This window comes from Taudactylus pleione, unplaced genomic scaffold, assembly GCF_031769625.1.
Source record: "Taudactylus pleione unplaced genomic scaffold, aTauple2 ptg000179l, whole genome shotgun sequence".
Taxonomy (NCBI): Eukaryota; Metazoa; Chordata; class Amphibia; order Anura; family Myobatrachidae; genus Taudactylus; species Taudactylus pleione.
Window position 1 is genome coordinate 15259325 of NW_028284581.1, and position 72089 is coordinate 15331413.

A 72089-nucleotide genomic window follows, 5' to 3' on the forward strand; every position below is an offset into this window, starting at 1 on the left:
TTATTTTCCAGGCAAATGTTCAATGTCAAGAATAATATTTGTGAAACAATTAAATGTAGATTAAGTATATCAATGAGATTTTCCAATATTTTCAGTACATTTAATAATGTACCTCTGCTCCACTCTCACATCAGTATACATGTTTATCAATTAGAGCAGGGTTTCCAAGACGCAGTCCTCAAGGCATCCTAACAGTACAGGTTTTATGGATAGCTATTATTATTATCATTTATTTATATGGTGCCACAAGTGTTCCGCAGTGCCTTACAAAGTACATAAACAAATAAGTAACCAGCGACTTACAATACAATACAATGCAGGACACGGACATGGATAATAAACATAGCTATATATTAGCGACCTTTACACCCACATAAGCAGCCAAGTGTTAAGTGCCCTACTGGGGAGTAAGAGATAAATGGAAATACAGTAGGGAGAAGCACAAGAGGGCAGAGGGCCCTGCTCGAAAGAGCTTACATTCTAAAAGGGAGGGGCAGACAAACAGGAGTGACACAGATGGGGTAGGCGGGGAGGAAGGAAGATGTAGCAGCAAGTTAGGATGAGAGCTGGAAGGCTTTAATGAAATAGAGTGGGTCTTGAGAGCTTGTTTGAATGATTGTAGAGAGGTGAATCTATGCTTGTACACAGATTTTATAATCAAACTGAATGAGGTGCTAATTAAATCACCTGTGCTTAGCATTGATATCCTTAAAATCGAGAGTTAGGGTATCTTGAGGACAGGTTTGTAAATCACTGAAGTATACCACTTTCAGATATATTCCCAGCTTCAACACGGCTCAGACCCAGGACACTGAGCATGGGTTGAAGTCGGACTACCCCTTTCACACTTAGGGGGACGACCTGGCTTATTCCTAGGTCATCACCTTTCACACCAGTCCTGGATCTTGAAGTGACCTGGGTCTTCCGGCATTCAGTGGGCACTTGGAGATTATCTCATCTCCAAGCGCCACTGTCCCTGGCCAATCAATTTCTTTTAGGTGTGACCCAGGTCATCAAGACCTGGGTCGCACCTTTTACACTAGAGCCGGGTCGTAGACCCGGGTTGCAAATCCCAGAAAAACCCTGCTAGAGGGTAGAGTCGCTGACGCGGGGCTGTCAACCCGGGTCGCACCTTTCAGATATACGACAGACCCGGGTCGATATGCATTCATGTGCAAAAACCTGGTGTTTTAGACGTAAATCTAAAAGGGGTATCAGAGGAAACTTTCACCATAATTCACCATCAGCTCCCAACTGTCATTTTTCAAACACAGCCTGTGAGATGGCAGTTGGGAGCTGATTGGCTGACACCTTATCACTTTTCACTCTGTCTCCTAACACTGCTTAGTAAATAGACCCCTAAGTCTGTAGATCACAGGTCTGCAATAGTGTCATTTCTGGCTAGTCATTCTGAAATGTAGACCAACAAGAAAACATTTCAGACAAAGGGGGAGATTTACCAAAACTTGAAGACAGGTAAACTGGAGGGAGATAAAGTACCAACCAATCAGCTCCAAACTAATTTTTCAAACACAGACTGTAAAATGACAGTTAGGTAAACGGTTCTATGAATAGGGTGAAGTGGTGAAAAGCCCTGTTATCACTGATAAAGGGTTTTTTCACTGCTAGATAGATCCCATAGTATTAAAACTTCACTGGGCTGTTAGGCTGATTTTAGTTCTCTAATACCCCTTTTCCACCTACATTCCGGGTCTGACCCGGAGTTGGAACAAAGTTCCTATCCGGATCAGACCTGGAATTTTGCCGGCGCTGACTCGGGATATTCCCGAGTCAGCGCCGCTCACACCGCAGTCGGGTCTGCATAGACCCGGCTTTTGCGGAGTGAAAGTGGACGCTTGGAGATGACGTCATCTCCAAGCGCCACTGAAGCCGGACCAATCGGCCGGCTAGCAGCGCACTCCAGGTCTTCGTGACCCGGAGTGCGCTGTTCCCATAGCAGGGTTTCACGGGCTACGCCCGTGTTAAACCCTGCTAGTTACCTGGTTTGGATTGCCGGGTCACTCGACCCGGCGATCCAACCCTCTGCCCTTTTACACCAGGGAGCTGCCCGGGTTAACCCTTCAAAAACCCGGGTTTTAGCTCCGGTGTAAAAGGGGTATTATTGTGAAAAAGCATTTTAAGATTCAAATTGAGTTTTTGTCTGAATTTCTTCTTAATGCTACTCCTCCAAAATGCTGAAAACAGCCACTTTTACATTAGTGATTTATAATACAATTCCAGTTCATAAATGCCATTGCAAGTTTAAGAATAACAACAATTATAGTGAGGCAGTTCAAAATGATTAGATTTATTTTTTTTATGACAACTCGTTGACTCTGATTGGCAATACCAATGCATCTTTTTTTTTTAATTATGAGCCTTAAAGCTTTTGCTATGTACATCTCAGCATTGATTTTATGAAATTAAACGTACAGGTTCATCATATATATATATATACCCCTTGAAATTATAATTATATATTATTATTTAAATATTGGCAACACTCAGCCTGAACAGAAACGATATATAGAAATGATATACCAATCACTATATATAAATATAACAAAGATAGATAAACATGGGACTAAGGAACATTGTCACATACTGCCTGACAGCAAACAAACAGAGAGCAAAATGCAATAACTGTATGCTTAGGCTATGCGCCATTACCAAGAAATAGAATGATTTTATTGCAGGAACTATTCTACAATAAAATGATCTCTCCAGCATTATTCCAACATGGTATAATACTGCCATATGCTTATGGCCTTACTGCACTGGAAAAAAAGGCATGCATTATTTTCACTCAAGCTGAGTGCACCACTGTGGAAATGCGTTTATGGAACACTATAGAAAAATTATAGTCAGCATAAATTTTAACTGGAAATTTTGAAACTTAGAAACTTGCTTATATTTACTATAGGATCATTTCACTTTGTATGTGATGAGTTTTAACTTCCACGGAACTTAAGAGGCAAGATATCCTATTATGACTATAAATTAAATTTTTTGAATCACAAAAATAACTCAACATGTGGGGAAATTATTGCCCAGAGTTAATTGGAATATCCTGTGTATAATTAGGAACATGGCCAATCAAGCTCTATTAGGGAAAACGAGGAGAGGATTGGATGACTCTGTTTATTATGATTAAATTAAATTAAATTTTAACTGGAAATTTTGAAACTTAGAAACTTGCTTATATTTACTATAGGATCATTTCACTTTGTATGTGATGAGTTTTAACTTCCACGGAACTTAAGAGGCAAGATATCCTATTATGACTATAAATTAAATTTTTTGAATCACAAAAATAACTCAACATGTGGGGAAATTATTGCCCAGAGTTAATTGGAATATCCTGTGTATAATTAGGAACATGGCCAATCAAGCTCTATTAGGGAAAACGAGGAGAGGATTGGATGACTCTGTTTATTATGATTATGATGGTGAAGATGAAGATTATTTTCTATTGTTATTTTATATATTATTTATTATAAATAACTATAAAAAAAATTATATTTATAAATTAAATTATATATTATTATTCAGTAGGGGGCTGAAGAGTATTATTCTCTTTTGTGTAGCAAATTTTGCATGACTTTTCTCTGCTTATGCTGATAAGGCAAATTCACACATATGTGAATATGCACACAGTTTACAAGTATCAAACCTTATAACAGGAGAGGCAGAACAGGGATGGAAGGTACGTTCTCACAGATGTACAGTTCAGTAAGGACATGTTCACACAAATGCGGCTCCAGCAGTTATGAGCTTATATGCCTGTTAGGAGGCGTCTGTTGCCAGCTGGGCAGGTGCATGTACAGACTGATCATCACGACTTGTCGTAAGCTAGAACATATACTGCCGGAGCAGTAACTAAACTGTTTGGTGCCCTGTGCCAGAGAGAGCATTGGTGCCCCCCCCCATTTTTTAAATAGGGACACAAGATAGTGCACCTGAAAAAGGGCCATGACCTCATGGGGAAGGGCCAGGGAAGAGATAGGGGAGGCCAGGAGATGCTGGGGATAAAAGAAGAGGAAGCTACAAGTGAGAATGATGATAAACAGGAAAATTGACAGGCCCAAACAGCACCCCCTGCCCTGCGGTGCCCTGTGTCATATCACAGATCACACTACCCTAGTTATGGCCCTGACTGCAGATGTGGAGGCGTGTGCTTCTGGAGAAGTGTACAGATGTGCATATGTGCATAGATTTATTATTTTTTCCATACACTTTTTATTTTTTAAGTAATTCACGTCAAACTTTGCATCAGTTGTTATTGGTTATATAAGCTTAGTACTTATTTAATTCACTGAGCTTTGACAGTACATGCACACTCCTTAGGCAGATTCAAACTGTACCTAAAGTGTCTCCTTCCATCTCCCAGGGATGAGAGAGCATCTTTTTGAATCCAAGATGGACAGGTTTACATCTGCCATCGATATGTTAGAATTCAGTGCGCTCCGGCAATGTCTCCTCTTTCATACTGGGCACTAGGATCCAGACTCAGCAGGTAGGTGCAACCTCTAACCTGAGACTGTACTGAGCATGTGCAGCTGAAGCCACCTTTACTGTGTAGAAGTGCCACAGTACTTGTTTACTCTATAAAAGCTCTATAAAAGAGTCTGCAAGTGCCCAAGCCTGTCACTGTGTTATTGGAAAATCACTGTGCTCTGTGCTGTGTGGCTGTATAGTACTTAGCACAAGAAAGACTGATCCCTTATCATATTAACTGTTGTTTATCTTCTATCATGTGTATCCTGTTGTCTTTAAAAAAAAACAAAAAAAAACCTACTCTGGTTTGTAATCAATGTGTGGACTAACCTCCTTACTAGCAACCACTATGCACCTACCAACTTTTAGGCTTCTGGCAATAGAGGGGGAGAGGGTATGTCAAGGGGTGGAGAGGAATGGCAGTGTATGTCCAGGCTGGGGGAAAGGGTGGGTAGTATATGTCTGGGGTGATAGGACTGGTAGTGTATGCCCAAGTTGGAGAGGAAAAACAGTGTATTTGCTGGTGGGGGTAAGGGGTGTGGATATTGTATACCTGGGGTGTAGGAATGGTGGTGTACTTCAAGGGAGGGATAGAGGACAGGTTGTGTATGTCTACGAGGGGGGGAATGGTAGTGTATGTCCCGGCAGGGGGTGGCTCAGCCCAGTCCTTGAGCCACCCCTAACTCTGCATCTCTGCTGAATATCTTGGTACAGTCCAAGGAGTATATTTACTAAGTATCAGTTTGGGCTTTTCCGAAGTATTCCAGCAGTTTCCCCGGAGGTTGTGAGATCCACAGAGTTACTAAAGTAAAAACCTCTGTAAACTTGCAGAGAAGCCAGAATTTAGGAAACAATTGAACAGATTATCAATTTTCTTACTACAAGTATAGAAATCCTGGATTACATAAGTATCAGTTTTGTAAACCGACGGCAGATCCACCCAAGTAAATGACTTGCTTAAGGCACATTAATCATTCTAATGGTGCATGCTTCAATATGAAGCCTATAAAAAGGGACCAAACCATGTGCTATACTCTGGCTGTAGCAGGTAAAATAGGAGAAACTGCAGTAGCAGCATCAGGTTCTGCATCAGCTATGCTGGCCTCGTTGAACTTGAATGACACTGCGTGCTCTCATGCAGTGTCTAGATAGCACAATCTGCTGTGTGTTCTTCATTTTTTATGCCACTGGCTCCTTGCAGCCATTAACCTCCCAAGTATTAGCCATAACCTGCCCACTTTCTCCTGACATCTTACCAAGGTCCTGCTTGTCCTGAAGGCATTGTTGTAATCCTCAAACTGCTTCCACAGATAGGAGATTCAGTGGCATGTCTTAGGGTAGCTTTCTTGCATGGCTGATGTCCTGGAAGCTATAGACTGCACACATATTGAGCTTAGACTACCTAGGTAGAGGTCAGAATTTTATATAAATTGTCATCATGTGCATATGTGCATAATGAGTGTTGTAGCGGTCTATCTTAGCTCATGTCATGATGGCTCTATCCACAGACATCCCTCTATAAGTAATTTCAGGATTGTTTCATGCTGGAGGGATGGTTTCAATGTATGTATTGTAAACTTAACCATATTGCATGTATGTGTGTGATTTGCTATTTTTTGGATTTTTTATTAATGTTTTCTGTTTTTACCAACTTACTGGTGATTCTGGCTATTGGTCTCACTCATGGCTGATGACACCACTGTTGCAGCCACAGACTGCTGCTGGGCACAAATATAATGCGGCCCACACAACAACCAGAAGTGTGATAGAATGATCATTCAGACTTAAAAATTCAAAAATCTATGTTCCACTGTCTTAATAAGTCTTGTGGTGTGTTACTATATACTAGGGATGTGCAGGCTCGGATAGGCTCGAGTTTGCACGTGGAGTTCGGATTTTTCCCACCAAAAAAACGGAACTCAGAACGAGGCAAAACGTCATCTTACATGGACGAACATCATCATTCCTGGACAAAAGACCAGGAATGATGATGTTCGTCCATGTAAGATGACGTTTTGCCTCGTTCTGAGTTCCGTTTTTTTGGAGGGAAAAATCCGAACTCCACGTGCAAACTCGAGCCTATCCGAGCCTGCACATCCCTACTATATACCCTTTCTCATATATTGTGGTTTGCTACTGTCTACTCCACAATGTGGTCCCTTAGAGGACAGTACAGCACAGAGTGTCCTATAGATTGTAAGCTTGCAAGCAGGGCCCTCTTACCTCTATGTCTGTCTGTAATTACCCTGTTTTGTTCTATAAATGTTATATATAAGAAATGCGCTATATAAGAAACTGTTAATAAATAAATCAATAGAGCGGGTAAGGCAGGATAGGAATGTATTCATTAAGTACTATTTTGCCTGTGAGTGTAATGCTGCATTTAATGTAAATGGGAAATACATCAATTATTTTGTAGTGCAGTGGATCACGAATGCAGTTCTCAAGTACTACCACGAATGTGGAGTTGTTTAAATAGGCAAATTAAAGTAGTTAACTGCCTCAATAATTATAACAACTGTTTCTTCTGAAACAGAAAGTGAAAACATGTCCAGTTGTACAAACTTTAGGGTTGATTGTTGTGTTGTCAACAGAGATAGAGATTTTAGTTAAGCAATGACTAATGTAAATATTATTACAGATGTGTCCTCATACATTTTTGCTGCAGTCATGCAGAACATCCCCTTTTAGCACACCAGGTCAAATGAGACTCTGCTAGCGCTGGGTATATTTTTAATGTCTTTTCCACCTGAAAATCCATCTTCATCTCATTATGATGCAAGTAGGATGCACCAGAAGACTGTGCTGATTAATTTGATATTCAATATTTCTATATCTGTGTGTACGATAAAGGCGCCTGGTGCTAGCAGAGTTGAATAGGACCCGGCAGCTCATTCACTCCAGGCATCTTGTGCTACATGGCATATCCAGACTAGATGTATGAGGAAACATCTGTAGCTCCATTTTTGATATATTGAGTTTGAGGTGCCGTGTGGACTTCCAAGATGAAATGGCAGACAGTAAGTGACACAGGTAATTACAGAGTGTGAGAAAATCTGGAGAGAATAAGAAAATTTTAGTGTAATCCACATAGAGATGATACTGAATACAAATGAGTTTATTCACTTTCCAAGACAGGTGGTATAGATAGAGAAGAACAGAGGAAATGGTAAAAGGGATCTTTATTATCATTTTATATTAGAGATGTATGCGGACCCCTGTGTTTTGGTTTTGATTTTGGCAAAACCAGCCTAAAATGTTTTGGTTTTAGAAAAACCACCCTCAAATGTTTTGGTTTTGGCAAAACCTCCTTTAAGGGCAGTATTCAATTAGCCGAGATGTTTACCCCATGAGAAATTGCTGGCAAAAATCTCTGCTGTGCGGGAAAAGGCTATTCAATTAAATACCCTTTTTCCTGCACCAAACAAATGGGATTTCAGGCGCAGAAACCCACTGATTCCGCATAAACTGTGGAATCAATGGGTTTTTTCCCCACGCGCGAACCCGATTTCATGTTTTTTCCACTGACTTAACCTTGCAGCTCCATGAGCTGGAAGGCTCAGTCCGACTGTAGGGACTCATGTGCAGATAATCTCTACTAATTGAAACCCCACGTCTAATTGCATACCGCCGTAAATGTTTTGGTTTTGCCAAAACCACCATCAAGTGTTCTGTTTTGGTTTTAGAATTCTTAAATTTTTTTAATAAAAACAGCTAAAATCATCTAACTTGGAACTGTTTTTGTTCCTATAGTATTATTAACATCAATAACATTCATTTCAAATCAATTTTGACCACCTCACAGCTCCTGAAATAATGAGGGAGGGACTTAAATACAATCCAAATCTGCTTTTTAGATCCAAGTTCCAAACTTGGAGAGAAGAATCAAGTTGGGACTCAATTCTACTCGGAACCCCAAAGTGATCCGAGCCAGGACTCCGTTCGACTTGGATCCCCAAAGTTTGGGTGTGTTCAGCTTTTAGCAAAACCCACTCATCTCTACTTAAATATACGTTTGATGGATTACATAGATATATATCTAGACACAATCATACAACAGTGCATTTTAAAATAAAATTGAACAGAATTAATTTATTAAGGTAGTTGTACAAAAAATGTAAATTGCAAAATGTATCTTAAATTAATAACTATACTGTACAGTATGCCCATTTTTTGTATCAAAGCAATAAGTGTTTCTATGAGTATTTAATTTGCTAGTACCGGTATACACCATAAGAGCAGTACAAAAGTTTTGTACTGTTCTTATGGTGTATACTGGTAACAAAACCACATAAAAATGCAATGTAAGGGTTAATCAAATCAACTGTTGGTGGTGGTGTTTCCAGGATAATGTTCTATTTGTACTTCTTCAGTTGAAAATCTTTTTAGTGAGGCATCTAGTGTCACTTGTAACAGTGTTGACTTTTCCAAGGTAGGCGGGACTTCTGTATCCAATTATGCAATTATCCAATTAACACTGATATTCATAGTACTTATGTACTTGCCCTATGTAGACTGGGATTTTGGTTTATAAAGAAAAAACACCCAAGCGCTAATAAACTTATGAAGAAATACATAAAAAATGAAAAATATACACATACAAAAAATAAATTTAAGTACAGCAGCAGAAAAAAATATGTGCTTGTGAAGGCACAATATATACCTGTAATACAGGTAGAACACAGAACTATTGTTTATATTCTCTGCGCTAATAAGAGTAGAAAGAAGACTTGACTGAAATAAACCACAATACGTTTTATCAAAAATAGAAGGAAATTTAATATCCTAAAACAACAATAACAATAGTCACATAATAAATATCACATATAAGACAATAATAATATCAAAGAAGAGAAAAAGAATGCATCTAATAGAGTGCACACTGAACCAACAAATATTAAAACTTATACTTTTATTATTATCTGTTTAAAATAATACGGTAACAAAATATTGGTGAAATATTAAAATATAGAAGTGTAAAGATCAAGAAACAGTATATTAAAATAATTATTAAACTATGACAGCTGCTGTCTCAATTTTATGGTCATGTTCACCTCCTATCAGCTTCCACTTAAACAGCAATAGCGCGTCCAGCCGTGCAATAAAGTTTCTAATTCTCCGGGGCTCCACAGCAAATGACAAGTGTTCAACGAGTATACACAATGGGTCCAATAGTTAGCTCTAACGCGTTTTGCACCGCAGTATGGGGGCTTTTTCAAAGAGTTGAAAAATCCCCCATACTGCGGTGCTGGGTGTATCAGGAGATCCACAGGATTGTGTACATTTGACTACCGTGGAGCCTTGGAGACACAGTACACTGCACAGCTGATACACTGTTGCGATTAAGGTTGAGGCTGGGCACAACATGTGAGTTACAGGACTGTATTCATTTAACAGATAGTTGATGCCTGATACCTCTGTTTGGAGAAGTGCCTCCCTTTGTCTCCCCTTGTCCACATCTTTATATTGTGTGCACACCGTATGATTCATACTTCAGAGCCAGCACTACTATTACGGATTTCCACAGAACTCCACAGAACTTTTTGAGTTCTATTGATCTAGCTACGGGACTCCAAATATATTGCATCAATTGATGTGAATCATAATCCTCGAGTATTACACATCATAAATTTTTATACTGGTAATACCAGGTTTTTTAGGATCCACATCCTTCAGGTTTCAATATACTGTATATTGTAGTATGACATTGACTTATCTGTTTTATATAAATTTTTTGTAGACATTATTATTGTCTTATATGTGATATTTATTATGTGACCGGTCATATTGTTGTTTTAGGATATAAAATTTCCTTCTATTTTTGATAAAACGTATTGTGGTTTATTTCAGTCAAGTCTTCTTTCTACTCTTATTAGCACAGAGAATATAAACAATAGTTCTGGGATGTTGGATTCCTTCATAACTGCTACAGAGGGAGAAAATTCATTCTCAAAGTCCACTATGTGTGGTGTCCAAAAAAGGTCCAGAAAGTTGTTTGCCGAAAAGCTGATTGTGTAGCTCCTCTACCACCATAGAGCTCAGTAGTATTATGTGCTGTCAGTCATTTTAGGCTCAACAAATTTTGCCTGGTGTTGGCTTTGAATGAAGGATTGTAGCCTTTCTGTGTTCCTCTATTTATTCTTTGTGTGTTTGTTACCAGGGCCGTAAAAAGGGTAGTGCGACCAGTGCCTTGGCACAGTTCACCGCAGGGAAGGGGGCGCTGTTTGGGCCTGTCAATTTTCCTGTTTATTATCATTCTCACTTGTAGCTTCCTCTTATTTTATCCCCAGCATCTCCTGGCCTCCCCTATCTCTTCCCTGGCCCTTCCCCATGAGGTCATGGCCCTTTTTCAGGTGCACTATCTTGTGTCCCTATTTAAAAAATGGGGGGGGGGGGGGCACCAATGCTCTCTCTGGCACAGGGCACCAAAAAGTCTAGTTATGGCTCTGTTTGTTACTTCCTGGATTTGGCTTGTTTACCATCAATACTTCTGGTTTTGGGTCGTTCGGGCGGCACTTCCAGTTTTGGTACATTAGGTTTTAGCGGCTTTTCTATAAATTCCAGTTTTGCCAAGTATACTGTAGATGTTGTTTCCTGTTATGCTTTATTTCTGCCCAATTGTGGTTCTATTTCCGCCTTATTATTGAGGTTGTTACTTCCTATCTGAGTTGAGTGTCTTTAAATGTTTAGGTGTCATTTGTGTGTTTAAGAATACCACAGGGCCATCAACGACCATCTAGTATGTGGTGTACTGATGACATCTTGCACATCCATACATACAGGAAGTATGTTTGTTTAGCAGTGTCTAGAGCATTTCTATAAAAAATGGTAGATTGCAGCATATGTCAGTACTTGATTTACGCCAATGACGTTCTATTTTGCACAAAAGTTTTTTAAGATGTTACACTTCTCTAGTGTCTCATGAATGACATCAAGGCTGAGGCAGTGAGTGAAGAGTGGCCTCAGCCACTTGATCAACTTCTCTCCCCAATGTGGAAATTGGGGAGAGAAGTTGTTGCTATATATAATGTTATATAGAACTGAGCTCTCAGAATTCAGTTATCTGATAGCTATAAACTTACAGTTTGTCTTATGAGATGGATTTGACAACTGTGCTGTTTAATTTTATTTCTGCAGTGGATTTTTGTACGGTTATTTATAGGTTGATGAATTTGCCAAACAATCAATTTTCACTGCAGTGGAACCTTATTTATATTCAGCTGTAAGTATAAATGTTTATTTAATGACAGAGATTGATGAATGTGTCACATAATCATTGCTTACATTTGGCAAATTTTGAAAAGATGTCATTCGATTTATGTTTTCATGTTATTTCCCTATATATGAAATCAAATAATTGGTTGTAATATTTATTGATTTATTGTAGTATGAGTGATGTGTTGCATTGAAGTGTATACATATTTTATTTAAATATATAATTTATTTGATGTTGTTGAAGAAATGTAATTTTGGACCTAACTCTGCAAAATCCTTCTCTCCCTAGAGTTGTATAAAGCTTGCTCATCTGTGATTGCGTGCTTTCTACATGTCCCAATGACATTTGCATGGTTATACTCCGAACCCTCAGGCCTTGCAGGTACCATGTAAGTCCATGTATAGAATTACTTTGTTGCCACTATAATGCTTTGTTTTCTAACCTGGGTGCTTATGCCTTTATTAGGTGTAATGCTGCAGTCCTCACTTAGGTCCTGATTCATATGTGGACACAGTGCAGATGTTTGCACAAGTAAGCAATTATTTGCTACTGTGTATGCGTGAAAAGTCCTGAAAAGCCCAACAGTGAATGCATCACCCTAAGTGTATGGCTTTGTATGCTGTTGCATACAGAACCGCAGGCATTAGAGTTTACGGCACATGACCATGATCGTTCCTGGGAGGTGTCTGACATTGGGCGTAAAGTTCTGTCTACCTGCATCTCCAGTTAGCCTGGTTATGTTGTGATATATAAATGCAAGCCTTTAATTTCATCTGTGGTGCTGTATTCCGCCTCTATGGGCACTGCTAATGGTCTTTATACATGAAAAATAAAACATTTGTGATTGTGGTTAGCCTTCATCAATTGCTTTCCTTCAACACGATGACATTACCTACCTACATACTCTGCTTAATTATATGAATACCAATACATATGTATACTTTGAGCTACAATACGGAGTCAATACTCTAAATGTACTGTATTAGACTGTGCTTTGTACATACAAAGGTTCTTCTCAAACGTCTGCATGTTGGGTTTATTTGCCAACATATACATATTGATAGAAGCTGTTTCATCTTTGTTTGTTACTTATACTATTTAGTATAGAACTAAACAAATATAATCTCTATTAATACATATTTTATATTTTTTCTTATTTCTTGATTATTTATAATATATGTACAGTATTTGAACATTATAACATTGTTTTTACTCTATTTTACTGGTATATTAAATCGGGATGTAGTTGAAATCCCAGCGGTCGGGATGCTGGCACTCAGAATCCAGCGCCAGAGTCCTGATCAACGGCATCCTGACGGTAAGTATTATGGCTAGGGGGAGGGTTAGGTTTAGGAGTAAGGGTTAGGCACTAGGTGACTTAGGGTTAGCCTGTAGGGGGGGGGGTTGGTTAGGCCGCGAGGAGGAGAGTTAGGGTTAGGCTGCGGGATGGGAGGGTTAGGGGTTAGGCTAGGGGTACTTACCTGCACATGTTGGGATTATGACTGACTGGATGCCGCTATCAGTATTCTGACAGCTGTCATCCCGACCGCAGGGATCCCGTACCCAACCCTATTACAATTTATATCGACACTCATTTTGCACATCTGATATATTAATGTCTGAGACTAGCGCAGTCCCCATTTCCTTGAATCTCTTTCACAACCTTTGCTAAATTAGGGATTTTACCCCTTCCTGGGGACAGCTTTTTCCCCGAAACCAGTCCTGCACGTTCTAGAGAGAAATTTTGCTTTCCTTTAAAGTGCTTAAGACTGGTTGGTTGCAAGGCTTATCCTCAATTGCTGCATGTACTCCAAATCAATGAAGAGTCATCTGCTCCTTGAATTGTCTATTTGTCATTCCGGCATAATAAAGTCTGCAAGGACACTTAATGATGTAAATGACATGTAGTTGTGCAGGTCACTGCATGCTCTATAGAGATATTCATGCCACTATGAGGATGATGAAAAGTCAATCCTGTCTCTGGTGGATGTAGTTACTAGACCGGCAGACTAAATGCCTCCGGTTTATATCCCGACTGCTAAAGCCCGACAGGGGACTTAAGATAGGCATTGAAATACTGATGCCTATCTTAATCCCAATGCCGGAAGGCAGACAGACTCCTGACTGAATGAGGTAAGTCTGGGCGTATTAGCACTTCGCCGCCGGGGGGGGGGGGTGTGTGTTAGGTTTAGGGACTCCCGGGTGGACTTAAGGTTAGGCTAGGGGAAGGGGAGGGTTAGGGTTAGGCTAGGGGAAGTCCTTAAACAGCCGCCAGTGTTTCATATCCATTCTGTCTTAAAATATCTTTAACACAGTTAATAAATTTATAACATTCTGTCTAGCTAAGAAACCCTGTTGTTTTATATGTCAGTCAGGACAACATAATCACGAATGTTCTTTCCCTCTAGAAAGCAGGCCATAGGTCCTTACCTCTGGCCACAATGCTTTGGAGATTTTTTTAATTATGCAACAGACTTTTTATTATCTTGGAGTCAAAACAGATTATCCGAGTATCCATGTAGAATACATTTCTGGAGAACTTCACCCAGTTGACACTGCAGATTACTGATTTAAGAGCTAAATGGTGAAAATTGGCTTAATGGAGAAGGGTGTTTACTGTATGAAGAGTATATGTATACCAAAATTACCACTGAATCATAATACGAGTAAATACATTATATATATATATATATATATATATATATATATATACACACTATGTATATATATATATATATGTGTGTGTGTATATATATATATAATATAGATATTAACTGTGTAATATATATATATATATATATATATATATATATACTGTGTTCACACCTTGACAAAGGAGCTCAGTGCTCCGAGATGTTGTTTTTTGATTATGTGACACCATTTAGTATATTTACTTCACAAGCAGTCTCAGAGTGCCGCAGCCTTTTTGTTTTATTTACACATATATACACTGTATATATATATATATATATATATATATATATATATACTGTGTGTATATACTGTGTATATATATATATATATATATACACATACATATACAATATACATACACACAGTGTTTTTTGCTTTTTGTGATCCCCTTTCTAAAACTGCCTACATCGTATGTCCCAGAAAGTGTTGGAATACAGCAATAGCCTCAGACTGAGAAGAAGCTTCTGAGCAATTCAGCCGGCGCAAGGAGGAATAAATAGCAGTGGGTACAATAAGAGGTACTGTAGGACAATTTCTTTAAAAAATGTTTTACAATTTCTTTTGGTATTTTTTTTTGTCAGATTTTGGAAAGGGTATTTGAGTGTCAGTTATGGGATCAGGGCATGATGGTGAGTGAGGGGGATTGTGGTAGGTGATGGGTTCAGGGAGCACAGTTGATTGAGTGGTATTTTAGTGGATCAGGGAGGGTTTGTGAGTGAGGATTATTTTAGTGGGTGAGGTATGGGGTTAGGCAGTGAAAGGTATGAGTGATGAGTGAAAGGTATGTTAGTGCGTGAAGTATAGGAATACCAGTTCATATTTAAGATAATATTTGAAATTTGAAACAACAGGCCTGGGGGCACCTATATATTTTCATCTTCACTCCCCCTCTTGTCAAAAGCAGGCTACACCAGTGGGCACGACCAATAATGAGGTGGGGCAATGTTTTGATGGCTGGCATGGGTCCCTGCCAGACCCCTCTACCAGATCCCCTGAAACCATAATATCTACTCTATAAGGTTGAAAAGGATATCATTTTGATGGATAGAGCCAATAAAAGTAGAGAAATAAAAGACATGATTATCCATGTAATAAAGGGAAGTGCTGATAATAATTACATCAGCATATCGGCTCATGAATGTTGGATCTAATGTACATGGCGAGTGTACATGCCATCAAGACTGGTCTCCATATCTTCAAGCATCACTGTGTCATTCACTGATGCATATAATCCAGTCGCAGAACTTAGTTTGCCATTGTGATTAACATACACCCATGTGATCGCAGGAGAGCATTGCAAGGATGCTTGCATTGCAATCCCATAGTGACCTGTGGAAGGATCCTGGTTATAACCTAGAGAGGCAGAAGTCATTCCAGTTAACCCCTTTCCTAATGTCCCCGCAGGCCAGAACGAAGCTCAGGGAATCTCCCTGGATCTGCCTTGAAGTGCCAGTATGCACTAATAGCAAAGTTCTATTTCCATACAAAGAACACTTATTACTTACTGAAAATTGCAGTTTCCATTAATGGCTTATGGCACTTCAAGCAGAGTGGGGAGAAAAAGACTCCCAATGGGATGTAATGATCACTGCAGAGACTGTATATGCTGGGCACCAGAGGATGACAGACTTGTTTGGCACTAGAAATGGACAGTTGTTTGGTGCAAAAGTTTATTGGTGGGATTTCATCCCACTGATTTATTGAATACCAAACTGAAGGAAAACAGCTGAGAATCCAGACTTTAGTAAACAAATGAAAACCAGAGCTCACCACGGGAGATACAATAGCTCTAACAGCATGGATTTTGAGCAATCTGGTCAATCAGTAGGAGAGGAATCACACTACACTTATAGTAAAAGCAATTATTATGTATCGAATTCTCTTATAAGGGAAACACTAGTTTATTAATATATTAAGGGAAAATTATGAGTGTACTTTCTTTAATTGAGCAATATTATTTATTAATTATAAGGGAAATATTGTTAAGTGGTGCTTAAATTTTTATTAAATACAGGGGAAGATTTTATTATTTTATGGCTTTATAAATGGTGCTCACATCATAAAATACTACCATAATTAAAAAAAAAGAGCATTTTTAAACACCAACTAAGAATTAAATCATAATGACACTTTCATATTATTAATAAGTAATATTACTCTCTTAAGGTAAGTACACACCTGGCATATACACTTACCAATTGTTCGGCCAATGTGTCTGCGCTGACATCACAACTGGCTGGACATTTAAATTTGCCCATCCAGTTGAGATGTCAGCCACCGGCAGTCCCTGCAGCAAGTGTACGGGCGGTTGGCAAGTCACCCATACAAACAGATGTGACGATATATCACCAAGATATACAGTATAGACATCGGCTGTGCTGCAGGACAGATGCGATATGTCTGTGAAGGACATCATTCACAGACATACAGTATCATCTGTACAAACTCACCGATGCACTACAGATCAACCATTCAATGGAACGGGTAATATACTGTATCTGTCAGTGTGTACCCAGCTTTAGTGCAATAAAACAATAATTTTCCCAAAGTATATTTATAAAACTGTATTCCCTTCATAAGAGACTTATTTGTGTTCCAGTATCTGTCTCGTGTTCCAGTATCTGTCTCCTTGTTCCATACATAATATTGTTGTCAATATACAGATGTGTTCTCATACACTTGGGCTTCAGTCTCGCCAAAGAGCCCCTCTTGGCTTTTCAGTCCCGGGTGACTTGGCCGTGCCTAGCGTCCTTCTCGTTCAAAATGTGCATCTTATTCACATAAATAAAACAACTGGAGAGACAAGACTACATTGCTAGCTTGCACTGATACATTTGATGTGCAGCATTTGTATATCTGTGTGCAAATGAGTCTGAATCTGTATAATAAGCGCTACAATGCAGCGGCCGCAACTTTTTCTCATGCCAAGTACCGTTCATCTGCGACTTTGTATGTGTTTAAATTAAGTTGCAGCCCAGCATCTGTAGTATACTTTGGGTGGTGTTTACCTGTGCCTGCGTTGTGAATAAGACACACAAAGTTTTAAAAAAGATGATACACTACACCTCTCAGAGCGGCACAGTCGCATCAGATATATGGCAATTCGGTCACAATCTCTTTACTAACCCCTACAAAACCATTGCAAAAACTGATGTACATCGATGGTGGTTTACAATAGTAAATTCAATGATTTTGTGCTTCAATTTGCTGAGGATGTGCAGAGGTTTCAAAACCGCAGCAAAATCAATGCTCTGTAAATTTACCACTTACTGTGATTTGTAGTAATTGATCTTGATATATTGATAAACACTTCTTCATAATCTTGTCTTTTCTGTGTTGGTTAGACTTAGGGAAAATTCTCTGTACAGTATATGCTAAACTTGACAAATGTATTTTTGGTTAAATTTCTTAGATATACAGTATACTGTATAATAGCCAATTCATGGTTACAGACAGACCTAGGAATGGTTCAAGCTATATTAGACTTGGGGCCTGATTCAGACCCGCTCACGAGCGCTGAGCGCTTGCATGCGGGTCGGAGGCGACCTAGTGCGCATGCGCACAATGGAGCCGGCTCCGTCGTGCGCATGCGCGAGACCCGGATAGCGACGGGCAAACCGTCGCTACGGGTCTCGTTCCAAAGGGGGCGTGCTGTCGATGTTGAGTGACAGCATACCCCCTTTAGTGGGCATGCCGGGGGCGTGGCTGCCCAGACGGAGGCGTTGCCATGGGAACGCCCACCATCTGGGGCCGGCCCCACTGACATCACAAGTGATCTCAGTGGGAGTGCTTTCAGCTCTGTTTGAGCTGAAAGCACTCTAGGGCTTGTGGCAATGAGACCCTACCACAAGGGTCTCGTCGCAAGCCCGATGGTCACGATGGTCTTGACCATCGTGACCATCTTCCTGGCCACTCACTATAGCTGTGGGTGGTCACCCACAGCTATATGAGCGGCCAGGAGGCCGCTCTAGAAATCAAGAAGGACGGCCCTGATTCAGTGCGAGCGCTCTGTCAGAGCGTCCGGCTCTGAATCAGGGCCTATGTTCATCCCAACAACTTCAAATCTATTGAAATATTGTAAGTTTCATTATTTACTCATAATTCATGAACAATATCTCTCCTTTAGATGAACCCATTACTGATTTCTGTAATAAGGAGGCTGATCAGAGGACTGACCTTCAAAAGCATTAGAAAAACTTAGATAAGTGCTTTACATGTGTTTACTGTGTTACCCTGATAGTCAGTAATCATTAATTGCAGAGATTGCTTGTGGAGTTGGTGCCGGTACTGTCCTCTCTCAATATTCTGGAACCCCCCAAAAACACTTTGTGATTCTGTCTCCAGGGAATTTTCCTGAATACATTGTATACATATCCACATCCACTACTTAAAAAGTAGTAGAGCTATTGGTTTTGAATATATAATTCATTTATCACAAAAAAAGCAAAATAATAAATAATAAAAAACATAAATAAGGCCTGATTCAGAGCTGTACATGATTGCACAGCCACACAGTGGTTGTGTAATAATAAGCTAATGCCGCAGGAGGCATGTGTACATAGACAACTTGTGCCGGCTTCTGTGATCTGTAGCTGCGTCCGAGGAAGCAGCCATGGAATCCCTTGCATGAACATCGCCCATCTGAGTACCTTTCAGGTTCACTGGCCCCTCTGGAGCTGGGGCCAGTGAAGTTGCATCTGAAGATGCATACACTAGCTTTGGCACTCCTTGAAAATAAGGCGACACGTCCCCATTTTTAAAACCACTCCCTGTAGTCACCCCTTCGACGCCCCCCAAACGGTTGCAGCATGTCAATCATGCTGTGGCTTGACGAGCACTATGAGCATCAGGTTTGCATACAACTCTGAACCAGGCCTTTGATAGAAAGGCAGTGACATGTCTTAAACTTACAAATGATCCATTTAATATAATGAAATACAATTCTATGATAAAATATCCTGTCTAGACCAGCGCTGTAAACCCATAGATCATGTGATCATTCAAGCACTTTTATGGCTAAATAAAGGTACATGAGCAGCCTCACTGGATATATATAATGTAGCACTCATGTACTGTATAAATAAATCAGTTGACATGATTCAAAATGTTCCCAGCAAGGATTAAAAATGGTGAATATAATCCTATTAAGAGCCACAGAGTCATGCACTACACAGTAATAATAATATGGACCATATTAATCTTTTTTACACATATATTGGGAAGGGAACTCTATATAGCAACATTGTTAGCCAATTTTTTTTTTACCAGTTTCACTATTTTTGCTATTTTTTTTCTCTGTTTTTAATCACGTGCACAAATAAGTCTTCCTGTCTGTTATAGCAGATGTGGCAAAACCTGTTCTTTTAAACTTATTCTCTGGCAATGCCCCAACATTTCTGTATTTTGAAAAGAAATGTTAACTAAACAAGCAAAAATATATTTTTACCTTTTTAGATACAAATAATGGAATAGGATATTGTGCTTATTGTTACTTACAGCAGGGCCAAATTCAAGTAGCCCCATTACTTTAACGGGGGTGAAAAAGGGTGGTCGTCTCGGGCTTTAACACCTGTGGCCATTCAATTCCAGCCCCTTTTTAACCCAAGCCCCTTTTTAACCCCCTTAAATGAACATGTTAACAGAGGTTAACACATAGAATCGTGATAAATTTACAAACCTGTGCATTAACAGGGTCGAGGCACATGTTAACACGCTCTTTAACGTGGATTTCTTTTTGGGTCTGATCAGGCCCCAAAAAAATCCCAGTCAAGTGCAGCCTGTGGGGGATCAATTAGCCTCCGGTAAATTACCACGGCTAAATTAATTCCAACCTTAATGTTTTATGCATGTGTTGTGAAGAGGATACAGTACATACAGTAGTTCTTCTTCCAAAATATACCATATGTTAAATTATTACATTTAAACATATTACATAGGTTTATATAGTGTTTGATTTATATAAAACTATTAACTTCATATATGGTGTATTTAATTTCCAGTTTCCATTAAAGTTTACATGCAGTTCTTTGTCCACTAATAAGACAACAGATAGCTTTGGTGTATTTTACCACTTATTATCCATATTAAATCATTTGGAGATAACATTTGATGGTTTCTAATGATATCATATAACACTGCCACACAATAATTGTAATTGTGTATAGTAAGAGTGTGATGGTGATTTAATTGTTTAGATTATGTAGATGTGTGTTATGCCAGGACTCTCGGCTCGGGAACTGACATCACAGACACAACTTTGATTTACATGGTACTAAGTAAACCTGTGAAAACTGTCACAATGTACAGGCATATTTTCAACACCACCAATCAGATGCTTGATGAAACACAACAGTCCTATGCATCCACGCTCAAACAGTTTGCGCCCCCCCTCCCAACCCCTGTTTCCCGACCGTTATAAACTGTTCTACTGGGCCAATTACCAATATTGTCTGTGTTTTCCAAGTATGTATGACCAGCTTTAGTGTTATAGATGGGTGTTGATCTAAAATCAATGAATATAAGATATCAGCTAATAATTTGTATGGTGCTCTAAATGGCTTCTGAACAGTTATTGAGCTTTATCTGCTAAAAGAAGTCAGAGACCTCAATTTTTATTTTTGTGCCTGTTAGCCAGGAAAAAGGGAGAGTTCTGAATTTTATATTGCCATATCTAGGGACTGAATTTCTGCTGTTACGGATTGATTGAACAGCTGAATGTCATCCCTGGGCATTCCATCTTATGTCCTGTAAATCATGCATGCAAGGTTGACCACTGGTTGGCAACCTGGAGCAGCTACTATTTCCCTCATGCTTACTCAAGTTTACTGTAAAGCCTGAAGACCATTAAACAACAAAATTGTGCATTATTTGTTACTAAATGTCACCATTATACTGGATATGTATAAACTGTACCCCAGACAGCTGTGCTCCGAAGTGCTAGTAGGATGCCAGCGGCATGTGATGCCCCATGGGTCAGATAAAAGGGATTCAGTTATAATCCTGAAAAGCAAAATAAAAACATTGCAGACAAATATTTTATGTATACAGTATCTGCACTGAAGATAGACAGTCATTTCTACACACGTCCATATGCTATCATATAAGATGATGTGGGTCTCTACAACCTATCAATAAGTTGATAACATTTGTCAGAAAGCTGATGATGAAATCACATTGCAAATTCCAGTTACATTAAGTTTATACAGAATACTCAAATCATCTTTTTAGTATTCCTTCCCTTATAGAGCTGTTAATCTTCGGAATTATTGCTGCCATTTTATCAAACATTCTTTTAGAAACTCAAAATCCGTAAATCATCTCGTTTATCACTTGTCACAATACAGATCTTGCATGAGTGGTGCTTCTCAGGGTTTAATATCCACTCTAAAAATGTCCTATTGTTTGGTAATCATGATCAGAGCAGATTAAAATGTAAGATATCCTGCCCTACATAGCGTTTTATCACATTCAGCAATGTTCCATGTGTAGTGGGATAGTGACAAAGAAAATTACACTATTAGAACCACTTGATTAAAAACAAAGCACCCAATTTTCTGCTTCTCTGTGCTACAATTGCATGTTTCCCCACATTTCATGGAATTCCATCCTCAGCTGTGACAGCGGTAGCTTGGCAAATGTTTTATTGTTAAAATATAAATCATAAGGAATTTGCTGTCTGTGAGAGAGAATAGAAACTATGGTACAATCTGTAACCATAGCAAACCACTTACATTTCAAACTAACTGGCTATATCCTGCCTCACTCATTTATCAATGTTGTCCTTTTACATAAGGACTTGGTACTGAAAGTAACATGAAGATATTAAAAATATAATAATCAATATTTTCAATTAAGGCATAAACTGATGTCTATTCATAGGACATATGTTGACTTATTTCAATTAATACAACAAAGCAACAAATTTGAAATGTAATTTAATCTTTGCAATTTCCTTTTCTGATCCATTAGGCAAAGTCTGGTTGGATGAAAACGGGACTAGTATTTTGAGTATTGTAGTAACAGGGGCACAGTATATGCTTGTTTCTCATAGATGCCAAATGTCCTAATGCACATGTTATTAATATTGATCACAGGATTTTGTTGTCATTCCCTGTTTCAATGCTGATCAGCTGCTAAATGGAAACAAAAAGTTTCACTTACGGTTGGTTGGGCAATAGTGCGAGATTGCTTTCCATGCTAAATATTATGAATTTAATTTGTTTTGTGATTTATTATAACATTCTGCTGATTTGAATATCACTATTGTGCACTATGGCTTGCCAGTGGCTGTACATTATTTTTAAGAATGCCCTTTTTAATGTAAATTAGGAGGTCATTCTTAATGTAGAGTGTATAAAATATTTATATATGTGTTATTAAATAATTGTATTCATCATTCCATTTGTTTTAAGTATGCTAATAAGTATTATGCAGTATATGTAGTTGAATCTTTTCAAAATGTATTATTTAATCATTACTACAATGTATGGTTAAATAATAATATAGTATCTTTTTATATGCTCTACATTGTGTACCCCTTGCTATTATATTATGTTTTTTTATGTACAATAACAGTTCTACTTGATCTGTTCTGTTTGAATGCTGATACAAATAATATGTTCCATTCCAGAAATATGTCCCTCTGTGGAAGCAAAATATCATTAGCATTATGTTGCTGGCTGTCCCAGACACCTAGCTAAGTCATGGGCAATTTATAAGAATGGCCATAATGTATAATATATTTAATGTTTTGTCCTAAAATGTGGGATTGTCAGAAATGAGACCTGTGTATGCTTTGTTTTCCTGGGTGCTTTGCAACAGGTGTGCTTGGTGACTGTCTCACGTTTAAAAGCAAATTTGCTGTGAGCTATAAACCTTGATAGCATACCCTGAGTTTAGCACTAATGTGATGGCTAGAGTAGGGACTTGCAGTAAAGTGGGGTCCCGTGATGGGGGCTGCAAGCTTAAATACATTGATCAATTCATGAACCTAAACACCACTGTTTATTATTATTATTATTATTGTTAGTTATTATGGTGAGTGCAGAGCCCCTGTGATTTATATATACAGTCAGGTGCATAAATATTGGGACATTGACAGAATTTTCATATTTTGGCCTCTATTCACCACCACAATGGCTTTGAAATGAAACAAACAAGATGTGCTTTAACTGCAGACTTTAAGATTTAATTTGAGGGTAATTGCATCCAAATCAGGTGAACATTGTAGGAATTACAACGGTTTCTATATGTGCCTCCCACTTTTTAAGGGGCCAAAAGTAATGGGACAAACTAAACAATCCTAAATCTAACTTTCACTTTTTAATACTTTGTTGCAAATCCTTTGCAGGCAATTACAGCCTGAAGTCTGGAATGCATAGACATCACCAGACGCTGGGTTTCATCCCTGGTGATGCCCTGCCAGGCCTCTACTGCAAATATCTTCAGTTCCTGCTTGTTCTTGGGGCATTTTCCCTTCAGTTTTGTCTTCATCAAGTGAAATGCATACTAAATCGGATTCAGGTCAGGGGATTGACTTGGCCATTGCATAACATTCCACTTTTTAGCCTTAAAAAACTCCTTGGTTGATTTTGCAGTATGCTTCGGGTCATTGTCCATCTGCACTGTGAAGTGCCGTCCAATGAGTTCTGAAGCATTTGACTGAATATGAGCATATAATATTGCCCAAAACACTTCAGAATTCATTCTGCTGCTTTTGTCAGCAGTCACATCATCAATAAATACAAGGGAACCAGTTCCATTGGCAGCCATACATGCCCACGCCATGACACTACCACCACCATGCTTCACTGATGAGGTGGTATGTTTTGGATCATGAGCAGTTCCTTTCCTTCTCCATACTCTTCTCTTCCCATCACTCTGGTACAAGTTGATCTTTGTCTCATCTGTCCATAGGATGTTGTTCCAGAACTGTAATGGCTTTTTTAGATGTTGTTTGGCAAACTCTAATCTGGTCTTCCTGTTTTTGTGGCTCACCAATGGTTTACATCTTGTGGTGAACCCTCTATATTCACTCTTGTGAAGTCCTCTCTTGATTGTTGACTTTGACACATATACACCTACCTCCTGGAGAGTTTTCTTGATTTGGCCAACTGTTGTGAAGGGGTTTTTCTTCACCAGGGAAATAATTCTTCTGTCATCCACCACAGTAGTTTTCCATGGTCTTCTGGGTCTTTTGGTGTTGCTGAGCTCTCCGGTGTGTTCTTTCTTTTTAATAATGTTCCAAACAGTTGATTTGGCCACACCTAATGTTTTTGCTATCTCTCTGATGGGTTTGTTTTGATTTTGCAGCCTAATGATGGCTTGCTTCACTGATAGTGACAGCTCATTGGATCTCATATTGAGAGTCGACAGCAACTGATTCCAAATGCAAATGTCACACCTAGAATCAACTCCAGACCTTTTACCTGCTTAATTGATAATGAAATAACGAGGGAATAGCCCACACCTGTCCATGAAATAGCTTTTGAGTTGATAGTCCCATTACTTTTGGCCCCTTAAAAAGTGTGAGGCACATATAGAAACCGTTGTAATTCCTACATCTTGTTTGTTTCATTTCAAAGCCAATGCGGTGGTGAATAGAGGCCAAAATATGAAAATTCTGTCAATGTCCCAATATTTATGCACCTGACATATATATATATATATATATATATATACATATATATATATAGTCCAGCAAAAACAAGATAGCACTCAGAGATTCATATAAGGAAAATCTACAATAATAATATACAGTCTGTATTGTATTATTGGAGGCTTGAGAAAGAGGGTCATATCTCGAAACATCGCCGCCTTGATGTACCTTTGATGTACTTTTGAATATATGCACCTTTTTCCCTATCTGAATCTCTGAGTGCCATCTTGTTTTTGCTGGACTGTATGTGATGGCTTGACGGGCACCGGAGGATGTTGTTCTTTTTTTATGGCGTGCCGGCAGATTGGAAAGCTATATATATAATATATATATATATATATATATATATATTACCAGTCAAAAGTTTGGATACAATTTCTCATTCAATGGTTTTTGTTAATTTCAATTATTTTCAACATAGTAGATTGATACTGAAGACATCAACAGTATGAAAGAACACATATGGAATTATGTTGTAAACAAATAAAGTGTTAAACAAATCAAAATATGTTTTATATTTTAGAGTCCTCAAAGTAGCCCCCTTTTGCTTGTATGACAGCTTTACACACTCTCGCCATTCTCTCAGTCAGCTTCATGAGGTAGTCTCCTGGAATGGTTTTGCATTAACAGGTGTACCTTTGAAATCTTCAGTATTAATCCACTATGTTGAAAATAATTAAAATTAACAAAAACCATTGACTGAGAAGGTGTGTCCATATATATATATATATATATATATATATATACACACACACACACTGTTGAAACCAATGGTAGGAGCGCATCTACAAGGTTTGGTGAACTCTTATCACTTTGGTCTGTTTTGCATACCAGGGAGATGCGGTCAGCGTCGGGCCGGTTGCTTGGCAACTGGATGCCAGATGCTGATGTCATCATGATGGGACCCACCTCGGCGAGCTTCCATGTTATCCTGGTCTGCTACAGTTCAGTGACCTAGACTGCCTTTATAAGGTAAGACATGTATGTATTTTTTCGTTTGTTTATATATGTTTTTACTTGTGCTGTACCAGGCTGCCTTGAAAATAGAGCATAAAGGGTTCTGAAACATCAGCAGTAAATGCACTTTGCATTTTGTAATTGAACTTGGAGTGCCACAGTTATTTCTTCAACAGTGTGTATACTTTTTCACTGAAGGCACCCAGGACTTGACTACACATTGAGAGTGCCAGTTCACTTCCACAAATCTAGAAATATATGTATATAACTATATATGTATAATGTCCCTGCCTCTATGAGAGGAGGTAATCATAATAAAATCATCCTTCAAAAAGAAAGCAAATGGATCCACACATTAAACACAATGGCACCTAAATGAGTCCTTAGGACTACAATGTTTTTTGTAATGTTTTTTGTAATGTTCTTTGTAAGATCTAGTTGGAGTTACTGGTATTTAACATCTTCTGATTTATGTCATGCCATTCTGTATATATATATGTTTGCTACCATCGGTCAGTTTATGTTTTAATCACATTATATAATGTTTTAATCTATGCGGAATCTATGTATGTGTATATCCCAGCATAAGTGGTAGTCATTGTTTAGTTTGTGTACACCACGATTTGGTGATGTCATTTAAATATGTCTTCTTCTTTGTCGGCAGCAGACGCGTTGCTATGACAATGCATCCACATTAGACATTGGTTGCTCCCTGGAATGGCGCCACCCAATGACATCATCGCGACAGTGTTGTGATTTTTTCCGGCACGTAGAGCGGTGCTGCTTTCAGACGGTGTTATCCAGGTGAGTACAATGGTTAGTTTTTCATGTCATGTGATTTATAGTATGTATATGTAGTCTTTTGTGTCATATGGTTGTATTGTCTTTCCCTGAAGATGGGGGATTAATCCTGAAATGTCGTTGGAATAAAGGACTTTTATTGACTCTAACTACCAGCCTGCAGAGTGCCGCTCATTCCTGTTTTCGTATTTTGGGTGTTATCACCCCAGGAGGGCACCGCAGCAATACTGCATTTATCCTGGAATGTCGGGCATCTCTCTCTATATATATATATATATATATATATATATATGTATATTTTGTTCATCTTCTGAACAACTATGTAACTAGGGGCCTGATTCAGCAGCAGACTTATTGGTGATGAAGATTGAGCAATTGTTTGCCATCACGCATGTGTATAAGCCACACTGCACATGCGCAGCGATCACATTGCGATTATGGACACAGAGGAATCCATCGCAAAGTGAGTGAAAGGCTGTCAGCATTTGGGGAAGGTGACGGGGGTTGGTCAGAAAAACGCAGACATGTCTGTTCCTTTCAATGTTGCTTCATGGGCATGTATAAATTAGCCACTTGGATTGTGTCAGGTTGCGGCCTAGGATCAGTCATTACTCACCTCAGTGCCGGCTTATCCTAACCTCCCAAGTGGTCAGATGCCAGGCTCAGAGGCGGGTGACGCGCTGAGGCTTATACCTGGGGTCTGCTAGGACATCCAGGTGCTCGTTCTGTGATGTGGTTTCTGTAGTTACCTTCATGGACATAGCAATGACAGTCTGTATCCTGATTAGCCCTTTACCCAATGGTAGCATTGGTTGCTGTCAGCTGACACTATCCTCCAATGGACTGCTACCTTAGGGTATTTAACCGGGCTCTGAACAACACGAAGTTGCCTGTACAATGTAATTACTTCCAGTGAAGACTTGCTGTTCCAGCGTTCCAGGTCCCAAGCTCTGTTGCTTCTACTGAGTACATTCTCCTAGATTCATCTCTTGTGCCAGTTCTGCATTGGAAGTCACAGTGTGTGTACTTAGGTCCTGATTCAGAGCTGGTCGCTCTGACAAGAGCGCTCGCTCTGAATCAGTGCCCTCCTACCTAAAATTGGAGAGACCTCCTGGCTGCTCGCATAGCTCCCACAGGTTATGCGAGCGGCCAAAAAGATGGTCACGATGGTCAAGACCATCGCGACCATCGGGCTTGCGACGAGACCCTGCAGTAGGGTCTCGCTGCCGCAAGCCCAGGAGTGCTTTTGGCTCTATCAGAGCCAAAAGCACTCCCACTGACATCACTAGTGATGTCAGTGGGGCCGGCCCCAGATGGTAGGTGTTCCCATGGGAACGCCTCCGTCTGGGCAGCCATGCCCCCGGCATGCCCCTTTGGTGCGAGACCCATAACGACAGCTTGGCCGTCGCTATGCGGGTCTTGCGCATGCACACGACGGAGCTCCCTCCATCGTGCGTATGAACACTAGGGAACCATCGACCCGCTTGCGAGCGCTCACAAGCGGGTGTGAATCAGGCCCTTAGTACGTTATTCAATGTACTAAGAAGATGTGGAGGGTAAGTTGATGTTGTGTGGGCAGGGCAAATGGTGTGGGTCAACTGGTAGGTGTAGGAATTGGGGAGAAGGCAGAGACTGGGCAAGGGTTTGGGGCATGGCCATGGGATTAGGCCCAGGCAGGGGATGGGGCCTGAGAAGAGGATGGGGCTGGGGAAGAGGATGGTGTCTGGGAAGGGGATAGGGCCTCTGCTGTTAGCATTCAGTGCACATTTGTGATTGCACAAATATAACTTTAAAATCTATCTCTCAAACACAACACACTGACAATAAATCAGGGACATTATAATTACAAAAGGCTGTTTTTTCAATGTACCTTACAACATTTTGACCACATGGCCAAGTGTGTACACTCCATGGCATCTGTGTAATTATGCACTATTTACTTGGTGTGGCTTATATTTATTAAATGTCAGTATGTCATTAGCATACTTACAGTGGGTAATCCTAGTATGGAAACTCACAAGAGCCTCTAGCTGCTTGTGCCGGGCTCCCAGTTCCAAGGACAGGCATATGTACACCTCGCAGTATGCATTTTTTACTTGACCGGTAATGTTGAGTATGACTAGCCCCATCCAGTGGTCTAACCTCTATGAGCACTTACAGCTTCCAGCAGCTGAAACTGGAAGCTCTCATAATAGCAGTGATGGATGCCTAATGGTTTCCAAAATTTAAAGGGACTGCTGCACTGTTATTGGCTGCTTCAGCCATGTGAGGCATTACACTGGTGCGAAGCACAGTGCTCCAATTAAAAATGGCAGATACATACATTATGTGCTAGGTTCATAAGGAGGACACTTTGCAGTTTTTTCAAGCATTGTACAAAAGGACATCTACTCAGATCAGTGAACCCAACTTAGAGCCTGATATTGAGGTTGGAGTAAAGCAAAAAAGAGTAAGTAACTGTGCACCTTGGTAAAATCATGTTGCACTTCAGATGGGACAGATTTAAAATGTTCAGAGATATTTAGATTTGAAAGGTGTGTTCACAAACTCAAAATTAAATTTTTGTTTAAAAATAAAGCTGTCCAGTATTTGTGGGCTTCATGCAAGAGTAGCCATTATTTGCTCTGCATGCAAAAATAATAACTGAATTTCCACCACTTGCAATGCAACATTTGCAGTACACAGTTTTTTGCTCATATTTGTTTTACTCTCACCTCAGAATTAGGCCCTTAGTTTATTATTTTAATTGTAGAATTATGTTCAACTTCGAAGATAAACCAAGCACATTGCAGTATACATGACTGCACTGTTACTGATGTAACAAGAGAGAGAAACACAAACCACTCCACACTTACCTTCTACAACAATATATCAAAATCAAATGAAAATTCCAAATAACAATAAAATAAAAACTCAAATCTATAGCAACCACTGCAAGAAAGCAAAAGAGTGACATGAAAACCTGCTCTGCCCACACATCCAAGAGAATTAGACAGATAAACACACTTTAAACACTTACTATGGAAAGAGTATTAAAAAGTAGGTATTTGGCTAAGAGTAATGGAACCATGCCACCTGAAGAGGGGTTTTATAAAGCCAATAGCTCCTCCCCATGTGGAGGCCACCTTTGTGTGCGTATCCACGTAATCACGTTTATGCATGTGCATGCATGTAAATGTGGGTATAAATCTCTACTGGGCCCCCAATCCTACAATCCTTGCAAGCATGTCTCTGTACACGCAATTCTTGGAGTGTGCTCAGGAACAAATACTTGGGGTAATGCAGCAGAGGAAGCTCAAAATGTTCCTCCAACAGCCATTCCAGATGACCAAGCAACCACACTGGCTACTCCAGGACCCAACATTATGAAGACAACTAATGACAATGAGGCTCCAGGACCAAGCCATCTGACCACTATTGAGCCATGATGGGCCTGTGGCAAAAAAGCTTGACATCCTTGTGACACAAGCCATGGAGAAAATAAACCATAACTCAAGACAAATGGTGCTTCAGCAACAGACTGAATCTGCCAAGAGATCACTGATGAAAAAAATACCATAGCACCATAATGCAGAACAAGACAGAAGTAAAAAGAAAAATTCCACCTGTAAAGCACATCGAAATATGCTACATTAAATAAGACACTGTTAATAAATAAATATTTATTTATTAAAGTGCGGATTTATAGAAGTGAAAGTGTTGCCCATAGCAACCAATCAGATTCTACTTCTCATTTATCTAGCACCTTCTAGAGGATAATAGTTAGAATCTGATTGGTTGCTATGGGCAACATCTCCACTTCTATAAATCTACACATTAGTAAATACACCCCAGAGAGTTAATGTAACATAATAGAATTGATATAAATGTCTGTGAATCCCTAACATCTAAACAATGTCAACTATTATTATGAAACTGAATACAATAAAAAGGACACCATTCAAAAGGGGTCCCAATGGTGTGTGTGGCTACAAACAAGTTGTCCAACAACATAAGCTGATCTGTATAAGATAGTTGGCAGTGAGGCAGATGTGAGAGCAACCAATAATAGACTGTTATCCTCTATGTTTTTTTTAGGACTATTATACATATGTCTGTGAAGGATGTTGTTGTTAGTTTAATTAAGGAAAACTGGGGTGTTTGTAGTGTTTAAATGGTATTCAGGAAATATATATACATTTAAAACAACCTTGAAGAATTGACTCTCATTGTACAAATTTAAACCATTTCATGTTTCAAGACTTCAAGCATAAGCTAAGGGACCAACAGCACCAGGTCAGGGGGACAGGTGGAGGCAAAATCCCTCATTCTGTGGAATACACTGGGGTGTATAGGAGAGAAGGAGGTATCAGCCATATAAACTCAGTGGTGCCTATCATCATAGCTCTGCATGCAGTGTAATTTTTGTGTGTGTTTTGATTTCAATTAAAAGGTTTTAAATTATATTTTCTCTTTTTAATTATGATTAGATGAGGAGGTTGTCCCTGCTGGGACTTATTTAGAGGAGGTAGTGACTCTCTCTCCACTCTCATCACCACCACCACCCAGGACCATCTCTTCCATTAGGCTGGTTGGGCAGTTGCTCAAGGGCCCAAAGCTTCTAGGGGCTTGCCAACCCACCCTCCTGCAGCCAGTTGGTACATTTTTGATATTTTAAAAGCTGGCTGTGGGTGCACTTTATTCCGATCTCCCTCCTCCCTGGTGATGAGTAACCCCCCCTTGGTTGCTGAGTACTCACCTTGTCTTCAGTCCTGACTGCTGACTGGGTGATGCGCAAGCTGCAGCTGCTCCACCCAGGCCAGGCAGTTTGGGTGTGGCCAACCTTGAGAGCTGCTGTTGGCTCCTGCTGTGTGTGCCACTCAGCCACTGCTGCCTGCTGCATATACTTGAGTCCCGGACCAGAGGACCCATCTTCACCATCTCAGTCTCCTCAGGAGACACCTCTGCCAGCCACTGTGTCACGGTCTGTGCAATTCCTCCTCCTTGCCTCTGGTGTAACTCTTTGCCTGAGGCCTGTCTAGCATCATTCCACCCTGGCTAGTCTTTGATTGCAGACCTGATTACCTAAATCAAGCAGCTGTGTATTGCACCTGGGAACTAGCTTTATATCTCCTCAGAACTAAGCAATCAGTGCCAGGTCATCTAGTCTACCTCTGTGACTGTGCTCCAGGTTTCCCATTCCCATATCAGGGCCATAACTAGACTTTTTGGTGCCCTGTGCCAGAGAGAGCATTGGTGCCCCCCATTTTTTAAATAGGGACATAAGATAGTGCACCTGAAAAAAGGCCATGGCCTCATGGGGAAGGGCCAGGGAAGAGATAGGGGAGGCCAGGAGATGCTGGGGATAAAGAGGAGGAAGCTACAAATGAGAATGATAATAAACAGGAAAACTGACAGGCCCAAACAATGCCCCTGCCCTGCGGTGCCCTGTGCCATGGCACTGGTCGCACTACCCTAGTTACGGCCTTGTATATTATCTCTGCCTGTTATCACTTTGGATCCTGGCTCACTGCAACCAAGGTTTTCTTCTGCTCCCTGTGTGAGTAATCAAGGAAATTATTATTTCTTACCTTGCACCAACTGACCAGGACTTTGTGTATTTGTATTTCAATTCCTCTGGACTTGTTATCAGCAATTACTACGTCTACCTCACTCCATCTGTACCTGTGTGTATCCAGTCCAGGTCCAGCCAGTATACCTGTATTCACATTGCCTGTTAATATTCCCATTCAGAGCTCAGTGATAGCTCACCTACATCAGCAAACAGAACTTTGTCTATGTTCAGTGATCATCCATCTGCATTACTCCTGCACTGTTCTGTTTAAATCTGACAATTCCTGCATTCATGAGTAACCCTTGATTGCTAATAAATCATTATTTAACTTCACCTGACAGCAGTAATTAACCTTATTCAAGTATTTGGAGTACTTCGTGCACACGCGCACACACACAAACCTTGGGAATCGTGACTCACTGCCTCTGTCCCAGCAACTCCCGACCCGGCCACAGACGCACTGCAAGGGTAAGGGCTGAGCTGCGCAGCATGAATCAAATCCCTGGGCAATCCTGTAATTATAAGTGGACAAAATCTCACAATAATGGGGCTTATTGCTGCAGTAATACCATATCATACTATGATATGGTAAGATGTGGTATTATTGCAGCAATGATGTCATAGTGAGATTTTGTCCAGTTATAATTATAGGATTGTGCAGTTATTTGGTATTATTGCAGCAATAAGCCCCGGGGCAGTGTAAGAGACATGACTGCTCATACATGGCAGTCTGCCTCCAGTGCTGCAGCTGCAGTGGGATATTTATTTACTTGTGGGGACAAAAAATTTGCAGGTACATGATTTGACTGTAACTCCACTCCTCTAGTTACCAGGAACAACCACCAGCGCTCCAGCACCTATTTTTTAACCTGTTATCCAGTTATTAAACTGAACTGCATGAAGTGTGTCTAGTAGGTGTTTCTATCACCTACCGCATCAAACAAGACCTGTAAGTGCCGCCTTTCACAATATTTTTGGATATATCTATATATATATATATATATTATTGCTGTTTTGGTTTGGACTAGTCATCATTATCCTGAATATAGATATTGCCAGCAATTGTATGGAGTTTTTGTTTGGATGTTAACATTTCCCTTATTCTTAAGAGAAGGTGCTCTGCACTAATCCAGTGGTTCCAAAACTTTTGTGAATCACAAAGTCCTAGAGTATAAGCATTTTTTTCACAGCACCCCTAGGCCAAAAGTTTCTGAGAAATTATGAAAAAAATAAGTAAATTTAAGCTTAAGTAAATTGTGCATATATGTCATTCTCGGGTTCAGTGAGTTATGTGGTGGTGGACAGGGTTGTGCTTCTATTTGTCCACATATTTTATGATTGGCAGCCACCAGCACAGGGTTAAATAATTTAATTTGGTTCTGAACCACCAACCCGTGGCACCCCTGCAAAAGCCCAAAGGTACCCCAGGGTGCCAAGGCACTGAGGGCCTGATACAGACCTGGATGCAAAGCAGTGCACTTTTGCAGCCATCAGGTGCAGGGTATGCAAATTCCGCAATTGCACGGCAAGGCTTAAGGATGCCCTTTGTCTTAGAGAACGATGGCAGAGTGAACGCACGCCAGTCTAAAGATGCGCCCTTTTCCTTCGCAGCACACGTCCTCTCCAGGAAGTGTATGTAATATCAGTAAATGCAGAGCCATCGGAGCTGCTCGTAGCCCTTGAGGTAGACCCTACCCTGCCACAAGCACTGCGGTTACTACAGACTGAAATACAGCCAGGTGACATGTACAATGACGCCTGCATGCTAATTATGCATGCCTATAAAATACCATTAGAAGTTGAACACACAGGCACACCTGCATTCACACATCCACACCCCTGTTTTCATAGACCAACCTCTGACACCACCCACAAACGGCACTATCTGTCACTCAAATTAGCGCTCAGTCTGTGTACTACGAGCGCACCATTCCCGATCGCAGTGACTGGCTCGCGCACAGCGATGCATGCGCAGACTGGCAACAATCACCCATAGCGAGCAGTCGCGGCTTAGCAAGCAGCTCTGAATCAGGCCTTGAGTTTGGGAACCACTGCACTAATCAGATAATATCTGTCATGTTATAATTAGGATGATTTTACAGTATGTTGTATTTTGTAAATGCCAATCAATAATCTAGACTCATTTGGGTCTCCAAAGGTTCACTTTGGTGTTGGGGTTATTTTTGTTTCACTGTGATTGAGCCCAGCCAGCCGTGTCTGTGACAAGCAAAGGGGCGTGCACTTTTGGGTGGTGATTACCTTACTTTGGTAAGCATTGTTCATTTCGTTTTTGTAACTTGACAAAAGAACAATAATAGTTTAGAAACAATGACAATTATACGGGTTGAACTACATTTATTCAAGACGTCCAGAGTGCCGCCCTTACATCTTTTATATGATCCCGCTCAGAAGCAAACTGAGGGTTTAATCAGGAGGTCACTAAGAGGCAGTTGTTTGATCTATTGCATGTGAGTGCCGGCTCAACGTACTGTAGCCCTGATTCAGAGCCGGACGCTCTTTCAGAGCTCTCGCTCTGAATCAGGGTATTTTTTTTTGTAGCTGGTCTCCTGGCCGCTCGCTAAGCCATGGGTGACCACCCACAGCTTTTGTGAGTGGCCGGGTGATGGTCGTGATGGTCGCGACCATCAGGCTTGTGACGACACCCTTGTGGTAGGGTCTCATCTGCCACAAGCCCCGGTGAGCTTCCGGCTCCAATAGAGCCAGAAGCTCACTACTGACCTCACTAGTGATGTCAGTAGGGCTGCCCTCAAATGGCAGGCGTTCCTTTGGGAATGCCTCCATTTGGTCAGGCTCCCCCCTCCCCGCCTGCAAAACAGGGCGAGCTGTCGATCAACATCAACAGCTGCCCCGTTTTGTTGCAAGCCCCGGAGAGAATTGCACATTGCCCCAACATTGACGCGCTTGCGAGCGGGTCTGAATCAGGCCCTCTATACATAGATACTTATAAATCCAGAGGTGCGGCACTCAGTATATAAACAACGAGGACACGTTATATAGCCAATCAACATTTCAGTGTTATTTACACTGTCTTCAGTATTTGAATGTGAAGTGACTGGGACTCCTGTGCATGGACGGTCTACTGACCACGCAGGTGCAGTTGGGCTAAATCTTGAGGGTGTTTTTTGAGGAATATGCCATAAATATTTAATTCCAAATAGTCCCCTAAAGCTGATAGAGTAAAAGAGCACCTGTTATTTTTCTTTTCTTTACAACACTTACCTGTAGATTGAATCCAGCTCTACTGCCAGATGGAAATGAAGTGTACTTCTGTGAGTGGAGCACAAAAGAGGAAACAAGCTGAAGAGGAGAAGCAGAAACTTGGCAAACTTCCAAAGTTAACATCTTGGACAATCCCAGGTGCAACATCAGCTATTAGTACTGCTTCCCTAAATACAGCATTACCATCTACATCCACTCTTGCATCCAGTTCTGGACATACAATTACCTGCTCCTGCTGCTGGGGACAATTCACAAGAAGCAATAGCTACTAGCACTGCTTCTCTAAATACAGCATTACCATCTACATCTACTCTTACATCCAGTTCCAGACATACCATTACCTGTTCCTGCTGCTGGGGACATTTCACAAGAAGAAATACACAAATCTATAATGGCAAAGGAGTGTACTGAGAGTGTGATTCATGTCATAGATCCCAGACTATGGGACATTAAGAATACTAGTACAGTGGATTACTGGATTCATAGTGGGCCAACATCATGTCAGAATCATGATTGCAACCTTTCAAATGCATGCAGAGTGTACAAAGGAGCCAGAGGAGATATAACTCAGATAAGGTATTTATCAAAGAATGTATTCAAACATGAAATGGGAATGGAGAATATGTAAAACGCGAATGGCTACTCTATTCTCCATCACAAGGTTGTTTGTACTGCTTTACATGTCACCTATTGTCCAATAAAGAATCTCCATTTGCTACATCAAGATTTAAAGATTGGAAACACAGCAATGTTATTGTAGATCATGAAAATGGAGAAGAACATTGCCAGTGCATAATCACATATTCAATTCGCCATAAAGAAACTGGATGCATAGATTCTTTATTAATTAAACAACATCACTCAGAGCAGGAGTACTGCTGTAAAGTGTTGACACGTGTGGTTTCTGTCATTCGCTTTCTTGCCTCCAGAGGCTTGATCAAACAATGGAAATTATTTAGGTATTCTAGAGCTAAAAATATGGGTATATGAGCGCTGGTATGGATTAGAATTGGTGGACCGCACAAATAAAAATATATGAATGTAATGAATAATCAGTAATCAATAATAAAACAAAACAAACAAACAAAAAAATAAATATAAAAAATAAATAAAAAAAAATAATAATTAATAAAAAACAAAGATGAAAATAGAAAGAAAAACAGCAAAGGAGAGAAAAGGCATAAACAGTATTATGGGATTAATGTTTATAGTCTTTATAGACTAGTTGGGGGTGTGCCAGTTCTGCATGTACCCCACGAGGGGTCCGCTGTGCTATTGCCACCTAACTCACCCTAACTAGCTCGGCGTTGACTGCTGACTTCAGCTGCAGATTCCCATCTGAGCCGCGATCACATGTCCCGCCGGGCTGGCGCCGCTTGATGACAGAGGGCGTCGGGGGATGTTCAGTGGGCTTGTAGCGGCAGCGGCAGTTGTTCTTTTCCTGGGCACTCCTTCCAATCTCCAACGCGTTTCGGACCTTCCACGGGTCCTTTGTCAAGGATGAAGGTATTCTAGAGCTGTTGAGTGAATTTGACCCTTTTCTGGAACAGCATCTCAGTGTATGGAATTGCTGGAAAGGGGAACCCATCATATCTATCCGCAAACATTTGTGAGGAATTTATCGATTTAATGGGACAACATATTCTTTCTGCCATTCTGGAAGAAATAAGAGTCAAAGTATGATTCAAGAAGTGTGGATTCCACTCCAGATATCTCCCACATTGATCAACTAACATTTACAATCCAGTACATTCAAGGATGTGAACCAGTGGAGCATTTCCTCAAGTTCATCCCAATCTTTTTTCATGGAGCAAAGAATCTAGAAGACACTGTTATAGATTTCCTGAATGAGAACAAAATTCTGCTATCAAACTGCTGTGGTCAATCATACGACAATGTCTTAAATATGTCTGGACAGTATACTGGATTGCAAGCACGGATTCGGCAACTGAATCAGTCGGCCATCTATGTCCCCTGTGTGGGACATAGAAGCTCATTCAGACCCACTCGCAAGATGCGATCGCTCGCTGGCAAAAAGGGGCTGGGCAATTAAATTAAGCGCTTGCACTGCGTCGCATAAGGATGCCCACTGTGTTTTAGTGAACTACGGCAAAGATTTAACAAAACAAGTAAGTTCCTGCAGTCTAAAGATGTGAATATACTTGCTGCCATAAATATTCTTGAGTCTCTGAAAACTTATCTTCAGGAAATTAGAGATACATTCAGTGAATATGAACTGAAGGCCAAAAATAGGTTTCCAGATTTGGATTGTAGTGATGTGAAGAATCGGCAAGAAAGCATAGTGTACTTCTTACTAGATATGATGGATCCGGAGAAGAGCTACTTATAAATAAAAGTGAAAAATAACCCTACCTCCTCTCAGGGGTGCCTAAACCTAGCCCTTCCCCGCACCCTAAATTTAACCCTCCCGGGGGGTGCCTAACCCTAACCTCCCCCCCGGTGCCGCCTAACCCTAACCCCCTTCCCCAGCCTAACCCTAAGTCCCCCCCGGGGAGCCTTAAAACTAGTCCTCCTCCTCTCCCACGGCTAAGAGGATGGGCACCCTGGACTTACCTCTTTCAGGCCCACATCATCCTGGATTCTGGCGTCAGGATTATGATAGGCGTCAGTATCTCGATATTTATCATATATCCCTAGCTGGCATTCTGCCGTTGGGATTGTGACCGGTGGCTTTGCAGCCGGGTCACCTTACTAAATACCCATGTGCACAATGGTGACCAACTGTACAGGAGAACACTCATTTTCAAGATTTAAACTTATAAAGAATCAATGGGGCAGCAGCGGTTGAACTGGCTTTCACTCATGTGCATGGAAAATTACATCCTGAAGACCATTGACTTCAAATCAATTATAAAAAATTCTCAAAGAAGAAATGTTGCAAACATTTGTGTTGATTAATAATAAATAATTATTTCATACTGTACGGTTTGCCACTTATTTAACATTTATTTTTTTATATTTAACTGATTTTGTTGAAAGTGCTACTAAATCTAAAGGTTTAATTTTATCGACCTTTTAAAAAATGTTCCCGTGAATGGGTGGGTAGGGGCCCCAGTACATGGCTTTGCCCAGGGCCCACACTGCTGTTAAGACAGCCCTGCCAGAACCACAACCACCCCTAGAGCCACAGCTTTACTCCAATTACTTCTTTCTCTGGGTATGAAGGAAGATTCCAAATGGAACTAATGGCATACCAGAATGAGACTCAGATCAGGTCGACAGAAGCCTTCACCACGTGCTTGCAAGACTCTTCTGTAACAAAGAATGAGGGAGATTGCGGCCAGGTTACCAGACTATAGGTTGCAAGTGGCATCAACATTTGCCACTGAGCCTTCCACCTTGGGTGATCAGTCACCCAGCCCTGGCCAGGCTAACCCCATTCCCCAGTTTCTAGCTAGATCAACATTCTTTGAGACCTTTAATATCAAAGGACCCAGCACTCCATACTCCTTAAGGACTTGTGCAGGGAGTTTTGAGACAATGGGGAGGAGAGCAATCTGCTATCAAGTCGAGTCCATAGACAAAAAGACATGCCTTCTCTTACCCACTATCACTGAATGCAATGAGATCCCTGATAATAGGTCTGAAATCCCTACACCAGACGCAGCTATCCATCATGCACATTTGAAACGTATAGTACATCTGATACCAGAACTGGACCCACTAGCACAGATAATTCTACTCATTGGGAGAGATATCTTACAAGTCCACAAATGCAAAAAGGTAAGAGTCCGCACAAGTTTAACCAATACAAAGTTAATCAGAAATAATTATACATAAGATATACCAACATTAAGGTCTATTAAGGTGATGAATTTAATTAAATGACTCTGGGTTGGTGGTGCGCCTACGATATTTGTGTAAAACACATGAATAAATATAATTTTGCAAAGACACAATAAAGGAAGAAGGAAGACAAATATGCCTTACATGGGGCACTCTTGCATGATATATGAACAGTCAAAAAAAATGCTAAATGAAATAATTAAAACTTAGCATTTAATATTCTCCTTAAAATAAATTCTCTAATGAAGAAAAAAGTATATATATAAATCAATCAGGTTAATAATTCTCATAAATAGATGACAATATACCACCTAGCTGATAGGGAAATATGCAATGTGAAAAATTAACACATGATCTTCCAAGATCACAAGGTGTAAAGTGAAAAAAGTTTACTGTACTATAAGTCCTTAATATTACTGAATATGCAAATAGATAATCAAAAGGAGAAGTATAGTAAACAGAGCAGTTGAAAATGCAAATTTTCTATTTGAGAACACACATATTAATTAAGTGTGCGAAAATGGCGAAAATATACATGTAATGAACTTCAATCTCAGAGCCCTTAGTAAAAATTATAACGGGCTAACACACCAAGGGAAAAACAAATATGGTGCCAATATATATTTAGTCAAGGCACAAGTACATATAGTACAATATTTAGTTTGCAGCATATGGTGAATATATCCTATAAGTAAGGCATCTGTAACACAAAATAGTCTTGATGTCTGTTGATGAATTGACATGAACAAGATATATATAAACAAAGCAATATATCGGTGAAAAAATCAATATAAATTAAACCCAAACAATAGGTAATTCAGATAGCAGATTAATGTTCATATCTTATAGAGTAATGAACAATGAGATATACTCAGCGTTAATGTCTGTCACCTGGCTAAAAGTGGAAATAGGCCACTGTTGAAGGAAGTAAGGCCTGGGGAAGAACAGCGTGGGATCACTTCTACTGTCCCCTATCTGAATCAAAAGGGGGATGAGAGAGTGACAGCCACGTGGATCCCAGGTGAAACAACAGACAGCGCTTCTGCTGTCTGGGATAGGGTTGCGTCTCTCCCCTGATACCAAAGGGCATTGCAGGGGGAGTCAGCAGCTGAAAACCCAGATGAGAGAGCACTAGAGAGAGATAGAAAGTACCTGGATAGAGAATCAAAGAGCTGCAAAGCGGTGTGCTGAGTAGTTCCTGCTGCTGTGAGCGTGTGGACGCGCGTTTCGCCGGAGCTTGGTCACCTGATTGCCAGGAATTCCTCTGACATACTGGTAAATAAAGGACTGAAGTCCAATCAAACGGCTGTGTCTAGGAGTGACAGAGACATCGCCCTATCCACAAGCACATGGGATTCTGACAAATCACAGACAGGCACTATGGCCCTGATTCAGAGCCAGACGCTCTGACCAGAGCGCTCGCTCTGAATCAGGGCCCACCTCCATAATTATGGACCGTTCTCCTGGATGCTCGTATAGCTGTGGGTCCCCACCCACAGCCTATACGAGCGTGCAGGTTGGTCACGATGGTCTTGACCATCGCGACCATCGCCACTGCGAGCCGGAGCCTGCGGTTGAGTTTCTCAACCGCAAGGCCCGGAGTGATTTTGGCTCTATCAGAGCCAAAATCACTCCCACTGACATCACTAGTGATGTCAGTGGGCCGGCTTCTGATGGTAGGTGTTCCCTTGGGAATGCCCCCGTCTGGGAGGCACACCACCGGCACGCCCACCAAAGGGGGCGTGCTGTCAATCAACATCGACAGCACGCCCCCTTTGATCAGACACAACGAGCGAAGGAAAGTCCTTCACTCATCGCATCTCGCGCATGCGCACGACGGAGCTCCCTCCGTCGTGCGCATGCTCAGAGCACACCATCGACCCACTTGCGAGCGGACAGCCGCTCGTGAGTGGGTCTGAATCAGGCCCTATGATCCAAGGGAGTGACTAATGAGATTAATTAGCATATGTAAACAAAGTAGAGAGACATCGTGGTTACTGCATGAAGTAATGATTATAATGGGGCCATATGAGCGATTATTAGAATTAGAATATCAGTAGTCCACAAAGTCAGAAGTCAGATTAACGGTCCACACAATGCTCCTTATGCTCAAAGATTAGACCTAGGATGGGTCATAATAGGAGAAGTATGTTTTGGACAAGTGCATAAACCAGTTACTATCAACAGCATGCTTACCTGTACTTTAGAAAACGGACGCCCTTGTCTATTTCAACCATGTCACAATCACTTCCTCATAAAGGAACTATCACACTGCACTGTCATACACTCTCCTAGTGACAACCACATCAGTGACAGCTACCAAGAACATTTGGGGTGCACAGTCTTCCAAAGAACAAAAAGGGATGACCAAGTCGCAATGTCCATAGAGGACAATCTATTCCTGGAAATAATGAAAAAGGGACTAGTCAAAGATGATGCCAACAGCTGGATTGCACCTCTACCCTTTAAAACACACAGACGGCGCTTACCTAACAACAGAGAACAAGTGTTTAAACGCTTCTTTTCACTAAAACGCAACTTTCACAGGAAGACAGAAATGAAAGATCACTTCTTCTCTTTCATGGACAAAATATTTAGAGTATTGGTTATGCTGGCTGCTCCAAATTTGTCAGACACTTAGTGCGGGGCAGTACAGGCAGTGCTCCCACACCCCTGTGCAGAACTTACCTGCATGAAATTCATGCTGGAGACCGCTCCTCCTGCAGTCTCTCACGACGGCCACTGTACTGACTGGATCAAGCTGGATCCAGCAGGCGTGCAGGATGCTTGGGAGCCGCTGGTCTACATCATTGCCCAAATGCTAACAATTTCTCTTGTGTTCTCTTCATATGTGTCAGGAGTGCAAAAATAATAAGTAGCCTGTCAAATTACCATCCCTTTATGTATTTTATTGATGTTATTTAATTTTAAACACAAACACTGCACAATTATAGTGCACATGCCAGACAAGAGACTGACCATGACATAATCAGAATGTGTCATTAACTTGTGAATACAGTTACAGTATACAGTATATGCATACACATAATTAACAAAAAAGCAATCTATTTGTAAAAAAAAAATATATATTATGTCTGAAGCCATTATTACAGAATCATCTGTGGGTAGTTAACCACAAACATACTTACCTACCTTTAAAATGTCCACTCTGGGAGATCCTAAAGGGGTAATACAGGTGTGGTGCAGAGGGGCTTGGTGTTACAAATCCCATCACTGTGAATCAGGCCATGATAATGTGATGCAACACAAATCACCTCATTAAGCCACAGAATGCTTACTTAACTGGAGAAGAAAGTTGGATCCAGGATGCTGGTCACCTCTCCCAGTAATCCAGGAAAGCTTCACAAAATACAGGAGTATCCTGGGCACTTGGGGACTAGGCATGAATGTACTGTTCTCTGTTTTGTAAGAAAGTGTGAGGAAAGGCAGGTGACTGAAGGCAGAGTACAGAATGACTAGATGCGTAATGGGAGGAAATGCACCTTGGGTTATTGTTTCTGATTATTTGGTAAGGTAAGCAGTGTAGCCAAGCACTGGGAAAAGCCATAAGGATACGTGGTTGTAGAAGAATTGGTATTATCAGCATGAAAAGAAAGGTTGTACTGGTAAGACCTTTTTTTGAGTACTGTGGGCACGCAGCCAGCTTTGCAATTGATATCCTTGCAATAATGCGAATGCAGCAGGAGGTATATGACACCCCCTGCTGCATTTGTGATCCCAGCACAGCAACAGAGGTCGCAGGCTGGGATCACCATCGTGACCATCGGTGGTCGATGGTGGACAGTGCAGGGCTCAGCTTAATCAGACTGGCTGGCTTGCAAGCCCAAAAGACTGCATACGTCCATGCAGTCTCTGTGCAGGCCACTCCCGGAAAACAGAGCGGACACGCCCTGTTTCAAGGAATGCCAGCTGTCCCCGCACTGCCCCTTAAATGCCTCTGAATGTCAATCAGGCAGAGGCATTCAAGGGCTTGCATGCGATTGAGCAGGACCCAGTCAGAACTTGATTGGAGTTTGGATCCGGAGTGGATACAGGAGTAGTACGTGGGGCCGTTTGCTGGTATTGAAAAGATGCCGGCCTTAATGGGGTGTATTTCATGAATGGAGGCAGGTGCAGGAGATACAAACTGTGGCAACCGAGGGAGGCAAGGTATGTCGGACACTGGAGCCGGAGCTGGAGGTGTCCAAGGACACAGAACCCTCAGGGACAGCAGGACCCTCTATAGGGCAGGCGACTGGAGCATGCAATCCGGACAGGAGTCAGAGGTGGAATGAGCTGGAACACTGACTGAGAGTTAGCAGGCTCACCACGACAGACTGCAACAATACAAACAAGGGAGCTCAGGAACTAGCACACAGCTAAGCTGTGTAAAAATATTGCACTGGCAACTAAAGAGCCTCTTGACAACTCTTTAATATCCTCAGGTAGTGCAGGATTGGTTGCTAGCCCTCCAACCCAAGCTGTAAGCTGATTGGTCCAATTTAGACATTTGACCTGGATCCAAGATTACGATGCCCAGTGGTCAGCAGCACTGCTCAGGAATGCACAGCCTGCTGTTCAGCCAGCCACTACACCCGATCTCCAGGACCAGGATCACCTCCAGAAGCCAGGATACCTGCAGGAAGGATCATGCCAGAGCACCATGAGAGGTAAGGTCCGCGCCGCTCGTGAACCTGCGGTCCTGGTCGTGACCGTACCCCCTCCTTTAGGAATGTCCACCGGACAGCTTTTAAGTCTCCCTGGATTTTTAGAATGGAAATCACGGATCAGATGAGGAGCCTGGACATCTGCTGCTTTCACCCAAGATCGTTCCCCAGGACCGTAGCCTTTCCAGTCAAGAAGGTATTGTAGTTGACCATAACGGAACCTGGAGTCCAAAATTTGTTTAACCTCGAATTCTACTCCTCTCTCTGTCTGAATTTTAGGAGACAAGGGTAAGGATTTGAAGAATCGGTTGAGAATTAAGGATTTCAGCAGGGAAATATGGAAGGAGTTAGGAATTTGAAGGTACGGAGGAAGTTTCAACTTGTAGGCCACAGGATTGATGATATCGGTGATAGGGAAAGGACCAATGAAGCGAGGAGCGAACTTCATGGATAAAACCCTGAGTCGCAAATTGTGGGTAGACAACCATACTTGATCTCCCACCTTAAGACTTGGAACTGCTCTTCTCTTTCTGTCAGCCCCGAGTTTGTATCGGTGAGATGCTTTCTGAAGAGAGGAATGCACTAGTGTCCAGATTTTAGAAAAACCTTGTAAGGTTGTAGTCACGGCTGGAACATCGAAGATGGGTAAGTCTTTAAACTCAGGTACTCTGGGGTGAAGGCCATAGATGACAAAGAATGGAGTTTGTCCAGTGGAAGTGTGGTAGGAACTATTGTGTGCAAATTCCACCCATGGAAGGGAATCGGACCAGTTATCTTGAGATGAAGTCATAAAAATCCTGAGGAAGGTCTCTAAGTCCTGATTCACTCTCTCAGTGGATCCGTTGGTTTGGGGATGGTATGCTGTAGAGAATTTTAATTTAACCTGGAGCATGGAACATAAGGATCTCCAAAATTTGGCCACAAGCTGGACTCCACGGTCCGAAACGATCTCTGCAGGAAGTCCGTGTAGACGAAATATATGAAGAACGAAAAGTTGAGCTAATTCAGAGGCTGTGGGTAATTTTTTCAAAGGAATGTAGTGTACCATTTTTGAGAAGCAGTCAATGACTACCCAGATAGTTGAGAAGCCATTGGAGATGGGTAAATCAGTAACAAAGTCCATTGATAAATGAGACCAGGGTCGAGTTGGAGTGGAGTGGCATCAGAGCTCCTGCAGGAGGTTGTTTGGATGTTTTATGCTGGGCGCATAAGGTACAGGAAGAAATTAATTTAGAAACTTTGGACTTCATTGCGGGCCACCAGTAGAATCGTCATAGAAATTCCAGGGTCTTGCGAATGCCGTTATGCCCAGCAAAACGAGATGCATGTGTCCAAGTGAGTAGTCGTTTATGAATGGTAGGAGCAACGAAAGTTCTCCCATTAGGTGGCTGGATCTGGATGTTGGCAAATACCTTGGATTCTAGGACGGTGGTCTCTTTTAAAGCTTCAGAGAGGGTTCCAGAGGAAAAGGAGTGGGAGAGAGCATCTGCCTTCTGATTTAGAGAACCTAGACGAAAGGCTAGGATGAAATGAAATCTGGAGAAGAATATCGCCCATCTGGCTAAATGAGGACTGAGACACTGGATGTTTTTTAAGAATAGTAATTTCCGATGATCAGTGTAGACAGTAATGGGAAATTGGGCTCCTTCGAGGAGGTATCGCCATTCAGTAAAGGCTGCTTTAACTGCCAGTAATTCTTGTTCCCTGATTGGGTAATTCCTCTCTGCAGGTGAGAATTTTTTAGAGAAGTATCCACAAGGATGAATCTTGTTATCTTCGAATTTTTGTGACAAGACCGCTCCCACCGCTTCAGATGATGCGTCTACTTCCACAAAGAAAGGACAATTGATGTCAGGCTGTCTCAGGATGGGTGCAGAGATGAATGCCTGTTTCAGCATCTGGAAGGCCGTTTCAGCTTCAGCGAGCCACTGTGAGGGGTTAGCACCTTTATGAGTCAATGCCGAAATTGGCGCCACTAGGGTTGAAAAGCCTTTTAGAAACCTTCTGTAGTAAGTCGCAAACCCTAAGAATCTCTGTACAGCTTTTAATGAGTTAGGGTGGGACCAATCCAGAATGGCTTTCACTTTCTTGGAATCCATCTCCAATCCGGATCTGGAGATGACATACCCTAGAAACAGAATGGAGGGTACTTCAAATATGCATTTTTCCAGCTTGCAATACAAATGATTCTGCCATAGGCATAGTAGGACCTCCTTCACATGTATACGATGTTGAGAGAGGGAAGAGGAAATGATCAGGATATCGTCCAAGTATACCACCACTGACACATACAGTAGATCTCTGAAAATTTAATTCACGAAGTTCTGGAACACCGCAGGTGCATTGCAGAGTCCAAATGGCATTACCAGGTACTCAAAATGTCTGTCTCTGGTATTGAAGGCAGTTTTCCATTCGTCGCCCGAACAAATTCTTATGAGGTTGTACGCCCCCCTAGATCCAATTTGGTAAATACTGTAGCCCCATTGACACGGTCAACTATTTCAGTGATGAGAGGCAACAGATATTGATTTTTCACTGTGATTTCATTAAGGCCCCGATAATCGATACAGGGTCGGAGGCCCCCCATCCTTTTTAGACACGAAAAAGAAGCCAGCGCCTGCGGGGGAAGAGGAAGGGCGAATAAACTCCTTTTGGAGGCTTTCTTTAATATATTCGGACATTGCTTGGGTCTCAGGCAATGACAACGGGTATATCCGACCATGAGGAGGAATCTTGCCTGGAATTAGGTCAATGGGACAATCCCAGTCTCAGTGTGGAGGTAATGTGTCTGCCCCGATTTTACAAAACACATCAGAGAAAGACTTATAACAGATGGGAACCTGTGAAGTTTCAGAGATTTGAACCTTTTTAATGGGTTTAATACATGGCAGGCAAGAAACATAACAGGAATTCCCCCATGACAGAACTTGCATGGAGCTCCAATCCATACAGGAGTTATGCTTACATAACCACGGGTATACTAGAATAACTCCATGGGAAGCCTTGGGAATAACTAAAGAGGAAATGAGTTCGATATGAAGGGCCCCCACACGAAAACACGAACAGGGTGGGTTTTGATAACGCCAGAATATATGACCGTACATATTCCTTCAGCAATTCACATATTCTATATATGCATGCTTCTGTCTTTCATTATTTTCATTACAATTAAAAGTATATAGAAATGATTCAGTATATATATTAGTTGTAAGTTGCAGAGGACCGTCACGTGTCGAATGGCCGCAGGCCTAGAGATGAGGTTTACCCTCTCTCTAAAGTAGGCAGGTGTGTGTCTGAAGCAACAAAGCAACAGTTATTATTGGTTAATATTGTTTAATCTAAAAGGTATAAGTGTTATTACAGAAATAGGTATAAATCAGAACTGTGGAAAACTATTTCTTTACTAGCAAAGACAGAATCATGGGTTAGTTTAATACTAACAGACTAGAAGACAGCATGTCTCAGATCTGTCTAAGCAAGAAAGGAGCTAATCAGGATAGCCTTGGCCTATAAGCGGTCACCAGTATTTTGAGAACATAGAAAGGAGATTATAGGTTTTGTTATGATTAAAATATATTATCAGTGAGATGTTTAGTGCGCATGAATATTGAATTAATTAATATTCGCCATTTTAGAATATGTCAGTAGCAGAGAGGAAAAAGTATAAAAGATTGATTAAAAAGGGGAGGGGTCTGTCAGTCGGGCTGAGCAGGAGAGATCGTAGGTCGTGAGAGTCGTGGGACGCTGGGCTGTAAGTATAAACAGGGCTGACTGTCACCTTGTGCATCTCTGCTAGGCATTGCAAATAATCATTTTGTCACTGTTGCTGAACTTGTTGTTATTTATGTTGTAAGTCTGCTTTGTCATTAATACCATAATACATGTATAATTGATTTGCTTTTTAAGTAAAACATTGTCATTTATTTTAAAGTTGGTATTGGTGTGAATTATTCCATTTCTTCTTATAATAAGTAAGGTTTAAAAATAATATCCAAAACACCTCGCGATTTCAATTTTGGAGGCCCCAGCGAGATACACCTGTTAACGCCCGCTGTATCGGAGATTGAGAGAGAGTGCACGGCAGTGAGTTATTTTGCTCATTAGATTATTTTTATTTTTAAAACGTGCAGTTTTGTTTTTCTCTCTCCTTCAGTCTTTGATATCATGGTAAGTTAAATTGTGCTGTATGGATTGTTTTGGTAGGATTTGTTTCTCAAAATAAGGTTTTTCTCCATTGTGTAGTTTGTATATATGAAAGTTTGGTATTTTGGAGAAATGGTGGTAGGAGGAGGGATTCTTCCCTCCTTTTCTTGTCTGGGCAGTGTGCCCAATAGATAGAGAAAGTAAATGATATTTGCTGAGTTTTTTTTCTCCTTCCCCGTGCACTGAAATATGTTGAGTGTAGAATAGAGAGGATTTTTAAATTTGCAAGTTAAGTGATTATCTTGGCATTTTTGTTAGTTGAGATATCTATTTCTGAAATTATTGGTAGATTGATGTTTTTTTAGGGAAGTTTTATTGATACCTTCTATTTTCTTTTTCTGCTCACTCTGAGTACTTTTTATTTTTTTGCGCAAACCAGTTTTTTGCTTTTTTTCCTTCTTCATTTTTCTTCCTTCCCTGCTCTGTATGAAAGAGTGACGTATGATTGGTTGAATGACATGTGTTTGGGTAATTGGCTGACCTTCACGGCAGCAGGGTCTGGAAAGGACCCCACCCGAGTATCGCTTACGGCTTCCACTTGGAGTTGGGGTTAGATTAGGGTCTTGTGTCAAAAAAAGAAAGACACTAAAAAAAAACTGTAGACAGCAGTGTATGCAACTCGTGTGAGTGATCTATAACTTTTTTTCTCCTTAAAAAAAAAGAGGTTGCGCATACTGTCTTTTATCTTTCCTCATTCTCCTGTCTTTCTCTTTCATTGACAGCCCCATTGACAGGGACCCCTGATGTGTCTTAATTGTGCATATGTTGCTGTGCTAGAGTTAGTAAAGGATTTGATTACCATAGATGAGGTTTTTTTTATATATTTTATAATATATGCACTGTTGATTTGCTTTTCTTGGAGATTGAGGAATTGAGGTTTGAGGATTTCAATGCAATAGCGTTGGTAGAGAGTGATTTGTCATTTGATTCAGTTTTACCAGAAATTGAGGAAGGGGGTTTTGATGGAAGCAGTTCATTAGAATTGTTGTTTGATTTCTGGTTTCTAGAAATTGGAAATTGTAGTTGAGTAATTTTTTTCCTCTCTCCCCAGACATTAGGGCAGTGCTACTGAGTTTTTGTTGGTGATTGCTTTTGTGGTTATAAAAGAGAGATTTTAGATTTAGTGTCAGCAGGGGGTTAGGACGGAGGGCGTTTTGGTCGCCTGGCTTTTCCAATTTTCCCCTGTAGGTATCTGTGTATGAGAAGTGGAGTAGAGAGGCATGAATCTGGTTATGTGAATTGAGGGGTAGTTACAAGTGATGCAAAAGGTGTCCTGAACCCTAATAAAGGGGGACACAAGGTAATTGAAGTACTGAATCTGTTAACGAGGTCAGATCGTACCTGAGAGGTGTTTAGCCTGATAACAAAGGACAGGAAACACAATTAGGGTAGTATTTTTGAGGATTTTATTTTGACAGACGTGTCAAGAAGAAGTAAACAGTTAATTTCATTTGGTTTTGAAGGGGCAGTATTGGTTAAAGTACTTGCATGGGATTGAAGTTTGTTCATGTAAGTGATGGAAGGTACGAGCAAGTGATATGAGGGTGAAGAGGTTGCGTGTAGCCTGTAAAAGGGTTGCAGAGTATAGGGAGGAGGGCGTGTGATGCACCTGGATGGTACTGGTTATTTGAATGTAGGTGAAGGAATTGGTTTGGTAAAAAATGGAAGATTGATGCTAGTGTAGTTTACCAAGTTGTATCGAATCCCACTAACCCGCCTGTGCTTAGGGAAGCTTCTTATTGCAGGTGTAACACTTGTGTGAGATAGAAAGACAGTATACCCCTTTCAGAGTGAGGAGATTGGGTGTTTGGAGAATAAAAAAATTTATTTTTATTTCTAGCAAAAGGAAAAAAAGTCTCTTATAATGACATCAAGTGAGTTACCGAGAGCTAAGGGGTTAACGAAGTAATTTAAAAATAAATTATTTAGAGCTTGGCAAGAGAGGGTAGGAGAAGAGGTTAATCCAATGAGAGACATAGGAGAGAAAAGTGCTTATATGATTATGAAAGACAAGTATGGAGATGAGAGTGTGAGGTTTGTTGAAAAGTGGAGCGAGATTACCAGATGGACCTCTGATCATTTCCCCATGGCTGGCACATTTAATCAGTCTGTTTTGGAGGCTTTAAAGGCAACGACCATTTTATCTAAGTTAGTGAGGAATAGGGTTAAGCATTTGCAATGTCTTGCAGTATGGCAACAGGAGGCTAAGAGGTGGACACTAGTGGATCGGGGTGACAGTCAGCCAACAGCACCGGCGGCGCCCCCGGCTCTCACGGCTAGCCCGGCTTCCCCACTTTTTTACATTTCCCCTTGCAAAACCCCCCTAACCGTACCTGCTTTTTCTCTTTACCCTGTGATACCTAAGGCTTGTGCCTCAAAGACTGTGATGAAGACAATGTTGATGTATTGCCTGAATTTTCTGCTATAGCTATGCTTGCGTATCCTAATCGACAATCTGGTCATGACCATTCCCAAGTAGTGCAGGGTGCATCAGGTGATGCTATTAAATCTGATTCGGATCATTCAGACCCTGATGTGGTGGTGGTTTCAGATGACAAAGCCCTTGTGTTGGCTGATGCTCCTGTTTCTGAGCGGAAAAAGAAATATGTTAAAAAGTTTTAGTTACTGAGCCACAGAAAGTGCCTCATAAAAAGGACGAAATTGTCCCAGGTCCTTCAGCAGAATCTTTGATGATGCCCCTACGAACTATGGCCCTCATTCAGAGCCGTATGCTCTGAGCAGAGCGCACGCTCTGAATGAGGGCCGGCCTCCATGAAAATGGAGCGTCCTTCTGGACGCTCGTATAGCTGTGGGTCACCACCCACAGGCTATACGAGCGTGCATTTTGATGGCCGCGATGGTCGAGACCATCGCGACCATCGAAATTGCGAGCCGGAGCCTGCAGTTGAGGTTTTCAACCGCAAGCTCCGGAGTGATTTTGGCTCTATCAGAGCCAAAATCACTCCCACTGACATCACTAGTGATGTCAGTGGGCCGGCTTCTGACGGGAGGCGTTCCCGTGGGAACGCCCCCGTCAGGGAGGCACGCCCCCGGCACGCCTACCAAAGGGGGCGTGCTGTCAATCAACATTGACAGCACGCCCCCTTTGATTGGACACAACGAGCGAAGGACTTTCCTTCGCTCGTCGCGTCTGGCGCATGCGCACGACAGAGCTCCCTCCGTCGTGCGCATGCTCAGTCCAGAACATCGACCCACTTGCGAGCGGACAGCCGCTCGCGAGTGGGTCTGAATCAGGCCCTATGTCCCTCCCAGGAGAAGGGCAAAATCCGTATCGAACGGTAATAATTGACGTTCCCTGGACGCGCACTGAGTTGCGCTCAATGCTTAATGAATTCCCTGATCCACGTAAGGATCTGACTGCATGTTGTCAATTTATTAAAAACATTGGGCATGCACATGAACCCACAAATAAAGATTGGAGATCATTGTTAGGTGCAGCATTACCAGATATGGTCGATATGAATACTGCTTGGGGCACTATGGGTATTGCTAATGATAACCGCTTACCTCCTGCAACTAATCTTACTGTCATAACAGGTATCTGTAATGCTCTGATGACTATTTTTCCCCCCAGAGTGGATTGGCAAAAGTTGTTCACTATTAAACAAATGCCACAGGAGTCGGTAAGAGATTACTGCCACAGGGCAATCACAGAGATTAAATCTTACACAGGTGTTGAGGACATACACACCAGCGTTGCTCATAGAGCATTGGTTGTAAGTGTGTTGGTGGAGGGACTGATTGAACCTATTAAGACTAGATTACAGACTGAGAGCCCTGCATTGAGGGCTGAGACCCTGACAGTTATTACTGAGCGGGCTATTTTACATGATGTAAATACAACCAGGCAAAAAGACACGCAGAAAGCTAAGTTATTAAATCTGCAGATACAAAATTTATAGAAAAAGCATGATGTGGATGTATATAATCCGAGTCCACATACCTCTATTGAGGATATACGCCAACTCCAGAAGTATCACTGATGGGATTCAGTACCATCAAGAGTAAAACCCTGGGGAACCCATCAGCGCATGCCTTTACCTGGTGCATGCTATAATTGTGGCCAACAGGGACACATTAGTCGATATTGTAAAGTCCCTGTGCGAGGGCGAGGCCCTGTATTTCAGGATGATCCCCCTTTACAAGAGACAGAGTGGGATCCTCGCATAGAGTTCTGTAGTAACCCTTGCAGATTTAAACCTTCACAGCCCAAAAGGAGTGGCCTTTTTTACCCACATGCTGCCCCTTTCCAGCAAAGGCCTTTTCCCCCTTATTGAAGGGAGGGCTATGCCTGTGTTCAAAATGTTTTTTCTGTGGATCCAGTAACAGAATCATTTGTAGATCTTACCATACAGGGGGAGGATTACAAGTTCTTGTTTGACACAGGTTGTGCCAAATCGCTAGTTAATGATTTACATGCTTTACCATTGTCAGCTAACACCATCTCCGCAGTGGGGGTGACTGGACAGTCACATAATTACCCTGTTACTTATCCTGTAACAACAACGATAGGGCCTTTAACATGTGACCATGCTTTTATTCTAGCTGAACAAGCACCAGTTAATTTATTGGGACGTGATTTGCTCATGAAAATGAACTGTGTGATTTATTGTACCCCGGATGGTATTTTCCTTGACATGCCTTATGAGGATCATCAGGTTCAGTGTGCCCTGGATACCTTGCACTTGCCTAACCATTTAATGTTTGTAAGTACTTTGCAGTTTCCTGAAGTGGTTACCCGAATGTTGTCACAGGTTCCCGAGCACCTTTGGACCACTGATCTACAGGAGGTTGGGCTCATGCGTCAGGTAAATCCAGTACATATTGAACTGAAACCAAATGTGAGACTTCCACGGATTCCACAGTATCCCCTTAAACCAGAAGCAGAGATTGGTATCTTTCCAATCATACAAAGGATTTTACAACAAGGTATAATTATTCGCACACATAGTCCGTGCAATACTCCGTTGCTTCCTGTATCTAAACAAAATGGCCGCAGTTACCGAATATGTCAGGATTTGCGAGCCATTAATAAAATAGTGCAATCACAATTCCCGGTGGTGCCAAACCCTGCGACTATTTTAGTGCAAATTCCACCACTGGCCACCCATTTTAGTGTCGTAGATTTATGCTCAGCATTCTTCTCTATCCCGGTACATTCAGATAGTCAATACCTGTTTGCATTTACTTACAGAGGCGTCCAATATATGTGGACTCGATTAAGTCAGGGGTTCATTCATAGCCCTAGTATCTTCTCTCAGGCATTACACGATTGTTTGGCAGGGTTTTTGCCACAAGGTAATTCAGTGCTGATTCAGTATGTTGATGACCTGTTGCTGTGTTCAAACTCTTTGCAGGAGTCTCTTACTGATACTTTTTTGTTGCTGCTATATCTTTCTCAGACAGGACATAGGGTTTCAAAGGATAAACTACAGCCCTGCCAGTCCAAGGTAATTTACTTGGGTCATTGCCTCACAAAGGGTAAGCATCATCTTACACCAGAAAGGGTTGCGTTTATTCTCAAACACCCACTTCCTTGTAACCAAAATCAGGTGCATGCATTTTTAGGTCTTTGTGGATATTGTAGACAGTGGATCACAGGATTTATGGCCCTGGCCCTTCCACTTCAGTTCCTGGTTTCACAAAATCTCCCTGACAGAGTACAACATACTGACGAATCCATTGCAGCATTTGAGGCTCTTAAACAAGCATTATCAGAGGCACCAGCATTAGGTATTCCAGATTATACTCAGCCTTTCTGTCTCTTTTGTAATGAACAACAATCCGCTGCTTTGGGAGTTTTGACACAAAAACATGGGGGATCAAATAGACCCATTGGGTATTATAGTTGTACACTTGACAGGGTGGCTTCCACTTTACCCACATGTTTGAGAGCTGTAGCGGCTGCTGCAGCCTTAGTGGAGAAAGTGCAGGATATTGTATTGCAGCATCTCCTTACACTGTTTGTTCCTCATGCTGTTGCTTCTCTCATGAACTCCTCGCAGACACGACATGTCTCGAGTGCACGATTCACTCACTGGGAGCTCATGCTCCTAGCTCCACCGAACCTGACCATTGTCAGGTGCGGAATGTTGAATCCTGCTACTCTGCTGCCTTATGTGACTCAAGAGACCCAGAGGATGGAGTCCGGAGAGTATCAGGATTTGGATCATGAATGTGAGAAATATTTGCAGCAAAATTTCTCCATCAGACCAGACATCTCTGACACACCACTGAGTGGAGCGGACCTTACACTCTACACGGATGGCAGTTGTCACAGGCAAAATGAAACAGGATTACTCTGTATGAGATATGCGGTAGTATCTGATACAGAAATCCTGGAGGCTGGTCCATTGGGCCCACCTCACTCAGCTCAGGTTGCGGAACTGGTGGCTCTTACCAGAGCCTGTCACCTGGCTGAGGGCTGGACGGTTAACATTTTTACAGACTCCAGATATGCTTATGGTGTCGTGCATGATTTTGGTATGATATGGGCTATGCGGGGATACTTGTCTGCTTCGGTTGCCCAAATATCTCATGCCGGACAAGTAAAAGAGCTTATTGAGGCTATACAACTCCCTGCCCAGGTAGCAGTTGTTAAGTGTCAAGCTCACACCTCACGAAATGATCCTGTGTCATTGGGTAACAAGAGGGCGGATGAAACCACCAGAATGGCAGCTGTCATGAATCACAACACTGTAAAAATTTATATTTTTCAGACTATAGATCAGCAAAAGCTAATAGAAGCGCAGAAGGTATGCACTGCACAGGAATGTGCCATGTGGAGGATGAAGGGATGTGTGCAAGAGGGTGATGGTCTGTGGAGAGATGGTAAGGGTAGACCGGTGGTTCCTAGGTCCCTCCTTCCGGCGCTGGCGGAAGCTGCCCATGGGATGACCCATGTAGGAAGAGAGGGAATGTGTAAAATTATTGGGAGCTACTGGTGTGCACCTGCGTTTTCATCTTACGCAGAGGGTAAGTCTCGCTCATGTCTCATCTGCCTAAGGTCGAATCCTGGGAAATCGATTCCCACAGAACCATCCCACATTCCTCCCTCCACTGGTCCGTTTCAAAGATTGCAGATTGATTTTATTCAAATGCCTAAAGTAAGAAATTTTCAGTATGTCTTAACAATAGCCGATATGTTTTCAGGTTGGGTAGAAGCTTTTCCCGCTGTCTCATGCACTGCGTCATTCACAGCAAAGAAATTGCTACAGTAATTTGTGTTTAGATATGGTATACCATTTGTTATTGAAAGTGATAGAGGTACACATTTTACAGGGAAGGTATTTCAAGCAATGTGTCAATATATGGGTATAAAAAGTAGCTTGCATACGCCATATCGACCTCAGGCGTCAGGGCGAATTGAATGAGTTAACATGACTATTAAAAATAAATTAGCTAAGATGGGTATGGAGACTGCCATGAATTGGCTGGAGGCTTTGCCCCTGGTTTTGTATAGCATCCGCACCACTCCGAAACGGCCACTTAACTTGTCACCTTATGAGATACTTTTTGGAAAACTGCCTAACATGATTGTAAGTCCAGCAGTAGACTTGTCATTGTCACATGATTTAACTACGGACTATGTTATACAATTCTCACAGCATCTGAAGACGTTGCAAGAAAAGCAAGGAAAGCTTATGAAAGGACTCCCAGAGGGACCTTGTCATGATGTCCAGCCTGGAGACTATGTAATGGTGAGAAATTTCTTGCGTTCTGGTTGTCTCGTAGATCGGTGGCAAGGCCCGTTCCAGGTGCTGCTAACAACCTCAACGTCCCTAAAAGTGGCTGAAAAGGACAATTGGATTCATGCGGCACACTGCAAGAAGGTTTCCGACCCAGCGGTGAGGCCAGTTACAGCAAAAGGGGACGCAGATAAAGACATTGGCTGTGGTTTGAATCTAATAAAGTTATTTGGCGATGGGCCTGAATAAAGTCATAGTTCAAACCAAGATAAGGTTCACGGAATCGGGAAATATCCTTCGTGATGTTTCTGCAGGTTGTGAACAAAGAAAAAGAAAGATGGCTATCGGTGATCAAGTCTCTGTGTATTCATTGATTGGGACAATTATTTTTGTTGCATTTTAACATTTTTTATTTTTGCATAGGGGCTGTCAAGCATTGGTGACCGACAAGGATGGTGTGGAGAGTTATCCTAGGGGTACTGCTGGGGTCATGATGGTAGACTCCACTCCTGTTTTAAAATCCATGATTGTAGGGGACATCATAAAAGACACACACACTTCTTTTACTACTGATACTCCCAGGTATAGGTATGGATCAGAGGATGGCCCAAAGACAGAGGTAAAAATTCTTAAAATGGTTGAAAAGAAAATACAGGTAATTAAAAATCTACATACTGCAACCTGGTATCTGGCAAAAGATCGGAGAAGAAGAGCCATAATGGAAGAGAAAAAGTGTGGGTTGTCTCCAATTCCAATGTGTATATGTGAATATTGTGGTCTAAATCCAGAAACAAGGTGTGTACAATGGTGTAAAGATAGTACCTCTATACAAACTGACACTTCTTCACTGGACACCTATCACGAGTTGATTGGGAAAACAATAAGGTTAACTGATTGTTGGGTATGCAGTCATCTACCATACCATTCAGGGAATGTTGGGTTAATGGCTATTCCATTACACTCAAATCAAACAACATTTCTCTCGTTATGTGGAACTCACACACTTGAACCTTATAATGTGAATGGCTCCATGGGTTTAATATTAACAAAGTATCAGAGGTATAACCAAGGTAATATTACATGCATTAACAAAACGGTATGGGAAGAGCGAGCCGAAGGGACCCATTTGGGAACCAGCGTGTGTAACACAGTTTTCAGGAAGGTCCTTTTAAAACCAAACGTGACTGGGAAAAGGCTCTTAAATACACAAAACCTAACAATAAAGAATGTGTAAATGAATTGGTGAAATGTGTGATGGCAGAAGGAGTGTTGGGGTACAATAAAACATGCAATCATCGTATGGTGGAGTGTGCACTGGAAAAAAAAGGTACAGATGAAAAGAGTGCCCGTTGCAATGTTCCTTATGATACTTTTTCAAACATATTGTCTAATAGACCATGGACATTGCCACAGGGGTTATATTACGTGTGTGGACAGAGGGCTTATAAATGGTTACCGGTAAACTATTTTGGTATATGTTTTATAGGAACATTGCTACCTGATGCAGTGATAATTAAACATAAGGATCTAAAAGAAACATATATGCAACATTCACTCCCGGAAAAGGGAAAAAGGGTAAAAAGGGAAATAAAAATAGTACATGAGAGGTACAGACATCTTTTTTCATTGTCACAAGGGTACAAGGTTGGTTTGGGATTTGGTAATATAATAACATTTGGTACATGGGGAATAACTGCAAATCAAAGAATGATACAGGAACTAGGAGATCTAATAAATAATATCACAGACATATATGATGGTACTTTTAGATTTGTGGGAAGGGAACTTCAGGCCATAAAGACAGAATTAATGCAACATAGAATGGTATTGGATTATCTTACAGCGGCAACTTCAGGATATTGTGTGACATTACAGACTGTGTATGGGTTACAGTGTTGTACCTACATTACAAATTCTTCCAATGCAGAAGAAGTAATAAAAGAAAGGTTAAATGAAATTACTCAGGAAAAAAATGAATTTGCAGAATGAAATAAACGTGAAGGTGTGATTCCCGACAGTTGGTTCACCTGGTTGAACCCCAGCACGTGGTTTGCATGGGTTGGAAATTGGTTTGGCGACATTATGCACGCAATGGGAAAATTAATATTTTTTGTCATGATAATGTTGTTGATTTTCTATATATTAGTGAGATGCTTCAAGAAGATGTTCCGATGCATTAAGAAGAAATCAGACGATGCGACCTATGAAAGATATGAACTTTCTTCTGAGATATGAACTTTTTTTGGAGTTATGACCCCTCAAATTTCATGAGGATGGAACTGATAACGCCAGAATATGTGACCGTACATATTCCTTCAGCAATTCACATATTCTATATATGCATGCTTCTGTCTTTCATTATTTTCATTACAATTAAAAGTATATAGAAATGATTCAGTATATATATTAGTTGTAAGTTGCAGAGGACCGTCACGTGTCGAATGGCCGCAGGCCTAGAGATGAGGTTTACCCTCTCTCTAAAGTAGGCAGGTGTGTGTCTGAAGCAACAAAGCAACAGTTATTATTGGTTAATATTGTTTAATCTAAAAGGTATAAATGTTATTACAGAAATAGGTATAAATCAGAACTGTGGAAAACTATTTCTTTACCAGCAAAGACAGAATCATGGGTTAGTTTAATACTAACAGACTAGAAGACAGCATGTCTCAGATCTGTCTAAGCAAGAAAGGAGCTAATCAGGATAGCCTTGGCCTATAAGCGGTCACCAGTATTTTGAGAACATAGAAAGGAGATTATAGGTTTTGTTATGATTAAAATATATTATCAGTGAGATGTTTAGTGCGCATGAATATTGAATTAATTAATATTCGCCATTTTAGAATATGTCAGTAGCAGAGAGGAAAAAGTATAAAAGATTGATTAAAAAGGGGAGGGGTCTGTCAGTCGGGCTGAGCAGGAGAGATCGTAGGTCGTGAGAGTCGTGGGACGCTGGGCTGTAAGTATAAACAGGGCTGACTGTCACCTTGTGCATCTCTGCTAGGCATTGCACATAATCATTTTGTCACTGTTGCTGAACTTGTTGTTATTTATGTTGTAAGTCTGCTTTGACATTAATACCATAATACATGTATAATTGATTTGCTTTTTAAGTAAAACATTGTCATTTATTTTAAAGTTGGTATTGGTGTGAATTATTCCATTTCTTCTTATAATAAGTAAGGTTTAAAAATAATATCCAAAACACCTCGCGATTTCAGTTTGTAGGGATACTGTGCCGCTGACAATTTGACTGCCATCTACTGCCAATAAGGTGATGGTCCGGGTGAGAGGTCTGACAGGAATCTAAAGTTCTGGAGCCAGGTCAGCAGTAATGAAGTTTTCTGCTGCTCCTGAATCAAGGAGAGAAGGAATAGTTTGAGATCCTTGTATTAATTCCAATAGAATAGACAAAGTCGATTCGTTCTTACTTGGAGACAAAGTTAGTAATGTTAGGAATGAGGGTTTGCCAGATGCCGGGAACAGGTGGCAACCAAATGACCCATCTCTCCAAAGTACATGCATAAGTTCTCACGGTGGCGTCTTTGCCATTCTTCCATAGAGAGTTGGGTTTGATTGATCTGCATGGGTCGTTACCCGAGACTTCAGTTAAAGGAGTAACCGGAGGATTAGGGGCACGGAGTCGGAACCGGTCTCCCCTGTTCTTTTCTGCCTGCCTCTCACGATAACGTAGGTCTATCTTATTACAGAGGGAAATCATCTCATCTAGTTTTGTCGGAATGCCCCGCATGGCGAGATCATCTTTCAATCGATCAGAGAGGCCGTTCCAAAACGCAGAGACCAGGGCCTACTCATTCCACTTTAGTTCTGAGGCCAAGGTTTGAAATTGTATAATGTATTGGCTGACCGGGTGACTTCCTTGATGGAGACGCATAATTTCAGTGGAGGCAGATGTAGTTCTTCCCATCTCATCGAAAATCCTCCGAAAGGATGCCAAAAAGTCGGTATAATTGTCCAGCAGAGGGTCAGACCTCTCCCAGAGTGGGGACACCCAGTCTAAGGCGGGACCAGACAGAAGGGAGACAATGTAGGCGACCTTAGATTTCGTGGTAGGGAAGTTCGATGGTTGGAGAGTGAAATGGACATCACACTGATTCAGGAATCCGCGGCACATCTTCGTATTCCCGTCGAACTTGCTAGGCGTTGGTAGATGTAAATGCGATGGGGGAGCCGGAGCGGCAACAATCGGAGGAGCTTGCGGATTAGCAGTTGCAGGCATGCTCACTGTCATGAGGGAGGCCTGTAAAACATCCTGTCTGAGTGACATATCCTGTAAACATTGGGCTGGCTGCCGCTGGGAGGCTTCTAAGCTTTCAAACCAGCTTGTGATACCCTGTAAAAGGTCCGCATTAGCACCCTGTCCACTAGCCGTATCCATTTGGCCAGTGCAAACTGTCAGAACTTGATTGGAGTTTGGATCCGGAGTGGATACAGGAGTAGTACGTGGGGCCGTTTGCTGGTATTGAAAAGATGCCGGCTTTAATGGGGTATGTTTCATGAATGGAGGCAGGTGCAGGAGGTACAAACTGTGGCAACCGAGGGAGGCAAGGTATGTGGGACACTGGAGCTGGAGGCATCCAAGGACACAGAACCCTCAGGGACGGCAGGACCCTCTATAGGGCAGGTGACTGGAGCACGCAATCCGGACAGGAGTCAGAGGTGGAACGAGCTGGAACATGGATTGAGAGTTAGCAGGCTCACCATGACAGACTGCAACAATACAAACAAGGGAGCTCAGGTACTAGCACACAGCTAAACTGTGTAAAACATTGCACTGGCAACTAAAGAGCCTCTTGACAACTCTTTAATACCCTCAGGTAGTGCAGGATAGGTTGCTAGCCCTCCAGCCCAAGCTGTAAGCTGATTGGTCCAATTTAGACATGTGACCTGGATCCAAGATGGCGATGCCCAGTGGTCAGCAGCACTGCTCAGGAATGCACAGCCTGCTGTTCAGCCAGCCACTACACCCGATCTCCAGGACCAGGATCACCTCCAGAAGCCAGGATACCTGCACGAAGGACCATGCCAGAGCGCCCTGAGAGGTAAGGTCCGCACCGCTCGTGAACCTGCGGTCCTGGTCGTGACAGACCCATTCTGCACACTCGCAAAATGAGTCCAGCACACGCGCAGATTAAAGATTCCCGATATCCTGGAATCTGCGATCAGCAGTGCACTTGTGTGCACTGCTGAATCAAGCCCTGTGTATGGGCCCAGTGGCCCTATAGCCAGAAAAATAAATGACAGAAGGGTTGCTAACCTGATTGCTCAGCTCAGCAAGATAGAAAAACAATTTTTCTTAACAGGAAGTGCTTCTAATACGATAAATTCTCACACAATTTAGATCAATTGCAATGTGTTTTAATAGTACATAGAAAATATGGGCATATAGCATAAAATAGTTTCAATACACCCTAAAAATAAAAAAATGTATACAAAAAATATATATATAATACACAAATCTGGCTAAAAATCCAATTGCCTTAATTCCAATATAGCAAACACTGTATTTTGAACTGTTTGTTCTTGATACCAAAGAAGCAATCATATAATTTAAGAAAAAATCTATTTGTATGATGCTTCATATTCCTGTATAGGATATTAGTCCATACTTATTGATGGAGTCAGGGGCATATTCAATTAGACATGAAAAGTCGGAAAAGTTTCACTTGCTGTACATTTCGCCATCTTCGCTTGTTTTGGTGGCGAAAACTTTCCGTGTGCAGCCCTGCTATTTGCCGTATTCAATTCCAAAGGACGCGAAAACGGGACCCGCCAAAACTCAAACATGAGAAAAGTGCTGTCAGATTTGGGGAAATCAGCCTGACACCCCCCTAAAGATGCACTAACATTGGGGATCAATGTAGATGCCCCCGAATAGCCCCACTGAAGCTATTTGGGGTACTTAAATGCTCTCAATAGCTGCTAATTAATGTCTTTGCACAAGTTGTGAAGAACAGCATTTAGCAGGTTTTTTTGGTGAAAATAACTAGTTCCAGCAAATTTGGGGTACATGATAATGGGAGAAAGCATGGTTAAAATTGCAAAAGTGAATGTTTAAAACACCTTAAACGCACCTCCAGCAAGCACCTGCAATCAAAAAAACACTTACCCCATACTTGCAGAAGTTTGTACCCCAACTTTGGTTTTTTTGCCCCCTTTCTCAATTTAATTTTTTGGGGTGCTCTTCAATTTTTTTAAGGATTTTTTTTGACGTAGGTAACCTTTCAGGACCTGTCCCAAGGGTGCAGGGTAGTTTCCCCACCTTTGCACCCCAAAACCGAAATTGTGCACTTTTTTCCAACTGGTTTCATAGGCAAATCTTTTCATACCAGTGCATTGACTTTCTGCGTAGGCAAAAAGTTTTTGGAATTGAATACAGGGGTAAGTTTTGACCTGGCAAAATGACGTCATCAGCGAAACTTTTATCGCCGAAAACCGCTTATCGCGGCTAATTGAATATGTCCCTGATAGACAATCTGTTACTGTAATGTTAATTTTCATATATTTGTATGTCCTTTTATCCTGTAATAGATCATACATAAACTCTGTCAGCTCAATTAGTAAGAGTCCATTTTTATATGACTAGAAACACTCTCATGTTCCCTCTGCGACAGCATAATTTCAAAATGCTTGTAGATGTGTTGTAGATGTGTTGTATATCAGATAAGACTCATGGACTCAGGAGTGCAGAATAACACATTTACTTAGAACAACATCAGTAACTGAACTGAGCACAAACAGGAACTCCCTCCCAGCATGCATAGCCCCATGGAAAATCTCATCCTGCTGGGTCCTAGCAGGATATATATCTACATCCCTCCCTTCATAAAGATGATATAGAAGAGGTAACACAATAAAAGGAGAATAACGAAAGGAGAGAGAATGGATGTGGAAGGTTATGTGACAAAATCCCGGAATAGGGAATTGGGCCTGCATACGCATCCTGACTTGGTGGTACAGTATACATGTGCAGAATGGGGGCCTGGTCATTGCAAGGGATATCTGTTGGTGATGTTGAGTCAGATGCCGGCTCATTATCAATTGATGAAACCACAGGTTCTGACAACCCTGGGCTTGGTGTGATTTGAGAGGGGTTTGTGCCATCCATTGTTACATTGGGCGCAGTAATAGTCTCTTCAGGTACACTCAGGAGGTGGCGATGATTATGCTCATACACAGCTCCATCGGCTTCCTTTAGAACAGTAGCAAGTTTGTCATATCCTTGAGCGGTCTGTAGTCGAACAGCTTGTCCTGGGACTAACTGAGGGAGAGCGTGTGCTGTATGGTCAAAATTCCTTTTATTAGGCATGCGCTTAGCAGCAAGTGCTGCCTGCACTTGTGACTGTAATTGAGGCTGTAATTGCTGTTTGGTAATTGGGCTTTGGGTTCTGGTGCGACGTGATAACAACCATTGGGCAGGGAATGGTAATCTATCTCGCAGTATGTTACGTAAGTTAAGTAAGGCAAGACAAATGTCTGTCTGGTCTCATGCGCATTTCTCTAACAGATGCTTGGCGGAACGAACAGCTCTTTCTTCGAGTATATATAGTAGATTGCTGGTGATGTGTGTGAAATCCCAAGTACAAACAAACGGCTTGGCATTGTCTGTAATGAGTTTCTGAGGTATTCCATGTGTGGCAAAGTGCTGTTTGAGCTTGGTAATTATGGTAGTGCTGGTAGCAGTGGTTAATTGATCGATTTCAAACCATCCTGAGTACGAGTCTTCAAGAACTAGGTACTCCATGCCCTTAACAAAAATGTATATGTCTGCGCTTGTGTACACAAATTAATCAAATAGATAATTAATAAAATATGACATTTATTTAAACATGTAAACTAGAACTGCAGTTCCTGAATAAAAATAAAAATAAAACTCAGCAAAATACAATGGGACAAGATATTAAAGCATAAAATACATATAGTATGCTAATATTCATATATATAGATGTCCATAAAGAGCATTTTAAAATCAATGAATAAATTTGGACCCCCAGTTGTGGAAGGGGGAAAAAAGGGGGGAAAAAGGTGTCAGCGGAGTGTCTGTGAATGTAAAGCACTCACCGCTTCCCCCTTGGCTACCTGAGGGGAATGCCAAGTAAGTCCCGTAGAGCTTCTAATAGATGTATGAAGCAGCTGATAAAAAGTAGTAATATGTTGCAATATGTTACTCCAATAAAGGGATGGCTACTCACCGTGGATCGATTCCTCAATGGAACAAGGAGCTTCGGTGGTTGGGTCCGCATTGTCCGCTTCAATGGAGGACACTTGCTGCTGCACTCCAATCTGTATATATGTGCAGTGCCACACACCGTCAGCACAGGCACCCTGGAAATCCATCTGCTCCGGCAGGCTCCTATTACAGGAGATGGAAAGTGCGGTGGGGCTGCTGATAGCGGCTGCTGGCGGCTTAGTAAAAAGCTGATGCGGTCTCCAATTTTGTCCAGGAACAAATGCAGTTTTACATTACAGTCCCTTGACGCGTTTCTCCCCTCTCACAGGGTTTTTTTCAAAAGGCTGGATAAACCATTGTGTCTATGGGTGGCTATTTAAATAGGTGATAGCCAATCACATCTATAATAAAACACCAGTATTCATTTATAAGCTGATTGTAAGACATTAACTCATTGTTAAAAAATGTAGTATATCTCAGCATTGGATACTTAGAGTTTTAAAATGTATAATACAAATAACTTTTGTTCATAATTATTAACCAATAATAGTTTTGCTGGGTGAATACAAAAAAAAACAATATTAAATATATAAACTATACATATAATGAATATAAAAAACATATTCCGAATAAATAAATAAAAAAAATAAAAAAAACATACTATGATCATACCTATAACAGATATAATTCCATAAATCATAATAAACCATTCAATGATCCCATACTACAGGGCAACCTCTCTACAATGTTCCCATACATCCAAGACTATTGATTATATCCCATATTGAATAGTGAAGGAGATGATAAAAATATATATTATTAAAAATAGAAACAAAAAATCAAAAATCCAATTCAACCGTTTCATTTAGTCCCTCCGGACATAAGTCCGTAATGCATGCATCCAATAGGCTTCACGAATGCAAAGTTTCCGATATCTATCCCCTCCTCTCAAAGTAGGTGGGATAAATTCAATACCTATAAGCATCAAACCTTCAGGGTTCCCAGAGTGTTCCAAACGAAAATGTCTAGAAACACTATATGTATCTAAACCATTAAGTATATTCCTCCTATGTTCTAAAAATCTAGTTTTAAACATCTCGTAGTGCGCCCTATGTATTGCAAAAGACATGGGCACTGTAACAGATATATAACATAAACACTATTGCAATTAATATAAGACTGTTCGTCAAGGGATGTTTTCACCCAACAAGCCATACATCTCTGTGAAGTCTTTAAGGAAAAGAATTATCCTGAATCTCTCTTACATGACTCTTTGAAAGAGATTGAAGATCTTGATCGAAGTATTCTTCTAAAGCCCTCTAAGAAGAAAACATTGAAACCAGGTTTGGACAAATCTAGTGTTTTCATCTCTAAATATAATAGCTGCTCTCATCAGATTGGGAACATTTTTAGGAGGAACTATAAAACATTACTCTTTGATCCCCTTTTGAAAAAAGAGCTGAAAACGAAGCCCACTATAATGTTTAAAAAGGGAGACAACCTTAAGAATATTTTAGCTCCTAGTCTTTTTAAAAGGAAAAAGATAGTGGAACCTTCATCCATGAAATCGGATTGGTTACCCAAAATTGTGGGTTGCTTTAAATGTTCCCAGTCGAGGTGTATAACATGTGGATATATCCAAAATAAGACTCTATCTATCTCTTCCAAATACTCTCCCATTAGGTATACTATCAAGTCTTTTATTAATTGCAATAGTGTTTATGTTATATATCTGTTACAGTGCCCATGTCTTTTGCAATACATAGGGCGCACTACGAGATGTTTAAAAACTAGATTTTTAGAACATAGGAGAAATATACTTAATGATTTAGATACACATAGTGTTTCTAAACATTTTCGTTTGGAACACTCTGGGAACCCAGAAGGTTTGATGCTTATAGGTATTGAATTTATCCCACCTACTTTGAGAGGAGGGGATAGATATTGGAAATTTTGCATTCGTGAAGCCTATTGGATGCATGCATTATGGACTTTATGTCCGGAGGGACTAAATGAAACGGTTGAATTGGATTTTTGATTTTTTGTTTCTATTTTTACTAATATATATTTTTATCATCTCCTTCACTATTCAATAGGGGATATAATCAATAGTCTTGGATGTATGGGAACATTGTAGAGAGGTTGCCCCGTAGTATGGGATCATTGAATGGTTTATTATGATTTATGGAATTATATCTGTTATAGGTATGATCATAGTATGTTTTTTTTAATTTATTTATTTATTCAGAATATGTTTTTTATATTCATTATATGTATAGTTTATATATTTAATATTGTTTTTTTGTATTCACCCAGCAAAACTATTATTGGTTAATAATTATGAACAAAAGTTATTTGTATTATACATTTTAAAACTCTAAGTATCCAATGCTGAGATATACTACGTTTTTTAACAATGAGTTAATGTCTTACAATCAGCCTATAAATGAATACTGGTGTTTTATTATAGATGTGATTGGCTATCACCTATTTAAATAGCCACCCATAGACACATGGTTTATCCAGCCTTTTGAAAAAACCCTTATGAGAGGGGAGAAACGCGTCAAGGGACTGTAATGTAAAACTGCATTTGTTCCTGGACAAAATTGGAGACCGCATCAGCTTTTTACTAAGCCACCAGCAGCCGCTATCAGCAGCCCCACCGCACTATCCATCTCCTGTAATAGGAGTCTGCTGGACCAGACGGATTTCCAGGGTGCCTGTGCTGACGGTGTGTGGCATTGCACGTATATACAGATTGGAGTGCAGCAGCACGTTTCCTCCATTGCAGCGGACAATGCGGACCCAACCACCGGAGCTCCTTGTTCCATTGAGGAATCGATCCACGGCAAGTAGCCATCCCTTTATTGGAGTAACATATTGCAACATATTGCTACTTTTTATCAGCTGCTTCATACATCTATTAGAAGCTCTACGGGACTTACTTGACATTCCCCCCAGGTAGCCAAGGGGGAAGCGGTGAGTGCTTTACATTCACAGACACTCCGCTGACACCTTTTTCCCCCCTTTTTTCCCCCTTCCACAACTGGGGGTCCAAATTTATTCATTGATTTTCAAATGCTCTTTATGGACATCTATATATATGAATATTAGCATACTATATGTATTTTATGCATTAATATCTTGTCCCATTGTATTTTGCTGAGTTTTATTTTTATTTTTATTCAGGAACTGCAGTTCTAGTTTACATGTTTAAATAAATGTCATATTTTATTAATTATCTATTTGATTAATTTGTGTACACAAGCGCAGACATATACATTTTTGTTTAGTTCTATTTTGGTGAAGAGTTATTTGGCAGTTTACTCTATATGTCAGCTGCTGTGTAACCACTGAGATCCCATTTGAGGAAAAAGCGCTCCACTGATGTTTGATTTATATATTTCTTCTTCTGCTAAGTGGTGCTGCATTTTCTAATTAATGATCTCTATTATTATATTATTATACTAGTATTCCTAACATATTGGATTTTTATATATTGAATATATCTGAATTTGTTATAGTCAAATATACTTTTGCTGGGTGTATAGAATTATGTCTCTCAATTGTTGTAATGAGAGGATCAGTAGGAGGCAAAAATATTTTAATGAACCAATCAGTGAGATGAAAACTGAATGAGGATTTGATTTGATGTTTTTTTTAAATTGGAGGATTTATTAAAGACAGAGACTCGACACTGGCTAGATATGTGTATGTTACAAAAGTACATCTCAAATAACATTGTCCCTAGGGGACTTAGGGTATTCAAACGCTCCTCATTTCAGGACGATATGAAATTTACTGACAAATGGGATAACATATTAGACCAGTGTTCTATGTCTCTGATGAATCTTCTAATCGAATACAGGGATTTTAAAATTAAAGAAATTACTACAGAGATTGAACAAGCAAGAGTGCAGTTAGATGGGTATAAAGATCATTTATTATTTAAAGAGAGAGATTCACTTGTTAATCAAAGAGTAGAGAAATGTGAAAGAGAAATTGATAAAAAGTATTTGAAATTTATTAGAGATCAAAAAGATTATCAAAATAATATGATTAGAACATATAAGAAGACTCATAGTTATGTCTCAATAAGGAGAGATAAGAGTCATCCATATAGAGAGAGATCATTATCAAATAGGAGAAAGATGGATAAAAATGTCCATAGGAAATATGGAAATATGATAATCCCATTAATTATATTGAAGACACTAAAAGAGATTCACCTAATCCCACATTATCTAAATCGCAGGAAGTGGTTAGACCTAAAGTCAATCACAATCTGAGAGGGAGACAATCGTTTTTTTAGTCGAACAGAGGGAGAGATCAAAATTACGGACAGATGATGAGGGCACCATTACACAACAGATTTCTCCCCCTACAAGTAGACTCCCCAAAAAGAAGAAGTTCAGATCTAGAGGTACACGAGGAGGATGATTGGTTCCAAAAAGGAAAAAATCCAAGAAACCAATTAAATTGACAACGATGAGATGTCTCATTAATTTATCCTCAAAAGAATTAACAGGGGACCAAATAAATCTTTTGAAAAGGGGCCTTAATTTTGCCCCTTCCTCCAAACCCAATTTCTTTGATCTTTTTGTGGAATTGAATCGTTTTGTGCGCAATATGCGCCGTAAAAGATATTTTGCCACAAAGAAATTGAAAGAATAGAATATGAAAGAAGTATCTCCTATAGTGTTGGATAAAAATGATGAAGAGGCATTACAGACATTAGAAACTTTATTGGATGAACAGCTTGAGTCTAATAGACAGATTAAAATATGTGACATTGAGAATACTCTAAATTTACTAAAAAATCTCAATTCTTCCCCATACAATACAAAAATTCATGCATTGAAACCTTTTATAAACAAACCTTAGAGGATTTTAGGGTTATGTGTGAAAGGAAACAAAATATTTTTAAGTATAAAAATAATCACTCTCCAAGTAAAATTCTAGCTTTGAAATATCTAACCTCAGATCCTGAAATTATCATCAAAATGGCTGATAAGGGTGGGGCTGTGATAATACAGAACACGTCGGACTATCTGAGAGAAGCTATGCGGCAACTCTCAGATGAAACATTTTATACGATTCTTAAACAGGACCCCACTGTGGGTTTTCATAGTGAATTAAAGGTGCTTTTGGATGGGGCTTTGGAGAGTGGGATTATATCCAAGAAGGAATTTAAATTTTTGTTTCCCACACATCCTGTCACCTCCACGTATTATTACCTCCCTAAAATTCACAAATCCCTACACAATCCACCGGTGTCGCCCTATTATTTCTGGTGTTGGTTCCCTCACTTCCAATTTATCTTTTTTCATAGATCACTTTTTGCAACCACATACAGTGGCTCTTAGATCACACCTCAAAGATACGACAGAATTTTTGAACTGTATATCCACTGTTGATTGGTTACCTTATTACAAATTTCTGATGTGATGTCAGTGCTTTGTATACTAACATCCCCCATGAAGGAGGAATCAAAGCAGTGGAAAAGTACCTTTTGATGGATGACACCATGATAGGGGGTTAAAGAGAATTTATATTGTCATCAATTCGATTTATATTGAATCACAATTATTTTATTTTTGACCACACCCACTTTTTATAGCGCATGGGTACGGCTATGTCGACCAGGTTTGCACCAGTTTCGCCAACCTCTACATGGGCTCCCTTGAGGAGGAGCTCATTTGGAGGGGGCGTTTTGGTGCGAACCTGGTCCTCTATAGAAGATTTATAATTATTTATTTTTCATTTGGGATGGAGATGAGGGCTCCATTCTGGAATTTTTGAACCATTTGAATAGTAATGAATACAATCTCACCTTCACTAGCACATTTCACTCCTCCACTATCACCTTTTTGGATATTAGGCTCACGATTATGGATGGAACCATTCAAACTAGCACCTTTCACAAGGAAGTTGATTCTTATAATTATATAGATTATTCCAGCAACCACAATAAACAGTGGTTGAAGAGCATCCCTTCGGGTCAGTTTAGACGTATACGTCGGAACTGCTCGTCAAGGGATGTTTTCACCCAACAAGCCACACATCTCTCTGAAGTCTTTAAGGAAAAGAATTATCCTGAATCTCTCTTACATGACTCTTTGAGAGAGATTGAAGATCTCGATAGAAGTACTCTTCTAAAGCCCTCTAAGAAGAAAACATTGAAACCAGGTTTGGACAAATCTAGTGTTTTCATCTCTAAATATAATAGCTGCTCTCATCAGATTGGGAACATTTTTAGGAGGAACTATAAAACATTACTCTTTGATCCCCTTTTGAAAAAAGAGCTGAAAACGAAGCCCACTATAATATTTAAAAAGGGAGACAACCTTAAGAATATTTTAGCTCCTAGTCTTTTTAAAAGGAAAAAGATAGTGGAACCTTCATCCATGAAATCGGATTGGTTACCCAAAATTGTGGGTTGCTTTAAATATTCCCAGTCGAGGTGTATAACATGTGGATATATCCAAAATAAGACTCTATCTATCTCTTCCAAATACTCTCCCATTAGGTATACTATCAAGTCTTTTATTAATTGCAATAGTGTTTATGTTATATATCTGTTACAGTGCCCATGTATTTTGCAATACATAGGGCGCACTACGGGATGTTTAAAAACTAGATTTTTAGAACATAGGAGAAATATACTTAATGGTTTAGATACATATAGTGTTTCTAAACATTTTCGTTTGGAACACTCTGGGAACCCAGAAGGTTTGATGCTTATAGGAATTGAATTCATCCCACCTACTTTGAGAGGAGGGGATAGATATCAGAAACTTTGCATTCGTGAAGCCTATTGGATGCATGCATTACGGACTTTATGTCCGGAGGGACTAAATGAAACGGTTGAATTGGAGTTTTGAGTTTTTGTTTCTATTTTTACTAATATATATTTTTATCATCTCCTTCACTATTCAATAGGGGATATAATCAATAGTCTTGGATGTATGGGAACATTGTAGAGAGGTTGCCCCGTAGTATGGGATCATTGAATGGTTTACTATGATTATTGGAATTATATCTGTTATAGGTATGATCATAGTATGTTTTTTTATTTTTTTATTTATTTATTCACCCCTCAAAACTATTATTGGTTAATAATTATGAACAAAAGTTATTTGTATTATACATTTTAAAACTCTAAGTATCCAATGCTGAGATATACTAAGTTTTTTTAACACTTAGTTAATGTCTTACAATCAGCCTATAAATGAATACTGGTGTTTTATTATAGATGTGATTGGCTATCACCTATTTAAATAGTCACCCATAGACACAATAGTTTATCCAGCCTTTTGAAAAAACCCCTGTGAGAGGGGAGAAACGCGTCAAGGGACTGTAATCTAAAACTGCATTTGTGCCTGGACAATATTGGAGACCGCATCAGCTTTTTACTAAGCTGCCAGCAGCCGCTATCAGCAGCCCCACCACACTATCCATCTCCTGTATTAGGAGCCTGCCAGAGCAGATGGATTTATTGGAGTAACATATTGCAACATATTGCTACTTTTTTATCAGCTGCTTCATACATCTATTAGAAGCTCTACGGGACTTACTTGGCATTCCCCTCAGGTAGCCAATGGGGAAGCAGTGAGTGCTTTACATTCACAGACACTCCGCTGAAACCTTTTCTCCCCCTTCCACAACTGGGGGTCCAAATTTATTCATTGATTTTCAAATGCTCTTTATGGACTTCTATATATATGAATATTGGCATACTATATGTATTTTATGCATTAATATCTTGTCCCGTTGTATTTTGCTGAGTTTTATTTTTATTTTTACTCAGGAACTGCAGTTCTAGTATAAATGTTTAAATAAATGTCATATTTTATTAATTATCTATTTGATTAATTTGTGTACACAAGCGCAGACATA